Here is a 72,089-nt window from a genome sequence, read left to right as displayed (position 1 = left end):
TTGTTTAATTTCTATGTGTTTGTATAGTTTCCAAAATTCCTCTTGTTATTAATTTCCAGTTTTATTCCATTGTTGTCAGAGAAGATGCTTGATATTATTTCAATTTTTTGAATGTTCTAAGACTTGTTTTGTGACCAAATATTTGGCCTGTCTTTGAGAATGATCCATGTCCTGAGAAGAAATATGTGTATTCTGCAGCTCTTGGATGAAATATGCTGTAAATATCTATTAGATCCATTTAATGTACAGTGCAGATCAAGTCCAATGTTTCTTTGTTGCTTTTCTGTCTAAACGATCTGTCCTATGCTGAAACGGGGGCTGCTGAAGTCTCTGGCTATGATTGTACTGAGATCTATCTCTCTCTTTAGCTCTAATAATAATTGCTTTATACAGCTGGGTGCTCCAGTGTTGGGGTATGTATATTTATAGTTGTTATAGCATCTTACTGAATTGACCCCTTTATCATTATATAGTGACCTTCTTTGTCTCTTCTTATAGTTTTTATCTTAAAATCTATTTTGTCTGATATAGGTATAGCTACTCCTGCTCTTTTCTGGTTTCCATTGGCATGGCAGATCTTTTTCCATCCCTTTATTTTCAGTCTATGTGTGTCTTTATAGGTGAGTGTGTTTCTTGTAGGCAACAGATCATTGGGTCCCTTGGTTTTTTTTTTTTTTTTTTTTTATTCATTCCACCACTCCATATCTTTTGATTGGAGAGTTTAGACCATTTACATTCAGTGTTATTATTGATAAAGAAGGAAATTTTCTTATTTGTTTTCTCGTTGTTTTGCATGTTTTCTCTTCCTTCTTTCCTTCCTTTATGTCTTCCTTTTAGTGAAGGTGATTCTCTGGTGATATGATTTAATTTCCTGTTGTTTATTTTTTGTATATCTGTTGTATTTTTTATGATTTGAGATCACCAGGCTGCTTGCAGATATCTTATAACCATTATTTTAACCTGATAAAAACTTAACACTGCTTGTATAAACAAAAACTGAAAGATACGTAATAAAAATTCACACTTTAACTCCATCCTCTTTCTTTTTAACTTTTTGTTGTTTCTATTTATATCTTCTTATACTGTCTATGTCTTTTTATAGATGAGGATCTCACTCTGTCAGCCAGCCTGGAGTGCAGTGTCACAATCTCAGCTCACTGCAACCTCTGCCTCCGAAGCACAAGCAATCCTTTCACCTCAGCCTCCTAAGTAGGTGGTACCACAGACATGTGCCACCATAACCAGCTAATTTTTTCCATTTTTTTTTAAAGAGACTGGGTTTTGCCATGTTGCCCAGGCTAGTCTGAAACTCCTGAGTTCAAATGATCTGTTCACTTCAGCCTCTCAAAGTCCTGGGATTACAGGCATGAGCCACTGCAGCTGGCCTTGTACTGTCTATGTGTTGAAAAGTCTTGTAGTTATTATTTTTTATTGGTTCACCTTTTATGCTTTCTACTTAAGACACGAGTAGTTTACACACCACAAATACAGCATTATAATATTCTGTGTTTTTCTGTGGCACTTGGTTCTTGACTGAAGAAATTACAAAGTGCCAATCTGGGTCTAAATGTAATCCATTTTCTGAAGTTAAGTGTCCCAAATATTTCTTCTGAGTTTTCACTAGCTGCAATTTTTCATCAGAGACTTCATGATCTTTAGCAGTCAGTTGCTTTAACAGATGTACACCATTTTTTTCATAGGCTATCTGTGAAGCAGAGCAAAGAAGGCGGCCATCTATATATTGTAGTAAGGTGGAACCTTAAGGAGAAACTATCTCCTCCAAGTGTTCCTTTAATATTTGAAAAACACAGGAAGGGTTTTCAGTAAAAGCAGGAGGCATTACTGTCCAGGTGAATTGTTGGCCTTCCAAGGTAAAGGCCTGATCCACTGGATTACTGAAGAATGCACTTCATAGATCAATGACAGTGAAAAACCTCCTATCAATAGGTTGTGAGTTTAATGAGATATAGGGATTTGAAACCACTGATGTCTTGGAATCACTATGTAGTTTATTGCTCAGAATTCCTGAGCAAACCTTTAATCCCAGTTGTTTGTTTTTTAATAGGTAAAATTAGGGTGTTAGAAGGATGAGTACATGGAATAATGAGGCCTTGTTTTTTACGTCCTTCTGTAATAGGTTTAATGACTTATAACACCATCTGGTTTAAGTGGATATTGTTTGATATTAGGCAGGGGTTTTGATGGATCAAGCTGGATTTTTATAGGAGGTATACTATAAAGTTTGCCAATATCAACAGTTTTGCCTATACAGAGACAGGTATTAGATTCAGCAGTGAAAGGGTGTGATATAGTTTGTATATTTGTCCCCACCCCAATTTCATGTTGAATTGTAATCCCCAATGTTGGAGGTGGGTCTTGGTGGGAGGTGATTGGATCATGGGGGCACATTTCTCAGGAATGGTTTAGCACCGTCCCCTTGGTGCTGTCTTTGAAATAGTGAGAGCTGGTTGTTTAAAAGTGTGTGGCATCCTTCCCCTCCCACTCTCTCTTGTTCCTGCTTTTGCTATGTGACGTGCCTGCTCCCCTATTGCCTTCTGCCATGATGGTAAGCTTCCTGTGACCTCATCAGAAGCTGATCAGATGCCCAGCACCGTGCTTCCCATAAAGCCTGCAGAACTGTGAGCCAATTAAACTCATTTTTCTTTATAAATTACCCAGTCTCATGTATTCTTTATAGCAATGCAAGAACAGCCTAACACAAGATAGCATTATTTTTGTTTTGTCAGTGGGAATGACATAACAAGTGGGGACATTTGGAGAGTCAGGGATTCCTGAGGTCAGGAATTCAAGATCAGCCTGGCCAACATGGTGAAGCCTCGTCTCTACTAAAAATACAAAAAATTAGCTGGGCATGGTGGTGGGCACCTGTAATCCCAGCTACTCGGGAGGCTGAGGCAGGATAATTGCTTGAACCCAGGAGGTGGAGGTTTCAGTGAGTCGAGACTGCACCACTGCACTCCAGCCTGGTGACAGAGTGAGACTTCATCTCAAAAAGAAAAAATTTAAAAAAAGTTTTTAAGCAGTTTTCTTAGTAGGGTCCTCAAGGCCACAGGCAGGTGATTTGTCAAATGGACAAGATCAGAAGTGCACATAGTTTCCCTAAATTGCTGGGTCTTTTACCAAGTTCAGCATGTTTTGAAGAAAAGCTATTCACAAACTTGGAATTAAAGTCTACTCAAGTAGATTTAACATCCATAGGTAATGCAGAAATTTCTTTCTTTTTTCTTTTCTTTTCTTTTTTTTTAAGATGGAGTCTCACTCTGTCGGCAGGCTGTAGTGCAGTGGCTGGATCTGGGCTCACTGCAAGCTCCGCCTCCCGGATTCACACCATTCTCCTGCCTCAGCCTCCCAGAGTAGCTGGGACTACAGGCACCTGCCACCATGCTCAGCTAATTTTTTGTGTTTTTAGTAGAGATGAGGTTTCACCGTGCAAGCCAGGATGGTCTCAATCTCCTGACCTCGTGATCTGCCCGCCTCGACTTCCCAAAGTGCTGGGATTACCGGCGTGAGCCACCGCGTCCGGCCTAGTTTAGTTTTAAGAAAGACAAGTTTGGGGAACTCAAAAGACCCCAAGGATGGCCATTGAAGATCCAAATTAACTTTGCTATACTCTATCCATTGATTTTAAAAAGTACACAAGAGACGACCTTAATTTTTTTCTTTTCTTATTTATTTTTATTTTTTTTTTGACATGAAGTTTCCCTCTTTTCTCCCATGCTGGAGTGCAATGGCATGATCTCGGCTCACTGCAACCTCTGCCTCCCGAGTTCAAGCTGTACTCCTGCCGCAGCCTCCCGAGTAGCTGGGATTACAGGTATGCGCAACCACATCTGGCTGAATTTGTATTTTTATTAGACACGGGGTTTCTCCATGTTGGTCAGGTTGGCTTCCAACTCCCAAATTCAGGCGATCTGCTTGCCTGGGCCTCCCAAAATGCTGGGATTACAGGCGTGAGTCACCACGACCGGCCTTAATTTTTTAAAATATAGATGAACTCTTGCTATGTTGCCCAGGATGGTTTCAAACTCATGAGCTTAAGCGATCTTTCCACCTCGGCCTCCCAAGGTGCTGGGATTACAGGCATGAGCCACTGACCATAATTTTTGAACATATAGCTGACAGGAGTCCCAGAAGAGGGCCTATATTGGATGCTTTGGAGTTTTGGCATCCTGTTCTGCCTCTTATTAATTTCTCAGCAGCAAAAGAAAAATTCTATAATCCCTGGGAGGAAATGGTAGGGGTTGGAGCGATTTGTTTTTTAATAGTGTGCCTAGCATAGGATTTTTGTTTTTACTTGATGTGCAGGCAGCCTGTGATCTAATTGTCTATCCTGTCACCATTTTCTCCAGAATTTTCCTGAGACTGGCACGCTGCCTAATGGCAATCTTGTTTATTCATGTACCACTTTATCCTGACAACAAAAAATTTCTCTTTGGGGAGACTGAAGTCTCACATAGAATGGTGACAACAGCCCAAACAGCTTTTAAGGAGTTGACTCATCCTCACCATTTTAGAAAGTAAATTTTGCTCTCAAAAGATGTTCAGAAGCAGAGGAAAAATCAAGCAACAAACTCAGTATAAGTCTCTTCCAAAGATAATCTTTCTTCAGCATCGTTTCTGACACTAGATTATTCAACCTAAAAAACATGACATTAGAAATGTCCAAATATGTTGAGTTTATTTGGGAATTAGAATGAGGATTGTAACCTAGGGTGCACTGATGGATTGCCATTCTGGAAATATTAGCTTAGCCAGATGTAGTGGGTTGAATGGTGGTCCCCACAAAGATATGTTTCTGTCCTAGTCCCCAGAAGCTGTGAATGTCAAGTTGTTTGGAAAAAGGGTCTTTGCAGATGTAATTAAGCTGAGGATATTGAAATGAGGAGATCCTCCTGGATGACCTAGGTGGCCCTAAATCCAATGACAAGTGTCTTCCTAACAGGTACACAGAAGAGAGAGTCAGAAGAGGAGAAGGCAATGTGAAGAAGGAGGCAGAGACTGGAGCAATGGGGCCACAAGCCAAAGAACGCTGACCAATGCCCTGCAGCTGCCAGAGCTGGAGGACTCAAGGAATGGATTTGCTCTTAGAGCCTTCAGAGGGAGTGAGGCCCTGCATATTGATTTTGCAGTTTGGGCCTCCAGAACTGTGAAAGAATAATTTTCTGTTGTTGTAAGTTGCCAACTTTGAGGGCATTTGTTGTGGCAGCTACAGGAAGCTAATATACCAGGTGATCAACTTCAACATCAACAGTGGTACATGAAATTGATATTCTATAACCTTGATAAGGTGTTTGGAGAATTGCACTTCACCTCATCTAAACAACCATAACCATAGTCTAACCATGATCTACATCCCAACTAAATTCAGTTTGAGGGACATTTTACAATATATCTGGTCAGTACTTCCAAATATTGTGAAGGGCATCAAAAATTAGGAAAATCTCAGGAATTGTCACAGACCAGAGGATGCCGCGGAGGCACGACGGAGACTAAATGTAGTGTGATATTCTCCATGGAATCCTGAAACACAGAAAGGACATTAGGGGAACGCTAATGAACTCCAAATAAAGTCTGCAGTTTAGTAATAATAAGGTATGAAAATGGCTTCATTAGCTGTGACAAATGGACCATAGTAATGAGAGATGTTAACACCAGGGGAAACTGACTGTGGAGCGGATGGCAACTCTGTACTACCATTGCAACTTTTATGTAAATTTAAAACTCTTCTAAAATAAAATTATTTAAAAGTAGAAGTCAGGAAAGGATTAAGGAGTGGAAGAAAAAAATGATCAACTTTCCATTTTCCTGGAGTGTTGCCATGAAAAGGCTGGAGGGAGGGTTTGCAAGGAGGAGTTGGAAACCTCAGAGACAGGCAGCTCCAGAGCCCTCCTCTGTTCCGCAGAGCCAGAACCCCGCGCAGTCCAGGGCTTCTCAGAAGGCCTTTCCACCCTCTGGACAACCCCAGCCCCACCTCATTGATACATCCTTTCTGGATCAACAATCTGTGTCTTACTCAGACCACCGCCCCGTCCTCTCCAGAGCGGCTCATCAGAACCCGAGCGCAGAGCGGCAGCGCCCCGGTGTGGCCCAAGGACTGAGGACAGACACTCAGCTCCCCTTTCGCTTCCCCACCCGGGACTTCCACAGGGTCCCGTTCGGTTTCCAGCCGCAGAACGGGGGCGCCCTGCTCCCGTGTCGGTGTCTCCAAATCCTGGAGTACAGATGTTTCCTCCCAGTTACTGGCGGTGGAGTCTGATCTTAAGGCAGAGGGAGGTCTGCAGGCCCTAAGATCTGGTTCCCAGGTCTGCGTAACCCCACAGACACACTGTGCGCCCAGTACCCAATCTCTCAGTGTTTTTGGAATGAGGCCTTGGATTCCCGAGTCCCTGAAATTTGTTTTGCTGCTTCCAGGGAGGAAGATACCTCCTCGCCGGAATCCACTAGTTGATCCTCCAACCCTACTTTGGAGGGACCCAGGAAGGACATGGCGTTGGAGCTGGACCCAGGAAGAACATGGCGTCGGAGCTGTAACTATATTGGGTTACAAGGATGTCTGGGATCAGACTGGGCCGAGCATTTGCCCCCAATCCCTCGGTTACCGGAGGGAGGTCCCTCCGCGACTCCCCGGACCTCCAGGACCCAGGCATCTGAACCCACACCCTCCTGGAGCGGACCCTTCCCAGCCCCAGTCCAGGACCCCGAGTCCCGCCCCTTCTTCCCCTTTGCGACCTAAGCAGACAGGACCTGCTGTCTACATCTCTTAGGCCTCGTCCCCTGCCATCTCCATTCCCTGATTAAAGGTTCTTGATCCCGGAACCAAATCTAATTTCTGGTCTCGTCTATTGTCCGCGACGATCACCGACCAGGAGAGGCTCCCCAGCCCCAAACAGGCTGCGGCTGAGCGACAGCGGCGGATTTTGGCGCTTTGGCCCTGACTCTCTCGCCGAAGCACCCCGCGACCCCTGCCTGGAGGCTGCGCAGGCAGCTGGGGGTCGGGCTTCGTCTGGGGCCTCGCAGGAGGAGCGGGGTCTGCAGCAGGAGGGGGCCCGCTGGGATTTCTGCCACTGAGGCTGCACTCGCCGCCTTGGGTAAGGCTCCCCCCAGCCCTCCCCTGTGGACCTCGCTGTGGTTCCTTTCCTATTCCCTTTGGGCAGTGTGCTGTAGGTTTCCATGTGAGGGCCAGTACTCCTTGCCTGTCATCTCACTCTCCAGTTTGCTGCAAAGTGCAAGCGACCCCATACCCGCCTTTGCCCCACCCCTTGCCTCTCCTGGGGACATTCGGCCTGCTCAGTAGTGGGCCTTGTAAGGACCTGCAGGACAGCCTGAGAGGGAGCTACCCCAAAGGCCCAAGGAGTTCCCGGAAACCCTCTGCACTCACTCACCTCCCCACCAAGCGCCCCTGCATTCTTCCTGCACTGCACTCCAGGTGTTGACAGCTCCTGGGCAGGGTAGCAGGTTCCAGGCAGCCCAGGCTGAGGTCCTCTGCTGGGGATTCACTGTTCCAAGAAGACAGGACTCTGACTTTATGGGGGAAGGGCTGGATAGGAACCAGGAGACCAGTTATAGGCCTGTTGCTATCAATCCTGGGACCAGTTAATTGATCTGTGTTCAGTACAGGATAGCAAAAACGGACTTGACCTTTTCTCATGTGAATATTTTCAGATACCCTCACTCCCAGCCTTCCTTCCCTGGGCACAGAGGAGACCTGCCTCAGGCGAAGTACCTCCGTGGAATTAAAAAGTATCTTGGGCTCAGCTCTCCTCAGGGGCCTTCAGAACTCACCAAGGATAAAGGTGCAGACTTCTGGCGGTCACACAGGGACTAAAACCGATAAAATCCACAAGTCAATTGCGACTCAATCTTCCTTCCTCTTGCCGCAGTGTTCCTCACTTAGTCTTGGATGGAAGCTTCGGTCCTCTCCTGGGCCCCAACCTGCGGTCCCCAGGTTCCCCGTTTTTCACGTCTAATCTCAATTGACTCCCTCCTCCACACACCATTTTTGACCACCCAGTCCACAGAACGCCCCAGGCTTCCTAATGGGCCAGGTCCTCCTTAAGAGAGGCAGGGAGGTGGAGAGCGAGCATGGACGCCGAGCGCCTGCTGGTCAAACCCGAATCTGGGGCCTGACCTCGCCGCCGCCGGCAGCCGGTGAATATGTCGCAGGACCGGTGGTGGCTTGGCAGTCTTCTCCTGTCCTCTGCTCTTGGCCCCAGACCCGCGCTCACAGCCACCTCCTGAAGCCACCAGCTCTGCACCCTCTCGGCCACGCAGGGGAAGAGGGGACTGGACGGAAGCCGCGGACTCTCGGCGCTGTCAAGGTCACTGTTGTGAAAAGCCGGGAGACCTGATGTGGACACAGGGAGGCCTGGACCGGAGGCGCGGCTGACCAGAGGCTTCGCGTCTGCCCCTCTTCCTTCAGAGCCTCCTGCTCCCAGGGAAGCTCCGCGCGTGTTCTCAAAGCAGAGAGTTGTTTCCAAACGGACCCCCCAGCATCCGATTGGGCCATCCCGCCCCAGGCTGGAGGGTGGGGGCTCATGGGGTCGTCAGTCACCAAGGGCCCCACCTGAGAGGACCCGGTCTCTCCTCCAGGCTGCGCTGGGCCTCGAGGGAGGCGAGCAGCTCGGCTCTGAGGGGGGCCCCGGCCGGCGCTGCCCAACTCGGACAACCTTCCTGGCCCACCCGGGAGTTGAGTTTCAAGGCTTCCCGGAGAGGCCAGCCCGCATTCGCAGCGGAAGGTTTCTCAGGCCTCGAGCCTCGGAGAGAAGCAGCGCTGGTTCCCTGAGCCCGGGGCCACCGCTGGGCGGGAGCGCGCTTGGATCTTGCAGCAGCTAAAGCCTCGTGGGCTCCTCCTCGACTACAAGCCGCGGAAAACAAGTTGCAGCTCAGCACTATTTAAGTTGAGGTTTTTCTGTTATGCCTGCGGTTTGCTGTTTCAGCGCTTTGCTGTTTCAGCTTAGTGAAAGCTGAATGTACTTAGTACTTCAGCTTAGTTTTTCAGCTTAGTGTACTTAGAGAAGAGGCTTCTTCCTCTTTTGGTGGAATCAGTGGGTAGAGAGGAATTCCGTGGTTAGAGCCTACTTGGTCTTTAAGAGTCGACTATAATTTTGATTTTGATCCTCAACCACATTCGAGATCACAGTTCCCCGGTCAGTCTCAGCTCATCAGCAAAGGGTTTGGCGGCTCTCTCCAGAGGAGACTGAACGAGGATGTCAAAGCGGCTGGATCAAAAGTGTTCCCCTGTCGGATGGAGCGGTGTCCAGGATGAACCTGAGCATGGTACCAGCATTTGGGGGTGTGGAGTTGGGAGGGAAAGCCAAGGCCCCACAGTGTGAGGAAGGAGACTGGACAGAGCCCTCAGTGTTTAGGAATCTCTAAATACTAAATACTACATCTCTAAATACTAAATACTGAGCTGGGATGGAATCTCTGTGCTGGAGGCTAGTGGTGCAAACTGCAGTTTCTCATCTGCAGGCACAGATGACTGACTGCCTTCAGCATGGGCTCATCTGTCCATCTCTCCTCCTGACCCCGGTCTCATTACAGGAGAGGGAACTGGGTGCTAGAGGGTGGGGAATCCAGGACGTCAGCGGTGTCGCACCTGTATAAAGCATTTTGCAAACACAAGTCCCAGGGCTGACTATTGATTTTACCACATGCAGCCTGTTTTTATTTATGAATTTCCTTTCTTTTCCCTTAAATTCCAATGACAAAGTATAACGTAAATCAACGTCCTTAAAACGTATGTAATCCTCTTCATTTAGTAACTATTCTGACCTCAAGTATCCATTCTCTAGTCAAGGATTATACCTGTTTCTCCTAGCCCCCACCAGTGCTGGGTCTGTTGTACCCCTCCCGCAGTATCGCCTCCCCCTAAATAAGCACGTTTCCCTATAATTTCTTCCTTTTTCTCTATGCCTTCCCATCATGTTTGCACTTGCTGTGAAGTAAGGAAATGCTCCCCAATTCTGTTATTCCTTCCTACCCTTAGGAGATTTCTCCCTCTGTGCTGAGGATCTCACTATGCACCTCCAGCCCTGGGTCCTGGTGGGCTCTGGTGGCCACTGGAGTCCTTGGAGCTGCCTCCCTCTGGCTCTGCTGGGTGAGTGCTCTTCTATCCTGTCTTTCTCCACTGATAAAAACAAATCCGAGAACATGTTCAGAATAACACTTCCAGAAAGGATGGTGTTGAGGGGGATTGGGAGTAGGGGAAGGAACTCCACTCCCTTGGATTAATTTGGAGACAGTTTGTTACATTAATCTCTGGACAGGAAACAAGACAGAGCCTAGAGTAAGCCAGGCTGCTCAGGTAAAAGGTCCGAAGGCCTCCTCTTCTCCCTGCCCACATTTCAGTAGACTCAGTGCCAAGGGCTTGTCCTGGGGGCAGGTGGCCTCAGCCACAGTAAGTCCCTGAGATCCTGGACCACTGCGTGGAACCCTGTTCTCTGCATGAGGCAGGCTCCAGGTGCTACCTGCTTCCCTTTCATTTCCCCTGTTCTAAAACATGGTCTCCCCTCTACTCCCTCTCAATCCTTCCTAGCCACCAGCTTCCTGGCAAACAACCACATAGAAGCCTTTTACTTCATATGTTGTTCTTTATCTTTATGTCTCTTGATAATATACATTTATGCCACTTCAAATATTTCCATTTTAGATATTAAGTATTGACTTTTCAAAATCCCTTCAGTCCATAGTACTTTCCCCAGCACACACATTTTCATCCTCCTCGTGTAGGCAGGTGGAGATTTTGAGTGCATTGAGAGCCAGAGTTAAAATTACTGACTTATGTGACTGCTACTCAGACCTGAGCCACATGTTAAACTCTCTTAGTTTTTCTTTCCATACATGTTGATGTTTTCAGAGAATTGATAATTGCCCGGCATTTTCATTTTCTTACTTTCCATGAACCTTAACAAATGAATTCACCAACTGTCCCTTAGTTGAGTAAATGTCTTCTCCATACCTTTAAACTTATGGTGGCTCTTGTCAAGGTCATCTTCTTGGAGATGGCTTCCCCTCTGCTGTGCTGTCCACCCACCAAGGCGACCCTCTTCTTTTCTGGTCCTGTTGCCTTTTCGCCTTTTCACCTTTTCATGGGTTGATGCCTGATTCTATACATCCCACGTCTTGGTCTGTTTATTTTTGTTTTGTATTCTTTTTAATATATATTCCTTCCTTCTCTTCTTGGTATGTTCCCTCCTCTCCGAGTACATCCTTCAACTTTGCTATTGGGAGAAAATTTTTCATGCCTTGCAATGTCTGAATTTCTTCTTATTTTACAGGGTTGGATTCGGGAGTTGAGGTCATCCCCAGCAGGAGCAACTAGGGCCACTGGAGGATCCCCAAGGACACAGGTCACCATTTTCATGCAGGAAGAATCTGAATGGTTCCCACCCAGTTTCCTGGGCAGGCAGGAGAATCCAACACAAGGGGCTGCGGTCTTCTCTGACTCTTAGGGCCCTTGCAAGATCCTGTTCTGGGTGATTTAGCTGAAGGGCAGGGTGATTTGGGCAAGCATCCTCAGGGCTCTGGGCCTCAGTTTCCTTCACTTGGTGATGGGTTGATCAGATAGATGGCCTTCCCCACATAGCTGAAAATCAGATGTGGTGAAAGTGCATTGAGACCAGAAACAATGTTATTGTTCTCAAATACATGCCCAGAGAGCACGAAATAAATTTTTATTCAGCTGGCATTTCTGTTCCTTTCTGAACTATGGGACTGATCAAAAGAGAGAGGTTAGGTGAGGTGAGTGTGGGTCCTGGCCAGGAGAATGGAGGAGGGAGGGAAAGGCTGTGAGAAGAAGTGGAAAGAGAGGTACAAAGAATGCAGGATGGTGTCACTTCAGGGAAGGGCCTGGGATTCCTAGTAAGTATGGAGGAGAGGTGGCACCTGGGATTACCTTTGGAAGCCCACATGTAGCTGATCCCACCGTTTGCTCCTCCTCCTGCCTGGAAGTCTATGCCAACATGACTAGATGTACAGTAGAATGGAACTGGTGCTTGATTCTCAGACTGGCACCATCATCTACCCTCAAGAGTTTTTTTCATTCCCTTCCTCCCTGTTTCCCCACCCCAACTGCCAAACCCATTGCTCCATTCTTCCCATATAACTCTACCAGGTACCCACCTCTTGGGTTCTAGTCATGTCTGAAGAAGTCTTTTATTAATTTATTTCTTTTAGAGATAGGGTTTTGCATTGTTGTCCAGGCTGGTCTTGAACTCCCGGCCTCATCTCAGCCTACCATATTGCTAATATTATAGGTGTGAGCCACTGCTCCCAGTCTGTGTCTGACAATGTCTTGAGTGACTAAAAGGCATTTTCTTTCACTTTGTAGTCTTGGGCTTTCTTCAGTCTGCCTCTCTCCTCTTTTCCTTTGACCCCAGGCAGGCTTTGTCATTCCCTTCCTCCTCTGGGGTGCCCTCTGTGCTTCAGAGCAGCCCTGGTGAGAATCTGCAGGGCAACCTGCACACTAGCTGGCTGGGCTTCTGAGCCCCTCCACACTCACTCATATGCCTCTCCCACCTTCCTCCAGTGGTGAGATCGGGAATACAACTCACTGAGTCTCCAAGTCCAATGGATTTTCTATCCCAGGGATGAGCATCTCCTAGTCATCGTCTGTGAAGTAGAGGGAGGCTTCTGTTCCCTTCTGAGCTTCAATTCTGCACTTCCAGAGTTCCCCATTCTTCACGTTTAGTCACTCTACCTCCCTACACATATTTTTGGAATCAACCAACCAGGCTAGATGGACCAGCCATTCCCCAAAGTGAGAGCTGGCAGGGAAGTTCTTAAATAACGGTTTAGTTTTCCTATAGTGTGACAAAACTGGCTCCAAATGCCAAATGAAACCCCTTTAGTGCATGCCCCATGTGCTCAGAAATTTGCCTTATACTCCTTCACTCACACAGAAAAGCAAAGACAAAAATAAAATAACAAAATTCAATTTCCACAACTAAATTTCCCATGTATTATTTTTCCCAACAGAGTTAATCAACAAGCCTGTGATACCTTAGGATCTACTGTGTTCTGTAAATCTAAAACACCACCTTACATTTGTAAGGCTAACATTTACAGAGCACTTGGTATGTCCAAGGCTCTAGTCTAATATCCAAGTGAATATTATCTGATTTGTTCCTTGTGATGATTTGATTTCTCAACATGACTGGGTCACGAAGGGGCCCAGATATTTGGCCAAACATTATTCTAGGTATTCCCATGAGTGTGTTCGAAAAATGATTTACATTTAAATCAGTGGAATTGACTAATGTGCATTGCCCTCCATAATGTGAGTGGGCCTCATCAGATCAATTGGAGATATATGTCTCCTATTCATTCTGCTTCTGTGGAGAGCCCTGATCAATACACTGTTCATAAGACCAGTGTTTTGGGGATTTATTAATTAATGGAGGCACACTGTGGTTACTTGCCTAGTAAGCTAGAAGAACACTAAAGAGGAAGTGTAAGAGCCGAAATTGCTTTTTAGTAGAACTCAGTTTGAAGTTTCCTTGCAGTGGTGAGTGTGGAGATGGGTTCAGCAGGGTGGTCTGCAGTGGGTTTGCCAAGGGTCTCTGGGATTCCACTGGAATTTCTCTCCACTGAAGGGAGAGGCTTAGCGGGTGCCTCCAGTGCTCTCCAGAGGAAATTGGGTCAGCTTCATTAAGAGTTCCTCTCTGAAGAAGGGAACTATGATCCTGACCCTGGAACAGGCCCTGGAGTCTGAGGCATGAGGGAGAAGCCTAGATCTTGGAGAGGTGGACGAAGGATGAGGGGAATCATAAAGATGGGGCTTTGCCTTCAGCCAGAAGCATTCTGCAATCTCAGGGATGAATCTAAAGATGGAAGAGGGGGTTTCTGGGAATAGGAACCTTTGTTCAGTACCTATTTTGGGGGGTGAGGTGGGGTCCCACATGTTGAATCACAAGAAACAGATTCTATTTTATGACAGTATGATCTACCCATGGTCTTGTTCTTAAACTCTTGCAGATGCTGAGTCTCAATAGAGATGAGGAAACTGAGGGTCACATAGCTAGTGCTTGGATGGATTTACAAATGTAGGAAGCAGGTTTGACTGATCTTGGTGTGACACCTCCTTCTTTCATTGTTTTTCTGGGAGGAGTCTGATCTCTTTTCTTTTTTTGTGAGATATAAAATATATGCAGAAAAGTTACTTACAAATGTACACAATATTTAACTAGCGACTATGACCACACAAGCACCACCTAGGTCAAGAAGCACAGTTGTCCAGTGCCCCACAAATGCCTTGCTTGCCCCCTCCCATCACACTTCTTCCCTTTCCTAGCTCCATGAGTGACTGCCTTTCTGACCTCTGTGCTGACATTCTTTCCTGGCTATGTGTTTGCAAACACTGTGATTAAAAGATTGCTTCTCAATTTTGGTCTTATTTTCCTTCTTCAGGTTGTGTCTCCCTTGAGCAGAAACTGTCGCTGCCCAAGGTGGGCTGCCGGTCTTGGTGGCTTCTAGTTCTTTTGGGAGTCTTCAGAACTGATTCTGTCTGGTTGTGACAGTGGGGTTTTTGTTTTTTGTTTTTTTTTTTCCTGCTCAGGTCTCTGCTCTGCTACAAACCTTTATATGCTGTATGCTGATTTCTCTGTGAACTTAAGTGTTCATTTCTCTGGGATAAATGCCCTAGAGTGCAATGGCATGTTTAGTTTTTTTTTTTTTTTGCCATACTCTAGTTTCTAGAGTGGCTGTACCATTTTACATTCCCACCAGCAATGAGTGATTCAGCCATTTTCTCCACATCCAGCATGTGGTGTTATTTCTATTTCTTATTTTATTCATTCTGATAGGGGTATAGTAATATCTCATAATGGTTTTAATTACATTTCCCCAATGATGAATCATATGGACCACATTTTTTTTTTTTTTTTTTTTTTTTTGAGATGGAGTCTCGCTCTGTGGCCCCGGCTGGAGTGCAGTGGCGCGATCTCGGCTCACTGCAAGCTCCGCATATGGACCACATTTTTGTGTCCTCACTTCCCATCTACATATCCTTTTAAAGGAAATATTTGTCATGTGTTTTGTCCACTTTCCTATTTTATTGATTTTTTTAAACTGTTGAATTTTCAGTGTCTTTATATATTAAAAATGAAGTTTTTTTTTGTTTTTTGTTTTTTTTTAGGATACGTGGGAAGGTAGTTTGAAACTTTTAAGGTCACCCAAATCTGCTTTTCTTTTTCTTTTTTGGGGACAGATTCTGGATTCAAGATCCCCTCCAACAGTGAAAGCCATTTTCGTGGGCCCTGGGCCCAGGATACCCCAACCTGGTCGCATACCCCTTGGGATTTCCCAGCAGCGGGCTGCAGAATATAACGTCTAGGAGTGGGGTGTCCTCTCTCTCCGGGCTCTTGGAAGACGCTGCTCCGCCTTTGATCACCTGGATTTTTAACTATTCGAATCTAGCTGAAGATCTGTGTAGCCTGGGCAAGCCTCTGCAGAACCCTGGGCTTCAGTTTCCTTCTCTGGGCACTGGGGTGATCACAGGGTCTCCCTGACCAAACCTACAAATGGTAAGTTCTCCCGGAAAGCTCTTTGTAACCACAGATGGTGATGCAATGTAAACCCTTAGAATGACCTCCTAGGATCTAGCCGTAAACCCTGTTCAAATGCCACACTTCATCCTTAGTTCTGTCCCTTCTGGAATTCTTAAGCGAAAGAAGCCTGAGTAGGGATCAGTGGAGCAGGAGGAGGAAGGGAGGGGCTGGGAAGAAGAGAGCCAGGCGGGGAGCAGAGCGCGGCGGGGGTGGCCCGTGACTCACGCGGGGCAGGGCTCACCAGCGCCTCCAGGCTGCGCGCCTGCGGCCGGGTCTCCTCCCAGGTTCCCAGCCTGTTCCTTCACCCCATCTCTCTCTCTCTGTCTCTCTCCCCGCCTCCCTCCCTCCCTCCCTCTCTCTCTCTGAAATAATCGTTTCAATAAAATGCAAAAAAAGTATTCGATAAAATCCAGCATCCCTTTATGATTAAAAGCCTCAGCAAAATCAGCATAGAAGGGACATACCTTAAAGTAGTAAAAGCCCTCTATGACACACCCACAGCCAACCTTATACTGCACAGAGAAAAGATGAAAGCATTCCCCCTGAGAACTGGAACAAGACGAGGACGCCCACTTTCACCACTTCTATTCAAAATAGTACTGGAAGTCCTAGCAAGTGGTAATTTCTTAAAGGTTAGATACAACCTGAAACCCTATCATTGACTATTTGTATTCTGTCATGTTAAAATAGATTGGTTTATCCTGCCCATTGAATGGATTTGTACTAATAATGAAAACAAACAAACAAAAACAAAGGCTACACTATGTATGCCCAGTAGTTACCATATTTAACAGTGCATATCTAGAGTGCTCATAGTTTTCAATCTCCCCCAAAATACATGGTGGGACTCTCAGATTGAATATATATTAAATTATCTTCATTGAGAAGTCACGGATTTGTCCACATGGGCCTTAGACACGTCCTTAAAACACAGCAAGCCCACGAAAGTCTAATTAATATGTATATGTATAAGTGGAGGGTACAGACATTAACCGAAACATGATTTATCGCCTCAACATTTTAAGTGTTCAAAAATGCCCATTGCCAGGGCTAATCATTGTCTATATTGCACTGGGATTCTGTTGTTATTGTTTGCTTTAACCAGGTGAATACAAGGAGAAGATAAGTACCCATTTTTCTCAAGACAAACTATTGGATATGACATATGTCAAGTATCCTGAAGGCTCTGTAGACATATTTTTTAAATTATAAAACAAGAGATTTAAACCTTAGAATTCTTTACTTGCTGCCCCTCCTCCCCTTGTATTCCAACAATTTTGTTTTCTTCACCCTTGGACTCCTCTTTCCTCATTGTCACAACCTAGCTGGAACTATACATGAAGTGTCTACAATTGGGCAGTGAAGAAGGATTCTGTAAGCATAACCTAAAAACAAACACCATAAAGAAGTATGAGGGTAGTTTTAAGTACTTATAAATTAAAAAACTTCTCTTTGGTAACCACAAACATAGATATATACAGACAGTTTCTCATAATCAACCTCAAAGACACATAAAATATTTATAGACAAAATAATAATGAGTCCACAGCTTTCTTCCAAAGTCCACTAGGAACATATCCTAGTGGGTGAAGAAGTTGGGTTTATTACTGGTTGCTGAGTGCAAGAATAGGTGCTGTGAGCCATGTGGTGTTTTGGTAAGAGGGTGTTAGAAAGAAACTCTTAAAGGATTTGGGCTTTGGTTGGGTGATCCTGGGGAGGGTGAGGAAGTGGGCTTCACTCTAGATTGGGTACTCGTCAGGAAGCAGGGGCAATTCTGTAATTGAATGTCTCAACAAATCTTAGCTCTAGTGAGGGTGGACTAGAGCAGAATAAAGCTGTAATTGGTAGACAAGCATCAGCCCCTGGTATTAGTGGAGAGAGTGCTTAGACAAAATTATGAAGTGTTCTTGTTTTTCCTCACTTTATCATCATCTCAGAGTGAACTTTCTAATGTTGGTGTTTTGTGGTGATTGTGGTCCAATAGGAGAATAACATGGCTTAACAATGAACATTGGGCCAGCTTCATATAACAAGGAGTCCCAGCCATAACTGTCAGATCAGTTCCTAGATATCAGAAGCTTCTTGTTTTCTTTCTTAAATTCAACATTTAAAAATATCTACATCCCATTTGGAAAAGGATTAATGTATATTAGAGCATAATTTGGAATAGAAAATGCAAGTGTCAAATATAATAGTAATAAGTAAATGTCAACAAAATTAAAATGTGGATTAGGAAATGGGAGGGAAGTTTAATATATCTTAGCTTGGCAAAGATGAAAGTCAATGATAATAATATTGAGTGGAGAATAGGGGAAATTTACTGTCATAAAAGTTGATGGGATTAAATACTGGCATACAATTTCTAAAGAGTCAGGCTTGTTGGCTTAATGCCTGTAATCCCAGCACTTTGGGAAGCCGAGGTGGGCAGATTGCTTGAGTCCAGGAGTTCCAGACCAGCCAGAGCAACATGGCGAAACCCCATCTCTACAAAAAATACAAAAAAAATTAGGCATGGTGGCACCCTCCTGTAGTCCCACGAGGATCGCCTGAGCTGGGGAGGTCAAGGCTACAGTGAGCTGTGATCACACACTGCACTCCAGCCTGAGCAACAGAGTGAGACCCCGTCTCAAAGAAAAAACACCCCAATGTCTAAAGAGCATTTTTGGAAAATGTCTCAAGAAGATCATGTTGATGCAAAAAACTTATCTTCTAAAAATGTAGCCTAAGAAGAAAATCACACGTTTTTAAAAATATATAACAAGAATATTCCTTGAATTATTGTTTATAAAACAAAAGAATGAAAGCAACGTAAATAGTATAATCAATATGATGTTAGCTATGAATAGTGGACACTTAATATGTCTCAGTCAGTAATAATGTGTATAATACATAGACAATATATAATTTAATCATCAGAGAAAACCCATCAGGAATCTACTATTGGACTCAGAGAGGTTGAGGAGGTGGTGAAGCTGGATTGAAGCCAGGAGATCTTCTCTCAGACACCTAATTGACTCATCTTTTGTTGATGCTCTGCCAATAAGGTAGGTGAGTGTGACTCTGCACCCCATGCAAGTGAACCATTTCAATGTCCGTGAACATTCTATGACAGGCAGCTGCTAGGCTCAGAGCTCGGGAGGACAAAAGGGCACGTGTGACTTCACTGCCCACACCACACTAAAGTCTATCATCCGGTGTATATTTCAAGGTGAATCAAGATATTAGCTAGACATTGATGATAGAAGAAGAGCTAAAGTAAGATCTTGATGATATGGAGCTTGCACTGTCATGAGAGAGACGGACATTTAGCAAAAATTACCAAGATAAATGTGAAACCACTACATTTATGAATTCTGAGAGAAAATTTCATAATATCATGAAAGAAGATAACAAGGAGACCCAACAAGTCCCCTGCTACTATTATCAATAATATATAAAGGATGTAAGAAAATAAGTGGCATTTATGAAATAGGAACTCATTTATGTAAAATTATACACAAGAACGAGCTCTGGAAATTAAAAATGTGATTACAGAATCATAGAAATGAACAATTCATTAGATAATTTGGAAGACAAAAGTCATAATAAAATGGAAAAATGTTTGCAAAAAAGAAAGAAAAAGTGTAAGAACATTATACTATCAGGCCAAGTGTGGTGGCTCAAGCCTATAATCCTAGTGCTTTGGAGGCTAAGGAAAGAGAATTGCTTGAGCCCAGGAGTTCAAGACCAGCCAGGGCAACACAAGGAGACCCCGTATCAAACAAACAAACAAACAAACAAACAAACAAACAAACAACAAAAAATGCAATGTTTCAAAAGACTACATGAAGAATAGACTCAGAGATTGTCCTATGAAGACTGCCATAGTATAGGGCAGTAGTTGCAGGGAGACATGGGATCAGAGATCAAGTGATAAATTTCGATGGGAAGATTTTGTTTTGATTTGTTTAGTCCAGTTTTGTTTGTTTTTTTGGGGGGAGATATTACAGCACGTCTGCCTGTAGAAATGATGGGCCAGTAGAGAGTGGAAATTGATGATATAGGGGAAGGAAGGATTGATCTTATGCTTGAGTGCAGGGGTGGTCTTAGGAGTGGGGATCATCCATCATCACTGGTGGGAAGGCTGAGGATACAAGTGCAGATTTGGGGATAGTAATGGGATGGTGATGCAGTTCTCACCTGGGTCCTCCTTTTTTTCCTGCGTGAAAGAGAAATAAATGTATAACCTAAAAATAGGGAGTGTGGAAGGAGTGGAGGGATGTGAGGGCAGAGAACAAAGTGAGAAACAGCCCCCCTGAGGAATGGTAAGAGTGAACTGACCTGGGAGATGGCATTTGGAGAGTGCAGGGCTGTGGGCCACTGAGGTCTGTGGTCATAACTTTGGGGGTGGGAGAGAGAGAGAGAGAGAGAGAGAGAATGGCACACATCCAGTAATGGGGCAGCAGCAGGAAAATATATAACTGACTAGAAGGAAATGAAACCACAAATCTCTGCTGTAAGGATCATGGGATACTTTAAATTTGTAATTGATCATTTGAAATATTTAGTAATTTTTCTGCAGTGAATATATATTACATTATAATGAGAAAAAGTTATATTTACAAATTAAAAAGGGAATGTTGATGGGGAAAGTGTAGATAATTTAGAAATATCAAAGAGGATAGAACATACTGAAGGGAATAAAAATAATTGCCTCTTTCCCCAACCCAACTCGGATCCCCATACCAACTACTCACATGCTCTGTTTTTAGAGGGACTCAAAAGCCTGTTTTATCCCAAATGCTTTTTCATAGGGTGACATGGAACTTTAGGGTAAGACTTGGCCTCTAGAATTCACCATTCCCTAGAGAACATGGTGCCCTACAGAAGAAAATCATCATCACTAACGTTGTCATTAGCACCACAAATTGCAGTATCAGCAATTGTGTCAAATGTGTTACAAGCCCTATTGCTATTTAATTTAATTTTCACACAAAAGAAAGTATTTACAGACAAAGAACTGAGCTCTATGAAGCCTTAAATAGCTTTCTGTATGTCATGCTGATCAGAGCAGTCCCAGGATATCCAGGTCTGTCTGACTCGAAGACCCAGGTCCTTTAAGTAAATACATACTATTTTGGCTTTACAAGGAATGGGCAGTTTTTTGCACATGTGCCATATTCCGCTTCCTGTGCTGGTGTTTTGCATTCATTATTTCATATCATCCTTATCTAGCCCACACTATGCTCCACTAGGCTGGATGGACTTACAGCATCAGTGGATTCCCATTTTGGACCATGCAGATGATGTGAATTTCAGCTGCAGATCTTTGTGAAAAGGACCGGTTTTCTTATTCATCCCTACCCAGATAAGCTGTGTGTGTGTTTGTGTGTGTAGCTTAATGTAGATCTCCAATTAAAGTCAGTAGAGAGTGGAATAATCACTGGCTGATCAAGAATATACTCACAGTCCACAGCATGATTTACCTATCTCTGTACTGTTTTGCTCCCACTAACTGTAGCAAGTGCTGGATGCTCCTCACATGGCCAACAAGGTGTTCTTCTTCCCTAAGTCTGCAGCCCTCTTTCCTTGTCTACCTCAACCCCAAAATTCCAACTTTGTTCTGCCACTGCACCAAGTGCTTGCTTAAGGGCAGCAATTACCATTTTCCTAGCTCTTCATATCTTTAGAGTAGGCATCTTAAAGACAAAATATCCTCTCATGAGCAGATGCAAAGTGACACAGAACAGCACAGCACCAATTGATTATTGTGTAGAAACTCTCATCCAGTGAGTGAGAGGAGGGATGAAAAGGGTGAAAAGGGCAACCCCATCCTGCTATGTCCCATTGTTATTAATTGGGGATATTACTCCCAGTTTATATATTAAGAAACCAATGCTCAGTAATGAGGGTAATTTGTCCATAGTAATAAAAAAATGGTAAAGGCCATGTTCAAATTCAGACCAATTTTATTTCAGGGCCCATGTTTCCTCCATACATCATCCCTTGCGGCCAAAGTCATTGGCAGCAGCCATTGGAGAGGCCTCAGGTGTAGGAATGTCCAGGGTTTCCCTTTTTTCTGAGACAGGGTCTTGCTCTGTCGCCCAGTCTGGAGTGCAGTGGTATGAACACAGCTCACCGCTGCTTTGACTTCTTGGGCTCAAGTGGTCCTCCTGCCTCAGCTTCCTGAGCAGCTGGGACCACAGGTATGCACTATCACGCCTTATTAATTTTTCTTTTTTAAGAGACAGGGTCTGCCATATTTCCCAGGCTGGAGTGCAGTGGCATGACTACAACTTACTGCAGTCTCAACCTACAACCTCAGCCTGCCAAGTAGTTGGGACCACAGGCACGTGTCACCACACTCAGCTAATTACAATTTTTTTTTTTTTTGGTAAAGATGCAGTCTCCCTAAGTTGCCTAGGCTGGTCTTAAACTTCCAGGCTCAAGTGATACACCCTCCTCTATCTCCCAAAGTGCTGAGATTATAGGCATGAGACACTGTACCTGGCTACTACTGATTTTTGTATGTTGATTTTGTATTATGCAAATTTACTGAATTTGTTTAGCAGTTCTAATAGTTCTTTGGTGGAGTCTTGTAGATTTTTCCAAATATAAGATTATATCATCTGCAAACAAGGATAATTTGACTTCTATTTCTTTCTCTTGTCTGATTGCACTAGCTAGGGTTTCCAGTACTATGGTCAATAATGGTGGTGAAAGCAGGCAACCTTGTTGTGTTACTGATCTTAGAGGAAAGGCCTTCAATTTTTCCCCATTCATTTAGTATGATACTAGCTGTGGGTTTGTTGTACATAATGGCTTTTATTATGTTAAGGTATGTTCCTTCTATACTCAGTTTTTTGACAGTCTTTATCATGAAGGAATGTTGAATTTTATTGACTGTTTTTACAGCATCAATTGAAATGATTATATGGTTTTTGTCTTTCATTCTGTTGAATATGATGTATCACATTGATTGACTTGCATATTTTGAACCATCCTTGCATCCCTAGGATAAATCCCACTTGGTCATGAGGAATGATCTTTTTAATGTGTTGTCGATTTTTATTTGCTAGTATTTTGTTGAGGATTTTTGCAACAATATTTGTCAGTAATATTGGCCTATAGCTTCCTTTTTTTTGATGTGTCTCTGTCCGGTTTTGGTATCAGGGTAATACTGCCCTTGTAGGATGATTTTGGAAGTATTCCTTCCTGTATTTTTTGGAACAGTTTGAACAGGATTGGTATTAGTTTTTCTTTAAATGTTTGGTAGAATTCAGCAGTGAAGCCATCAGGTCTTTTCTTTGCTGGGAGACTTTTTGTTATGACTTTTATCTGATTACTTGCTATTGGTCTGTTCAGGTTTTGGATTTTGTTCACCAATCTTGGTAGGTTATATGTATCTAGGAATCTACCCATTTCTTCTAGGTTTTCCAATTTATTGGCATGTAGTTGCCCATAGTAGCCACTGATGATCCTTTGAATTTCTGCAGTATCAGTTGTAATGTCTCTTTTTTCATGTTTGATTTTATTTATTTGGGTCTTCTGTCTTTTTCTGTTAGTCTGGCTAATGATTTGTCAATTTTGTTTAACTTTTCAAAAAACTTACTTTTTGTTTCATTGATCTTTGGTATTGTTTTCTTCATTTCAAACTCATTTACTTTTGTTCTGATCTTCATATTTCTTTTCTTCTACTAATTTTGGGTTTGGTTTTCCCTTGCTTTTCTAGCTATTTAAGATGCATTGTTGTATTGTTTATTTGAAGTTTTTCTTTTTTTTTTTGATGTAGCTACTTATAGCTATAAACTTCCCTCTTAGTATTACTTTCACTGTATCCCTTAGGTTTTGGTATGTTGCATTTCCATTATCATTTATTTTCAGAATTTTTTCAATTTCTCTTTCTATAAATAAATAAATAAATACATATATATATTCTACATATATATTTTTTCCTTTTTAATTTTATTTATTTATTTTTATTATACTTTAAGTTCTAGAGTACAAGTGCACAATGTGCAGGTTTGTTACATAGGTATACATGTTGGTTTGCTGCACCCATTAACTCGTCATTTACATTAGGTATTTCTCCTAATGCTATCCCTCTCCCAGCCCCCTCTCCATGACTGTCCCCAGTGTGTGATGTTTGCCGCCCTGTGTCCAAGTGTTCTCATTGTTCAGTTTCCACCTATGAGTGAGAACATGCAGTGTTTGGTTTTCTGTCCTTGTGATAGTTTCCTCAGAATGATGGTTTCCAACTTCATCCATGTCCCTGCAAAGGACATGAACTCATCCTTTTTTATGGCTGCTTAGTATTCCATGGTGTATATGTGCCACATTTTCTTAATCCAGTCTATCATTGATGGACATTTGGGTTGGTGTCAAGTCTTTGCTATTGTGAATAGTGCCACAATAAACATATGTGTGCATGTGTCTTTATAGTAGCCTGATTTATAATCCTTTGGGTATATACCCAGTAATGGGATCACTGGGTCAAATGGTATTTCTAGTTCTAGATCCTTGAGGAATTGCCACACTGACTTGTACAATGGTTGAACTAGTTTACACTCCCACTGACAGTGTAAAAGTGATCCTATTTCTCCACACCCTCTCCAGTATCTGTTGTTTCCTGACTTTTTAATATCACCATTCTAACTGGCATGAATGCTATCTCATTGTGGTTTTGATTTGCATTTCTCTGATGACCAGTGATGATGAGCATTTTTTCATGTGTCTATTGGCTGCATAAATGTCTTCTTTTGAGAAGTGTCTGTTTATATCCTTGGCCCACTTTTTGATGGGGTTGTTTGTTTTTTTCTTGTAAATTTGTTTAAGTTCTTTGTAGATTCTGGATATTAGCCCTTTGTCAGATGGGTAGATTGCAAAAATTTTCTCCCATTCTATAGGTTGCTTGTTCACTCTGATGTTAGTTTCTTTTACTGTGCAGAAGCTCTTTAGTTTAATTAGATCCCATTTGTCTATTTTGGCTTTTGTTGCCGTTGCTTTCGGTGTTTTAGTCATGAAGTCCTTGCCCATGCCTATGTCCTGAATGGTATTGCCTAGGTTTTCTTCTAGGGTTTTTATGGTTTTAGGTCTAACATTTAATTCTTTAATCCATCTTGAATTAATTTTTGTATAAGGTGTAAGGAAGGGATCCTGTTTCAGCTTTCTACATATGGCTAGCCAGTTTTCCCAGCACCATTTATTAAATACAGAATCATTTCCCCATTTCTTGTTTTTGTCAGGTTTGTCAAAGATCAGATGGCTGTAGATGTGTGGTGTCATTTCTGAGGCCTCTGTTCTGTTCCATTGGTCTATATCTCTGTTTTGGTACCAGTATCATGCTGTTGTGGTTACTGTAGCCTTGTAGTATAGTTTGAAGTCAGGTAGTGTGATGCCTCCAGCTTTGTTCTTTTGGCTTAGGATTGTACTGGCAATGCAGGCTTTTTTTTTGGTTCCATATGAACTTTAAAGTAGCTTTTTCCAATTCTGTGAAGAAAGTCATTGGTAGCTTGATGGGGATGGCATTGAAAGTGTAAATTACCTTGGGCAGTATGGCCATTTTCACGATATTGATTTTTCCTATCCATGAGCATGGAATGTTCTTCCATTTGTTTGTGTCCTCTTTTATTTTGTTGAGCAGTGGTTTGTAGTTCTCCTTGAAGAGGTCCTTCATATCCTTTGTAAGTTGGATTCCTAGGTATTTTATTCTCTTTGCAGCAATCGTGAATGGGAGTTCACTCATGATTTGGCTCTCTGTCTGTTATTGGTGTACAGAAATGCTTGTGATTCTTGCACATTGATTTTATATCCTGAGACTTTGCTGAAGTTGCTTATCAGCTTAAGGAGATTTTGGGCTGAGATGATGGGGTTTTCTAGATATACAATCATGTCATCTGCAAACAGGGACAATTTGACTTCCTCTTTTCCTAATTGAATACCCTTTATTTCTTTCTCTTGCCTGATTGCCCTGGCCAGAACTTCCAACATTATGTTGAATAGGAGTGGCGAGAGACGGCATCCCTGTCTTGGGCCAGTTTTTAAAGGGAATACTTCCAGTTTTTGCCCATTCAGTATGATATTGACTGTGGGTTTGTCATAAATAGCTCTTATTATTTTGAGATACGTTTCATCAATATCTAGTGTATTGAGAGTTTTTAGCATGAAGGGCTGTTGAATTTTGTTGAAGGCCTTTTCTGCATCTATTGAGATAATCATGTGGTTTTTGTCATTGGTTCAGTTTATGTGATGGATTATGTTTATTGATTTGCATATGTTGAACCAGCCTTGCATCCCAGGGACAAAGCCAACTTGATTGCAATGGATAAACTTTTTGATGTGCTGCTGGATTCAGTTTGCCAGTATTTTATTGAGGATTTTCGCATTGATGTTCATCAGGAATATTGGTCTAAAATTCTTTTTTTTGTTGTTGTGTCTCTGCCAGGCTTTGGTATCAGAATGATGCTGGCCTCATAAAATGAGTTAGGGAGGATTCCCTTTATTCTATTGATTGGAATCGTTTCAGAAGGAATGGTACCAGCTCCTCCTTGTACCTCTGGTAGAATTTGGCTGTGAATCCGTCTGGTCCTGGACTTTTTTTGGTTGGTAAGCTATTAATTATTGACTCAATTTCAGAGCCTGTTATTGGTCTATTCAGAGATTCAACTTCTTCCTGGTTTAGTCTCAGGAGGGTGTATGTGTTGAGGAATTTATCCATTTCTTCTAGATTTTCTAGTTTATTTGTGTAGAGGTGTTTATAGTATTCTCTGATGGTAGTCTGTATATCTGTGGGATCGGTGGTGATATCCCCTTTATCATTTTTTATTGTGTCTATTTGATTCTTCTCTCTTTTCTTCTTTATTAGTCTTGCTAGCGGTCTATCAATTTTGTTGATCTTTTCAAAAAACCACCTCCTGGATTCATTGATTTTTTGAAGGGTTTTTTATGTCTCTATCTCCTTAAGTTCTGCTCTGATCTTACTTATTTCTTGCCTTCTGCTATCTTTTGAATGTAAAGTTTGCTCTTGCTTCTCTAGTTCTTTTAATCATGATGTTAGGGTGTCAATTTTAGATCTTTCCTGCTTTCTCTTGTGGGCATTTAGTGCTATAAATTTCCCTCTACACATTGCTTTAAATGTGTCCCAGAGATTCTGGTATGCTGTGTCTTTGTTCTCATTGGTTTCAAAGAACATCTTTATTTGTGCCTTCATTTCATTATGTACCCAGTAGTCATTCAGGAGCAGGTTGTTCAGTTTCCATGTAGTTGAGCGGTTTTGAGTGAGTTTGTTAATCCTGAGTTCTAGTTTGGTTGCACTGTGGTCTGAGCAACAGTTTATTATAATTTCTGTTCTTTTACATTTGCTGAGAAGTGCTTTACTTCCAACTATGTGGTCAATTTTGGAATAGGTGCGGTGTGGTGCTGAGAAGAATGTACATTCTGTTGATTTGGGGTGGAGAGTTCTGTAGATGTCTATTAGGTCCGCTTGGTGCAGAACTGAGTTCAATTCCTGGATATCCTTGCTAACTTTCTGTCTCGTTGATCTGTCTAATGTTGACAGTGGGGTGTTAAAGTCTCCCATTATTATTGTGTGGGAGTCTAAGTCTCTTTGTAGGTCACTCAGGACTTGCTTTATGGATCTGGGTGCTCCTGTATTGGGTGCATATCTATTTAGGATAGTTAGCTCTTCTTGTTGAATTGATCCCTTTACCATTATGTAATGGCCTTCTTTGTCTCTTTTGATCTTTGTTGGTTTAAAGTCTGTTTTATCAGAGACTAGGATTGCAACCCCTGCCTTTTTTTGTTTTCCATTTGCTTGGTAAATCTTCCTCCATCCCTTTATTTTGAGCCTATGTGTGTCTCTGCACATGAGATGGGTTTCCTGAATACAGCACACTGATGGGTCTTGTCTCTTTATCCAATTTGCCAGTCTGTGTCTTTTAATTGGAGCATTTAGCCCATTTACATTTAAGGTTAATATTGTTATGTATGAATTTGATCCTGTCATTATGATGTTAGCTGGTTATTTTGCTTGTTAGTTGATGCAGTTTCTTCCTAGCATTGATGGTCTTTACAATTTGGCATGTTTTTGCAGTGGCTGGTACCAGTTGTTCCTTTCCATGTTTAGTGCTTCCTTCAGGAGCTCTTGTAGGGCAGGCCTGGAGGTGACAAAATCTCTCAGCATTTGCTTGTCTCTAAAATATTTTATTTCTCCTTCACTTATGAAGCTTAGTTTGGCTGGATATGAAATTCTGGGTTGAAAATTCTTTTCTTTAAGAATGTTGAATATTGGCCGCCACTCTCTTCTGGCTTGTAGAGTTTCTGCTGAGAGACCCGCTGTTAGTCTGATGGGCTTCCCTTTGTGGGTAACCCAACCTTTCTCTCTGGCTGCCCTTAACATTTTTTCCTTCATTTCAACTTCGGTGAATCTGACAATTAATGTGTCTTGGAGTTGCTCTTCTCACGGAGTATCTTTGTGGCATTCTCTGCATTTCCTGAATTTGAATGTTGGTCTGCCTTGCTAGGTTGGGGAAGTTCTCCTGGATAATATCCGGCAGAGTGTTTTCCAACTTGGTTCCATTCTCCCTGTCACTTTCAGGTACACCAAGCCAACGTAGATTTGGTCTTTTCACATAGTCCCATATTTCTTGGAGGCTTTGTTCATTTCTTTTTATTCTTTTTTCTCTAAACTTCTCTTCTTGCTTCATTTCATTCATTTGATCTTCAATCTCTGTTACCCTCTCTTCCAGTTGATTGAATCGGCTACTGAAGCTTGTGCATGCATCACGTAGTTCTCCTGCCATGGTTTTCAGCTCCATCAGGTCCTTTAAGGACTTCTCTGCATTGGTTATTCTAGTTAGCCATTCGTCTAATCTTGTTTCAAGGTTTTTAACTTCTTTGCAATGGGTTTGAACTTCCTCCTTTAGCTTGGAGAAGTTTGATCATCCGAAGTCTTCTTCTCTCAACTCATCAAAGTCATTCTCCATCTAGCTTTGTTCCGTTGCTGGTGAGGAGCTGCGTTCCTTTGGAGGAAGAGAGGCACTCTGAGTTTTAGAATTTTCAATTTTTCTGCTCTGTTTTTTCCCCATCTTTGTGGTTTTATCTACCTTTGGTCTTTGATGATGGTGACGTACAGATGGGGTTTTGGTGTGGATGTCCTTTCTGTTTGTTAGTTTTCCTTCTAACAGTCTGGACCCTCAGCTGCAGGTCTGTTGGAGTTTGCTGGAGGTCCACTCCAGACCCTGTTTGCCTGGGTATCAGCAGCAGAGGCTGCAGAACAGTGAATATTGCTGAACAGCAAATGTTGCTGCCTGATCGTTCCTCTGGAAGTTTTGTCTCAGAGGGGTACCTGCCCATGTGAGGTGTCAGTCTGCCCCTACAGGGAGATGCCTCCCAGTTAGGCTTCTCAGGGGTCAGGGACCCACTTGAGGAGGCAGTCTGTCCATTCTCAGATCTCAAACTCCATGCTGGAAGAACCACTACCCTCTTCAAAGCTGTCAGACAGGCACATTTAAGTCTGCAGAGGTTTCTACTGCCTTTTGTTCGGCTATGCCCTGCCTCCAGCAGTGGAGTCTACAGAGGCAGGCAGGCCTCCTTGAGCTGCAGTTGGTTCCACCCAGTTCAAGCTTCCTGGTCACTTTGTTTACCTACTCAAGCCTCAGCAATGGTGGGCGCCCCTCCCCCAGCCTTGCTGCCACCTTGCAGTTTGATCTCAGACTGCTGTGCTAGCAATGAGGGAGGCTCCATGGGCTTGGGACCCTCTGAGCCAGGTGCGGGATATAATCTCCTGGTGTGCCATTTGCTCAGACCATTGGAGAAGTGCAGTATTAGGGTGGGAGCTACCCGATTTTCCAGGTGCTGTCTGTCACAGCTTTGCTTGGCTAGGAAAGGGAATTTCCTGACTCCTTGTGCTTCTCGGGTGAGGCGATGCCTTGCCCTGCTTCAGCTCATGCTCGGTGCACTGCACCCACTGTTCTGCACCCACTGTCCGACAAGCCCCAGTGAGATGACCCTGGTACCTCAGTTGGATATGCAGAAATCACCCATCTTCTGCATGGCTCACGCTGGGAGCTATAGACTGGAGCTGTTCCTATTTGGCCATCTTGGAACTGCTCCCCAGTGTTGTGTAGGTTTTTGTAAAGAGATTGTTCATTTCCTTGCTTAAATTTATTCCTGTTTTTCTGGGGGGTTTTTGTCGCTATCATAAATGGGACTGCTTTTAAATTTCTTTCTTAGCTACTTCATTACTAATGTGTAGACATTATATTGATTTTTGCATGTTGATTTTGCATCTTGCCACTTTACTGAATATATTTATTGGGTCTAATTGTTTTTTGGTGGCATCTTTAGATTTTTTTAGACATAGGATTATACCATTGGCAGGAAGGCAAGAGAGGCTGAAGGTTAAGCTGATGGCCATGATGTAATGAATCATGCCTAAGAAATATGGCTTCCATCAAAACCCAAAAGGGAAGAGTCAGAGAGCTTCTGTATGGCTGAACACAGGGAGGCTTATAGGAAGGTGAATAATAACTCAGACATGTGCCAGGGAGGGTAGCACTTCCCAAACACATGGGGCAGAAGCTCCTGCACTCAAGACCCTTTCAGACCTCACCCTATGTATCTCTTCATGTGGCTCTTATCTCTTCATGTGGCTCTTTATCCTTTAAAATATCCTTTTAAATAAACTGGTTAATGTATGTAAGTGTTTCCTGGCATGCTATGAGCCATTCTAGCAAATCAATCAAACCTGAGGGTGGGTTTTGGGAACCCTGATTTATAGTCAGTGAGTTAGCAACACAGGCAAAATAATCTGGGGCTTGAGATTGTCATCAGAAGTGAGAGGGTGACAGTCGTGAGGACTGAGCCATCAACTTGTGGGATCTAAAATTATCTCCAGGGAGATAGTGTCAGAATTGAGTTAGAGGATACCCAGCTGGCATCCATAACAGAACCGATTGCTTGCTTGTTTTTGGGGAGAAATCCCCTACGTTTCATCACAGAAGCCTTCTGTGTTGATAGTTGTTGGGGTGTAAGAACAGTAGAAAAAAGACTTTGAATTTTCCCACAAAATTTTGCCACAAAAATGTGGTTAAAAGATTTTTTAAAAACTGGCACATTTGTCTAGAGCACTTACCATGAATGGAGCTTACAGGACTGGAAATTGCTCTGGGTGTCAGTGAGTGGCGAGTGAATGTGAAGTCTAGGGCATTACTGTACACTACTTAGACTTTATAAACACTGTACATTTAGGCTACACTAAATTAATTTTAAAAATCATTTTCTTTCTTTAATAATAAATTAACCTTAGCTTACTGTAACTTTTTAATCTTTTTTTCTCCACCCTTTTTTTAAGTTCAGGGGTACATGTACAGAATGTGCAGGTTTGTTACGTAGGTAAATGTGTGCCATGGTGGTTTGCTGCAGAGATCGTCCCATCACCTAGGTATTAAGGCCAACATCCATTGGCTATTCTTCCTGATGCTTCCCTCCCCCAGCCCCATGTCCTCTAACAGACCCCAGTGTGTGTTGTTCTCCCCCATGTATCCATGTGTTGTCATCATTCAGCTCCCACTTATAAGTGAGAACACATGGTGTTTTGTTTTCTGTTCCTGGGTCAGTTTGCTGAGGATAATGGCTTCCCACTCCATTCATGTCCCTGCAAAGGACATGGTCTTATTCCTTTATGTGGCTGCATCGTATTCCATGGTTATATGTACCACATTTTCTTTATCCAGTCTATCATTGATGGGCATTTATGTTGATTCCATGTCTTTGCTATTGTGAATAGTGCTGCAATGAACATATGCGTGTATATATCTTTATAATAGAATGATTTATATTCCTTTGGGTATGTATCCAGTAATGAGATTGCTAGGTCAATTTCTGCCTCTAGGTTTTTGAGGAATCACCACACTGTCTTCCACAATGGTTGAACGAATTTACATTTCCACCAACAGTGTGAAAGCATTGCTTTTTCTCTGTGACTTCACCAGCATCTGTTGTTTTTTGACTTATTAATAGCCACTCTGGTATCTCATTGTGGTTTTTATTTGCATTTCTCTAATTATCAGTGATGTTCAACTTTTCTCATATGTTTGTTGGCTGCATGTATGTCTTTTTTTGAGAGGTGTCTGCTCATGTCCTTTGCCTACTTTTTAATGGGGTTGTTTGTTTTTTTCTTGTAAATTTGCTGAAGCTCCTTGTAAACTCTGGATATTAGACCTTTGTCAGATGTATAGATTGCAAAAATCTTCTCATATTTTGCAGGTTGTCTATTCACTCTGCTGATAGTTTCCTTTGCTGTGCAGAAGCTCTTTAGTTTAATTAATTCCATTAGTCAATTTTTGCTTTTGTTGCAATTGCTTTTGGAGTCTTCATCATGAAATCTTTGCCCATGCCTATGTTCTGAAGAGTATTGCATAGATTTTCTTCTAGGGTTTTTATAGTTTTGGGTTTTACATTTAAGTCTTTAATCCATCTTGAATTAATTTTTGTATATAGTTTGAGGAACGGGCCTAGTTTCAATTTTCTGCATATGGCAAGCCAGTTCTCCCAGCACCATTTATTAAATAGGGAATTCTTTCCCCATTACTTGTTTTGGTCAGACTTGTCAAAGATCAGATGGTTGTAGGTGTGTGATCTTATTTCACAGTTCTTTATTCTGTTCCATTGGTCTATGTATCTGTTTTTGTATCAGTACCATGCTGTTTTAGTATTGTAACCTTGTAGTATAGTTTGAAGTCAGGTAATGTGATGCCTCCAGCTTTGTTCTTTTTGCTTAGAATTGTCTTGGCTATTCAGGCTCTTTTTTTGGTTCCATATGAATTTAAAAATAGTTTTGTTTTTTTTTTCAGGCTAGGCGCAGTGGCCCACGCCTATAATCCCAGCACTTTGGGAGGCTGAGGTGGACAGATCATGAGGTCAGGAGTTCAAGACCAGCCTGGCCAACATTGTGAAACCCCATCTCTACTAAAAATACAAAAATTAGCTGGGCATGGTGGCGCGCATTTGCAATCCCAGCTACTTGGGAGGTTGAGGCAGGAGAATCGCTTGAACCCAGGGACGCGGAGGTTGCAGTGAGCCGAGATCACGCCACTGCACTCCAGCCTGGGTGACAGAGCAAGACTCTATCTTAAAAAAAGATAGTGTTTTTTTTCTTCTAATTCTGTGAAGAATGTCTATGATAGTTTAATGGGAATAGCATCAAATCTACAAATTACTTTGGGCAGTATGGCCATTTTCATGATATGGATTCTTCCTATCCATGAACATGGAATGTTATCCTATTTGTTTGTATCCTCTCTGTCTTTTCTTTGAGCAGTGGTTTGTAGTTCTCCTTGAAGAGGTCCTTCACTTCCCTTGTTAGCTGTATTCCTAGGTATTTCATTCTTTCTGTAGGAATTGTGAATGGGAGTTCATGATTTGGCTCTCTGCTTGCCTGTTGTTGGTATATAGGAATGCTAGCGATTTTTGCACATTCTGTATTCTGAGACGTTGCTGAAGTTCCTTATCAGCTTAAGAAACTGCTGTTCTCATGATGGTGAAACTAATATAAGTGGTGAGAGGCTTGTCTGGTGCTGGTTTTCAAGGGGAATGTTTCCAGCTTTTGCCCATTCAGTATGATATTGGCTGTGGGTTTGTCATATATTGCCCTTATTATTTTGAGATCTCTTCCTTCAACACCTAGTTTATTAAGAGTTTTTAACATGAAAGTATATTGAATTTTATCAAGTGCCTTTTCTGCATCTATTGAGATAATCATGTGGTTTTTTTCTTTAGTTCTGTTTATGTTATGAATCGCATTTATTGATTTGTGTATGTTGAACCAATCTTGCATCCTGGGGATGAAGCCAACTTGATTGTGATGAATAAGCTTTTTGATGTGCTGCTGGATTCGGTTTGCCGGAATTTTATTGAGGATTGTTGCATTGATGTTCATCATGCATGGCCCGAAGTTGTCTTTTTTTGTTGTATCTCTGCCAAGTTTTGGTATCAGGATGATGCTGGCCTTTTAAAATGAGTTAGGGAAGAGTCCCCCCTTTTCAATTGTTTGGAATAGTTTTAGTGAAAATGGTACCAGCTCTCCTTTGTACTTTTGATAGAATTCAGCTATCTGTCTGGTCCTCGGCTTTTTTTGGTTGGTAGGCTATTTATTGCCTCAACTTCAGAACTCATTACTGGCCCGCTAAGAGATTCAAATTTCTTCCTGGTTCAGTCTTGGGAGGGTGTATGTGTGCAGGAATTTATCAACTTCTTCTAGATTTTCTAGTTTATTTGCATAGAGGTGTTCGTAGTATTCTCTGATTGTTGTTTGTATTTCTGTGGGGCCAGTGGTAATATCACCCTTGTTATTTCTGATTTGTTTATTTGATTCTTCTCTCTCTTCTTCTCTATTAGTCTAGATAGTGGTCTATTTTATTAATTCTTTCAAAAAAACAGCTCCTAGATTCATTAACGTTTTGAAGGGTTTTGTGTGTCTCTCTCTCCTTCAGTTCAGCTCTGATCTTGGTTATTTCTTGTCTTCTGCTAGCTTTGGGATTTGTTTTTGTTTCTCTAGTTCTTTTAGTTGTGATACTAGATTGTTAACTTGAGATTTTTCTGGTGTTTTGATATAGGCATTTAGTGCTATAAATTTCCCTCTTTACACTGCTGTAGCTGTGTCCCAAAGATTCTGATACATTGTCTCTTCATTCTCATTAGCTTCAAATAACTTCTTGATTTCTGCCTTAATTTAATAATTTACCCAACAGTCATTCAGGAGCAGGTTGTTCAATTTCCATGTAGTTGTATGGTTTTGAGCAAATTTCTTACTTTTGGTTTCTAATTTGATTGTGCTGTGGTCTGAGAGACTGTTTATTATGATTTCAGTTCTTTTTGCATTTGCTGAGGAGTGTTTTACTTTTGATTATGTGACCAATTTTAGAGTAGGTGCTGTGTAGCAATGAGAAGAATGTATATTCTGTTGTTTTTGGGTGGAAAGCTCTGTAGATGTCTATCAGATCCACTTGATCCAAAGCTGAGTTCAAGTCTTGAACTTTTTTATATTTATAAACCTTAATTTTTTAAAAAATTCAACTATTTTGTAATAGCACTTAGCTTAAAAACACCAGCACATTATTCAGCTATACAAAAATATTTTTCCTTATATTCTCATTCTAGAAACTATTTCTACTTAATTTTTTAACCTTTTAATCTTTTTTGGTAAAAACAAAGACATACATTAGCCTAGGCTGACACAGGGTCAGGATTAACAATATCACCAACTTCAGCCTTCACATCTTGTCCCACTGGAAGTTTTCACAGGTAATAACAAGCATGGAACTGTCATCTCCTGTGATAACAATGCCTTCTTCTGGAATACCTCCTAAAGGACCTGCCTGATGCTGTTTTAATTTAACTTAAAAAATAATTAGAGCACACTCTAAAATCACCATAAAAAGTATAGTAAATACATAAACCAGTAACATATTTATTATCATCAAGTATTACATGCTGTTTTTAACTGTATGGGGTAGACTTTTATAGGATTGGCAGTGCAGTAGGTTTATTTACATCAGCATCACCACAAGCACATGATTAATGCATTGTGTTATGACATTACAATGGCTACAATGTCACTAGGTGATAGGAATTTTTCAGCTCCGTTTAATAGGATGACAGTTGTATACGTGATCGATCATTGACAGAAACATCATTAAGCAGTGCATGACTGTATAACACAGTGGTGTGTGTGTGTGTGTGTGTATTTTGTGTGTATAAGGTTGTTAAAGATGAAATTGAGGTTTCAACTGGGCACTAAGATATAACATATTAACTTTGCCTGTGAATTGTCAAATTACCCTATTCAGATTTTCAAATGCAATGACTATTGTAGGATTAGAGGTCTTCTGACTTGAACTGTGATAGACTAGCTCATTGAAAACTCATCCTCCCACTGTAAACAAGTATAAAAGCCAGACAAAACATACAATGCAGTTGTGCAGCTGCAAAACAGCAGCCAGAGCAGGACTATCACCCTCCAGAGAATGGAGTCCCTGAAAGAGAGACTCACATCCTCATCAGCTTTCTTTCTAAGAGGATTTTTTTCAAAATTCAATGAAGGGAAATGGAACCCAAGCAGAGAGAATCAATCTCAGCAGCAAAGGAATCAGAGATCAGAGCTCAGGCTTGGCACTTTGACTGGGATTTAAGGGTAGGGTGCTGAAGGAGGGAGCTACAGAGAAGAAACTCCCAAAATCTGCACTCCAAAGCTGCATATGCTCCAGGTGATACTGTAAGAAGCCCACCAGAGAACAGCTGCTTGGGGATTGCATGCTATGTAGAAATGCCAAAGGCTTCATAGTGTGAGGAGATATTGGAATTTTAGCCCAGCCAAACCCGGGTTGAGACATGAGGATGGTGAAGCACTATGAGTGAGGGCCGTGGCCTTGGAGTAAGTACCACACTGAAATAGCAAAGTAGCAAAGTCTAAAATCAAGCCTTGGGAAAGGATTCCCTATTTAATAAATGGTGCTGGGAAAACTGGCTAGCCATATGTAGAAAGCTGAAACTGGATCCTTTCCTTACACCTTATACAAAAATCAATTCAAGATGGATTAAAGACTTAAACGTTAGACCTAAAACCATAAAAACCCTAGAAGAAAACCTAGGCATTACATTCAGGACATAGGCATGGGCAAGGACTTCATGTCTAAAACACCAAAAGCAATGGCAACAAAAGCCAAAATTGACAAATGGGATCTAATTAAACTAAAGAGCTTCTGCACAGCAAAAGAAACTACCATCAGAGTGAGCAGGCAACCTACAACATGGGAGAAAATTTTCGCAACCTACTCATCTGACAAAGGGCTAATATCCAGAATCTACAATGAACTCAAACAAATTTACAAGAAAAAAAAAACCACCCCATCAAAAAGTGGGCGAAGGACATGAACAGACATTTCTCAAAAGAAGACATTTATGCAGCCAAAAAACACATGAAAAAATGCTCACCATCACTGGCCATCAGAGAAATGCAAATCAAAACCACTATGAGATATCATCTCACACCAGTTAGAATGGCAATCATTAAAAAGTCAGGAAACAACAGGTGCTGGAGAGGATGTGGAGAAATAGGAACACTTTTATGCTGTTGGTGGGACTGTAAACTAGTTCAACCGTTGTGGAAGTCAGTGTGGCGATTCCTCAGGGATCTAGAACTAGAAATACCATTTGACCCAGCCATCCCATTACTGGGTATATACCCAAAGGGCTATAAATCATGCTGCTATATAGACACATGCACACGTGTGTTTATTGCAGCACTATTCACAATAGCAAAGACTTGGAACCAACCCAAATGTCCAACAATGATAGACTGGATTAAGAAAATGTGGCACATATACACCATGGAATACTATGCAGCCATAAAAAGTGATGAGTTCATGTCCTTTGTAGGGACATGGATGAAATTGGAAATCATCATTCTCAGTAAACTAACGCAAGAACAAAAAACCAAACACCGCACATTCTCACTCATAGGTGGGAATTGAACAATGAGAACACATGGACACAGGAAGGGGAACATCACACTCTGGGGATTGTTGTGGGGTGGGGGGAGGGGGGAGGGATAGCATTGGGAGATATACCTAATGCTAGATGACGAGTTAGTGGGTGCAGCACACCAGCATGGCACATGTATACCTATGTAACTAACCTGCACATTGTGCACATGTACCCTAAAACTTAAAGTATAATTAAAAATAAAATAAAATAAAATAAAATAAAATCAAGCCTAAGCAGAATCAAAGTGGGTCCGATTTTTACCAAAGGTAATTCTTTTATAATTAATGAACTATCAAATTGTTAGCAGTCTGTGGAGGAAGATGGCAAAATCCAGAGCCTCTATAACACATCATCCAGAATATGTGGCATGCCAAGCAGCAGAGAAAATGCAACAAGTAGAGATAAAATCAGACTAAGTATTCCATGGTGTATATGTGCCACATTTTCTTAATCCAGTCTATCATACTATGCAGCCATAAAAAATGATGAGTTCATGTCCTTTGTAGGGACATGGATGAAACTGGAAACCATCATTCTCAGCAAATTATCGCAAGGAGAAAAAACCAAACACCTCGTGTTCTCACTCATAGGTGGGAATTGAACAATGAGAACACGTGGACACAGGAAGGGGAACATCACACACCGGGGACTGTTGTGGGGTGGGGGAAGTGGGGAGGGATAGCATTAGGAGATATACCTAATGTTAAATGATGAGTTAATGGGTGCAGCACACCAACATGGCACATGCATACATATGTAACTAACCTGCAGGTTGTGCACATGTACGCTAAAACTTAAAGTACAATAAAAAAAATCAGGCTAAGAGTTGATGTGGATATTGAAGCAGGCAAGCAAGAACATTCTCAAAGTATTTATGATTAATATGTTAAGGAAAACAGAGGGAAAGATGGGCAAACTATTTCAAAATCCCCAGAAAGATCAATCATAAAAAGAGAGAAAACAGAAATGAACACTATAAAGAACAACATAAAACCGTATATTTTATAAAACGAAAATAAGAGAATATTAGACACAACTTCCTGACAATACCTTTTAAAATTTAGGTGCAATGAAATGAGTTCTTGAAAACGACAATTGAACAAGCCAACAGAAAACTGAATAGAAAATATAAGTAGTCCTATATCCATTAAGAAATGGGATTCTAATTAAATTCTTTCCTACCAAAAACACTCTTTGCCCACGTTTTTTCCCCTGTCAATTCTTCCAAAACTTTTTTTAAAAAAGTCAGTCTTATTCAGTCATCTCTTGGTATCCTTTTGGGATGGGTTCTAGGGCCCCCTGTGGATACCAAAATCTATGAATGCTCAGGTCCCATGTATAAAATGGTCTAGTATTTGCTTATTACCTATGCACATCCTCCCATATACTTTAAAGCACCTATAGATTACTAATACCTAATTCAATGTAAATTATTCGCAAATAGTTGTTATACTATATTGTTTAGGAAATAATAATAAGAAAAAGTCTATATATCTTCAGTACAGATGTAACCGCTGTAGGTAGGCCTAACTACATAGTATACATCAGCAGCAACAACAGTTTCGATCCTCAGGTAGTTAAATTCACAGATGTGAAACACACAGACGTGGAGAGCAGACTATCATATATTCTTTTAGATAATAAAAAAAGAGTAAACACCTTCCAACTAATTTTATGAGGCAACATAGCCCAGAGAAGAACTTAAACATGACAATGACATTACAAAAAAGATATCCACCATCTAAATGAACTGATGAACACAGCCACCAAAATTCCATCTAAAATATTAGAAAATAGAAGCAAGTAATATATGGAGAGGATAATGTACAATGGGACCGAATGGGATTTATAAGAGAAATGTGACTTTAAAAAATCAGAGTAATTTACCACATGAATAGAAAAAGGTAGAAAAACATGCAGTTATGTCAACAGATGCATGAAAATCATTTGATAAAATTCAACAACTATTCATTATAAAAACTCAATAAACCAGAAATAAAAGAGAACTTCCTTAAGCTAATAAAGTTATTTATAAAAAAGAAATACCTCTATCTAAAGTCAAAATTAATGAGAAAAATATTGAAAACTACTCCTCTGTGTTGGGGACAAAATAAGGATATCCAATATCGTTCCTTTTTTTTTTTTTTTTTTTTTTTGAGATGGAGACTTGCTTTGTCACCCAGGCTGGACTGCAGTGGTGCGATCTCGGCTCACTGAAAACTCCGCCTCCCAGGTTCAGGCGATTCTCCTGCCTCAGCCTCCTGAGTAGCTGGGACTACAGACATGTGCCACCATGCCCAGCTAATTTTTGTCGTTTTAGTAGAGATGGGGTTTCACCATGTTGATCAGGCTGGTCTTGAACTCCTGACCTCGTGATCTGCCCGCCTTGGCCTCCCGAAGTGCTGGGATTACAGGCGTGAGCCACCGTGCCCGGCCACTTTTTTAAAACATTATTTTTTATTTCAAGGTTTTTAGGGGTGGGTGGTGTTTGGTTACCTGAATTAATTCTTTAGTGGTGATTTCTGAGATTTTGGTGCACCTAGCAGTCAGGAAGGATTGAGCAACAGGGTGGGGAATATCCATCTCCCCACCTCCCTACCCCGATCAGCCTGAACTGATGGCAGAAACTGACTGCTGATGCTTGCTTTACTCACCCACATTTCCCATTCACTTATTCTTCATCAATTTGGTTCACATGTTCCCAGCAGTCGCTTCACCCCAGAAGCAGTCTGACCCCTATTCTTCAATACCAGGGAAACTCAAAGCCCTCTCTGCCCCCATCTCTGATATTACACTTCAGCTCAACATCATCACATGAAGGATCCAACTCTTCAGGGCAGATGTTCCCCCAGAGTCAGCCCCTGAATTTTGGCCCCAGATGTGCACCCCCACCCCCAACCTTTCCTTTTCTGTTTTGCTGTGAATCTGTCAATCACTGGGAACTGGCAGGAAGAGGTAGGAAGAGGGAAAGATTTCTTCATGCTGTGTCAAGGCATTGAGACAGACCTCTCCTTTTCCCCTGAACCTTGTATTCTACTCTTCCCAGATGCATGAAATAAAGCACAGGCCAGAAATGTCTATTTAAAGAATAAAAATCCACAGTATAAAATTATGCAGACATAGTAGACATGGGGTAATTTATAACAGTGTGAGAAGGGTGAGGGGACCTCAAGGTGCCAAAAAGGCTGGTCCCAGGCTTGCCAGGAGGAGCCGTCACCAGGACACACACTCATAAAGCTTTTATGCACATACAATGTGTTTAAAGGCACATATGTGCTTTTGTGCATGTAATTACTGCACATACAATACATTAAAAGATAATAAAAGTTAATAAGATAATAACAAAACAACAAAAATAATAATACCAAATATTATGGCACAGCTGCAAACACCTCATAGCAACTAACAGTTTTCAATCCCTGACCACAAGAAATAAGTGCTGTTAGTTTCCCCCATTTAATATATGAGGAAACTGAGGCATCAAGAGGGAAAGTGCTGGTGAGACCTGGGTAGGGAGTTGAATCCAGTGGAGCCAGCAGACCCAGGAGCTGGCACCAGAGACTGAAATCCCAGCTGTATGGTGCCCTGGTGGTCTCCTGTCCCAACCAGGTGTTGATCCGGGCTTTGTAGGCTCATGTGCTCTGGAGAAAAGAGAGAAACAGTAAATGCTCCCCTGGGTGCAGAGTGCTGCTTTTCATTCCCTGAGGATTTCTCCCTCCTCAGTCACTCCCAAATCAGATTCACCCTTTCTCTGAGGGAAGAACTGACGCCCCCACTTTTTCCTCCCTCCCATCCTAGTTTCTCCAGCCTCCACCAGTCTCCTCCTGTGATTCCCTCAACAATGATACCTGCCCTGTGCCCACCATCCACCATGTGGGGAATGAAAGGGCCTCATGACTAAAGGACAAGAATCAGATCCAGGAGGGAACCTGGGGCCCTCCCCTCCTCCCAAGCCCCACCAGCCTAGACACAGTGGGAAACCTCCCCAAAGAGAGGACTGGTCCTAGCTCCGTGTCCTACCAGGCCTGGGCTGGGTCACACACGCGGTCCTTCTCCCTCTCAGTCCCCAGGCCCTCCTCACCTACAGAGGCACTTGCACAACAGGGCAGACCCTGCACACTGGGCTCCCCGCTCCACCTGCAGCTCAGCGTTCCACCCTCCGAGCCCTGAGCAGCCAGCCCCTAACTGCAGAGCCCATCAAGAAGCCCGGGGGCTCGGCACAAAAACACGTGGCTGCCACCGGGTCTGCACCTGACTGGATCCTGGGACCCTCCACGCTTGAGGACACCCAACCTTTCCAGACCCTCAGCACCCACCCAGGTCCGTGACCTGCACTTGGGCCATCCTTGCTCCTGCCTGGTCCACTCACCCCTGGAAATGCACCTCCACCCCAGGGCTGCTGCTTGCTGAGGCTGCAAGACCTTCCTGCCCTGTTCCTAGCAGGGCTTCCACCCAGGCCACTGCCCTCACAGCCCACAGGGAATCTTCTTCTTCTCCCTGTGGAGCAGGGGGTTTCTGGAGACCCCTCAGCCTGAGGCTGCCTCCACCCACCCTCTGCACTCCAGGATTGCCACTGCCACAACCACCATCTCCAACATGGACCCTCCTGGAGAGGAAGCTCCAAGTTTGACTTCTCATTTGATTGTACATGCTTTACAACATCAATATTAGAGGAAATCCTATTAAGATTATCCAGCGCAAATTGTGAACATCTTTATTGGACATCAACATTTAAAGGAGAATTTTTGAGAAATTAGCACATGACTTTCACACCCTTTCCCTGGCCAATGCCCCGTGACCTACAAGGCAAACTTTCCTGCCCACGGGTACCCAGAAGTGACAACCCCTCTATAGGAGACAGTGCAGGTGAAAGCAGGAGCGACCACAAACCTGCACTGCCCCTGCTGTGGGTGCCTCCTGGATGGGGCCCTCTTGCTGCAGGGCAGGGGATGAACCTTCCCATCTGCCCAGGACTGAGGGGCCAACAGACAGTGCAATTAGGTTCAAGGATGAAAAACCCCCACCCCCACCACCAGGTGCAAAGAAGTGGGGAAATGGCAGAAAGACTCCAGTTTCCTGGACACCCAGCCTCTCACTGTCCCCTGCACTGCCTCTGTCTTTGCAGAAACACAAGACTTCCTGTTTTCTCTTTTACTCTCCCCTCAAACAACTGACTGTGGGGGAAATCATCCTGACCATCCTTTACTCCAAATTTACAGGAAAGTGACCACCTTGAGAAAGGCTCAGGGAGGGCAAGGTGAGGCCACAGAGCACAGAACAAAGCCCAAAAAACATGGCCCCTGAGCACTGTGTCCCTGAGGGACTGTGTCCTTCAGGGCCTGGACAAGGAAACACCTAGAAGTAGGATGAAAACAGGGATGACAGCTGCCCTGACAAGGGGCTGGTCCCCACTCCCCAAATGGCCCAGAGACATCTGCATATCTACTCATCCATATTATCTGCAAGGGAACTCAGGGATGCAGGGCCATGTGGTGGGAACCTGGAAAGAGCACGGCCTTGAGTGATCCAGGAGACACGACACCCCCGAGACAGCTCCTGGAGGAGGCGCGTGGGGAGCTACAAAGTGGACAAAGATGGCTGTGTGCACTCAGGACCCTCCCTGTTACAAGGGGGTCTCCAAGCGGCTGCTCAGGCAGGCCCCCCAGTCTGGGCCTCATAGGTCTTTTTCTTGGTGTCCTCCTGATGGCTGGAGAAACAGGGGAGGGGGATGCAGAGAGGAAGGGACTAGAGGCACCACCTCTCCTCGTATTCCTCTCCAGTTTCTAGCCCTCCCCAGATCACAGCCGTCTTTACTATTTGCCCCCTCTGAAGCCATCATCATCCAGGCCCTCAGCAATCAGCACATGATTCCCAGTTCACCCCACCCTGATGCACGCTGGTGAGCCTGAGAGACAGAGGGATGGGGATGAGGACAGAGCAGGTGCCATGGCCCTCCTTGCTGCCCACTCCTCACCTGCAGCAAGAAGAGGCCACAGATGGACATTCGAGGGCCTTGGCCCGGCCCTGGCTTGGGCAGGACTTAGGGGTCTAGATGAAATTGTAGCTCCTATTCCCCTCCCAAATACCCCAACTTCCAAACCCTGTTCCAAAGCCTTGTCACCTACATGCCTGTCTGTGCAGGAGCTATGAGGGGACCCTACTGCCCAGACAGGGTCCCTCCCATCTCCAGCCACTGCCCCCTTTTTTCACCTGGGTCCTCTGCAGCTGATATTTTCTTCTTGCACCAAAGGACACAGAGAATAATAATAATGATAACAAAAACAGCAGCAGCCGCAACATACGGAATGGTTGCCATAGACTCTGAAGCATCAGGGCTTTCCCTGAAAAAAAGGGCCTTGTTGCACACTGGGCACTCAGAGTTCCAGTTATCTCTGCTGTGCCCACCTTGGCCTGACCCTTTCTAGGTCAGAACACTTGAGGGTCGCCCCAGGCTCACCAGAGGACACCAGGGTAAGTGCTGTGATTCCTGCTGTGTCCCACATAGCAGGTAGCCCTCTGCTCCTCTTCTTGGGGAATCTTAGTGGCCACCCAGGTCTGGTAGGTCCCATTCCCATTGGGCAGGACACCCACAGACCGCTGGGCATCCTGGCTCAGAAAATGCCCCAACCTGACACCAGGCCAGAGAGATATTCTGGGGATAGAAGCCGGAAGCCCAGCATGTGGGGGTGACTTTGTTCTCTGAGGCCTGGCATTCACCATGGTGAGCACTGGATAGGAAAGGGCAGAGCCAGTGAGGCACATGGCCAAGCCCCGCTCCCTCTAAGGGAGACTCAGGGAACAGGGCTGCTCCTCTCCAGTGTTCTCACTCTGGCTGAAGCCCTCATGGACCCCGGACCTTTTGCAAGTCTGTCCTTACCCTGGGGCCCAATTCCTTTGGGCTGGCAGGAGGATGGGCCTCAGACTATGGCCTCAGGCTCTGAGATCCCCACATTGATGCTGAAGGGGAGGGATGTCAGGGTTGGACTCCTGGGTCATGAGGCCAGGAGGGAACTCTCTGGGATGGGCAGGCTGGGAGGCAGATGGGGCAGCCCTAGCCCTGAGGGCTTCCTCTCCTGCCTAACACCCACCCCAGGGTGAGGATTCTGTTGGGAGTGGGGCGTTGCTTTCCCAGATTACAACACTGGATGGTTCAGTCCCCGACCCACTGTCTTTATCCAGTGGCTCTAACAAGAGAGGAAAGTCAGGACACAATACGCCAACAGGAAACGCCTGCATCCATAGCACAGGGAAGGTTTCCCAGGACAGAGCTGGCAGGAGAGTGACTCTAGTGAAATGGGGGAGAGGAAAGCCCCTGCCCAGGGTCGGTACCTGTTCTCCTGATGCCCTCCTAGGATTTGAGATGTTACTGTAGTTTCTGCACACGGTCTGCCATCACAGGGTGAAAGTGTCTTGGCCTGTGTGGCATCTTCATCCCAGAAATTTCTGATATTCATAGCTAAGGTCTGAGCTCTGGAGGACTGGGGCACTGTCCATTCCTGAGTCTCCAGGTTTTGGGAGGAAGAGCTCACCATCATAGTAGAAATGCCGGGAGCCTCTGGTGCTGCTGTCTTCATGGATCTCACAGACCCTAATCTGGAGGGAATGCAAGCCTGCCCCCACCCAGCAGTTCATTCCTGAACCCCTCACCTTCCCACCCAAGTGAGGAACTCAGCCCAGCTGGGACCCCTCCCTGGCCCTCCTCCATGTCTCCCTGTGTGGGCTGAGTGCTGGCTCACCTCTCTGCTGAGCCCCACTGACCCCTATTTCTCAGCCCACCCTCAGCCAGATCCAGTGGGAAGAGACAGGTCCCTGCTCTCTGCCTCCAACTCTCCTGGAGAAGGCCTCTGCCATTACTCTTGCCCCTGCCGACTCTCACCTCCTTTCTGGCCCTTGATATGAGTCAGGGTCCTCCTGAGGTCCTGCCCATTCTCTGTCAAGTCCTCGGTCTCTGTGTCCCAGGTCTCAGCTCCCAGGACTGCTTCTGCCAACTGTCCCCAGGGCCCCTGCCCTGCCTTTGTGTCTGTCATAGAGCAGGAACGGCTGACCATCCAGATGTCTCTCAGCGAGAAACCCTGACTATACAAATCCATCCTGGGACAGCACCGTGAGGTTGTAATCAGACCATCTGGAAGTTCATTTTGCCTAAAGAAATATCTTATTGTTAGATCCTCATCAATGCATGGGTAGTGACTAATAGTTTGCTCAGGTATTCAATGACTTCAAAGGAACAAGATGGGAAGGTTTGTGATAAGGAGCTTTAAGGATAAGGTGTGAACCACTAATGTGGCATATTAGGTATCTACGCCTACTCTCATGCTAACAAAAAATGGGTTATCAAAAGATAAAATACATCATAAAAGCACTGAGAGGCTTTCACATCAGTGAAAACTGTCTAATAAATACCAGGAAGCTCTGAATTTACTTTTATCCTGAGCTCATTTGCTCAATGTAGACAAGTTAAGCTTTAGTTTCCATGGCCTCATAAGGAATTTGGAATAGGAGGCAAGTCTCAAGTAGTACTCAAAGTGGGAAATCTCCTAGGATGATCTCCTCCATTTTGCTGGGACCCCTAAGTTCAGTTCCTCGGTGTAAGGGAAATGCCCCATGCTCAAAGGACTGCAGGAACAGCTGCCTTGGTGCTGAGTGGAACTGGGAGTAAACACAATGGCCCCACACATGTATTTGCAGCCCAAGTTCTCACTACCTGGATTGTCTGGCAATCATCAAGTTGTGAATTCAGTTTATAGTGGGCCAGGCTCCAAGGAACCTGTCAAAAAACAAACGCAAATAACATGCAAAACAAACACAAATCCTCTCTGGAGGAAGATGTCATCAACCACACTTAAAATTTCCTAAAATTATTCCATAAGCAAAATGAGCACTTACCAGGAAAACAACAACAAAACTGTTTACAAGATACAAGTCACCATGAAAGATCAAGCAGAAACACCATACAGCAGAATAATAAGAATAAGACATAAAATAGCCCTGCTTACTGTGATTAAAAAACAGGCTTTAAAAGACTTCCAGTTAATCAGAAACTACAAATAATGTTCAGGAAAAATTGAAAAGACAAATATACAACATTTAGAAATGAAATACATGATAATATAAAAATCAAGTCTCAATGGATTTTTTCCAAGCAAAGACAATTTGACACAAACACGCTTTTACTGAAGGGAGTTCTAAAGAATATGCTTCAGGCAAAAGGCGAAGTCCTGGTTGGAAGATACAAGATAAAAGAAAACATAAATACAAAATAAAAATCAAAAATGAAAGTAAATGTGTGGTTAAATTTAAATTAAGGTGAGGTTAAAAAGGACAGCATATGAGTTTTGAGGGAATATATAGTTAGTTATAATCTATATCCATTCTCTCTTGTCCATACAATAATGCTGGATTTCTTTTCTTTACATTCTGATCTAAAATTTCAAGATAAACTTCTAAATCATAGTGTTGTCTAATTTGATTTTGCTTTGTACATTTTAGTATAGGGCATATAAAGGGAATATTCTGTGGGTCTTTCTATGGCATCTTTCCAAGCATTGCTGAATCCTTGTAAATGATGCATGTACAAAGTCATATGTAGAGTTTTCACTAGTGCAGTTTTCCACAGTAAGAGTGCCATTTGTAAAGGTGGTGGGACCTGTTAGTTTGTCTTTCAGAACCATGGACAGTTCTACATGTCCTGGGATGTAGGGAGCCAGATCCTCTTTCACCTGGATACCATGAAACATCAGGCAGAAAAGTTTAAAAAGAACCTTAATAGTCATGAAACTGTGATTTTAAATATAGTCAGTAACCATAGTCTGAAATACTGCATTCTTCTCCCCCCTCTTCCTGCCCCTAATACTTTATTAGCCATGTATTTCATGGTCATTGCCATAGAAGGACCTGTCCGAGCAGAAGACACGACTTTAGGCCAGTCTTGGCATGACACTATAGTGGCTGAAGAGCAATAGATCTAGAGCAAAACTGCCTGGAACTGAATTCTGGCCTCAAATCTTCATAATTGTGTTACCCTGGGCAAGTTACTTAAACTTTCTGAACCTAATTTTCTTGAGCAAGTTACCTATACTTTGTAGACTTCTTGACTTCCTTCCTTCCTTCCTTCCTTCCTTCCTTCCTTCCTTCCTTCCCTCCCTCCCTCCCTCCTTCCTTCCTTCCTTCCTTCCTTCCTTCCTTCCTTCCTTCTTTCTTTCTTTTGAGACAGAGTTTTGCTCTCTTTGCCCAGACTGGAGTGCAATGGTGCAATCTTAGCTCACCACAACCTCTGCCTCCCAGGTTCAAGTGTTTCTCCCGCCTCAGCCTCCCAAGTAGCTGGAATTACAGGCGCCCGCCACCAAGCCCAGCTAATTTTGTATTTTTAGTAGAGACAGGATTTCACCATGTTAGCCAGGCTTGTCTCGAACTCTTGACCTCAGGTGATCCGCCCTCCTCGGCCTCCCAAAGTGCTGGGATTACAGGTGTGAGCCACAACACCCAGCCTAAACTTCATTTCTTTCTTGTGGATAAGAACATTTTTTTCATATGGTTGTGATAAATACCGAACAAAATAACTTATGTAGGTACTTAAGCCAATGCCTGGAATACAGCAAGTGCCCTTTAAATGCAGCCACTATTATTATTATAGTTGTTGCTATTGTTATTTTCCATGTAATACATTGAGGACTTTCTTTTTCATAGGTTCCCATGAAGGCTCTCTAAGGACTTGTTGAACGAGCAAGATTTGTTAAGATCATGAAAATTCTCTAGGCATAGCCCTACTAAAATTTTTCAGAAGTTCCCAATATCTTATCCACAGATTTCCTTTGATGTCAGAATATTAGTCTTGGTTAGGGGCATCTTCTGGAGTTTGAGTGTAGTCTGGTGTTTTAGGAAAAGAATTATTTCAATAATAGTAAGGCTCAATAATGTTAAAACTGAGAGTTTCAAAATGTTTAATCTGAAGCAAGGGTAGAGCAGATACTTCCTCAATGGGAAGAGGAGAATGTACCAATTGCAAGACAGCTAAAGAAATATGTGTTTGCTTATTGTCAGTGTTAATAACAGTGTTTTTATTAGTCAAATGCCTCATGTGGTACATTCTTCTGAATAAATATCTTTAAAGGCCTCCGCAAAAAAGGACCTCTGGCCAACACCATCCTCCAAGTCAAATGGGAAGAATCAATTAAGCAGAGGATGCACCAATCAGTTCATGAAGAGTTCAAGCCTCATGTTTTACAGAATTAAGTCCAATAATGAGAAGAAATCGGACATAGAATTCAACATATGTCTTGAACATAGAAGGTGACATTTTAGCTCTATAGGTCCCTGAGAACGTTTTACACTTTGCTTTGATGAGATGTGGTGAGCACACATTTGATGTATTAGGTATTTTTGCAAAAGTATCTTATAGATGTCTTTTCATAGGTACTCTGAGATTACCTTCAAGAAAGATAAGTTATAAACTCATTTCTAGAAGGCTAAGTTCAAAATTTAGTGGCATAAGCAAGCAAACATTTCAAAGAAATACTGGCTATACTTTGCCATCCGGTGGAAAGACTGGACAACTGCAGTGGGGTAGCCTCAATTTTTGCCCTGAAAGGAATCCTTAGAATTCATCATACTCAGATATGCTTATTTTAAAATGAAATGAAAAACAAGTAACCCAAACTTTGTGACATCCTCCACTAATATTTTTCAGTATATATTTCTGCCACTTGTTATTTCAAAATATGATTTCTACTTCTATATATATTCTATTGCAATTACATTATATATAATATTCATGGGCTTTATACACATAAACACACTTGATCCTTACAATCCTGTACAGTTGTCAGAGAATAACTCATTATTCTGTTTTTTTTTTACTAATAAATAAATAAGGCTAAAAATATTCCATAAAACCCCAAAGGTGAGAGTTGTGAGCTCCTGGGCATACCAACTTCTTGACCTTCCAAATTGTTCTCTCTCCTCTCCTTTAAAAATATGGGGGAAAAATCAGATTGATGGTATCTTCTTATCCTAATAATTAACTGACCCAACAGAAAGATAGACTGAGACAATGTAGTGGACAGTCTAATATTAGAATTTTAAAACCTTATTCTGTCACCCCGATGCAGTGGTTTTTTAAATACATGTAAGAATATGAAGAACAATGTTTGGGGAAATTGAATCATAGCACCTAATGCAATTCCTCCAATTAGTAAGCTGTCAATACTTGTTAAATAAATGCATATACGAAGGTTAAAATTTGGAAGGGATGGAAGGAAGCATAAGCAAGAACATAAACACAAACCTTTATCCATTAGATGAAATGATAAAAGGTCCATAAGTGAGGGGAGACCAGTGGGGCTAAGAATGTAGAGGAATGTTTGGGAAAACTGCCAGAACATGGTGCCTGACCTCTCACAGAAGAGAGGATGAGAAGCAAGGTAGCTCGCAGATTAACTGACTGAGGAAAGCAGAAACTAGGAGGACTGGAATGTGGTATGGTGGACACCAACCCCAGATCCATTGACTAGCTGCTCACAATCCCCCAAGAATTTTTAAGAGTGAGGTGTTCTGCTTCCGGAGATTGATTCTGTAGGCCTAGGAGGGGGCCAGAAATAGTTACTTATAAAAAGTTCTCCGTGGGATTTGGCATGACTGCATTCTAGACTTTAGAGTGTAATATCCAGGCCAACTTAGGGACCACAAAAAGGAGGATTCTACCTATAGAATGCCCTAGAGAGGTTGAGAGGGCAATAAGATTAAGGAAAGTCCACTCTGTTGCAACTAGAGGTGGCTGCTGACACTTGAGAATTGACAAGAAGTTCAGAATGAGCAAAGGCGCAGAAACGGACAGAGGGATGGATAATCAGGGGGCAATGAGGAGACTGGCCTGGCAAGAGCATGTCCTCAAAATGGGAGGGACTTTGGAGCTGTAGGGTCAGAGGTGGCCAAATGAGAGGCTTGGCATTTATAAGTGAGCTTGATAAATTAAATATTTGAATAAGACTGAGGTATGAAAAGAGCTATGATGTGCTCAGTGGCTAAATGACTAAAGTCAAGATGTTTTCAACTCAATCTGACTGAGCTAGATGGAAGATTTGGTAACTAGATATGAAGGGAATGGAGATAAGTCTCTTACTTACCTTCTCCAGATGATACCTTCTACCTGTTTGCAAGCGCTCTTGGGCTGGAGTACAAGGGTGGTTTCAGGGACAGAGACATTTAGAGGCAGAGAGGGAACCTCTAAGACTAGGAAAGTAAGCGTGGCTGGGCCTAGAGAAGCTGAATTCCAAATGTAGTTACTGACTTTATATACAGAAGCAATGGGATTGTCAGTCAGTCAGTCTGTCTAGCTAGTCAGTTAGATCATCAGATTAACCACTATCATGTAGTGCTGTGGGAAATCAGAAAACTCTGGGATGGCTGTAAGGATATGTGTGTAAAGATGTCTGTGCAGTGGACATTCAGTGTAGTGACAACTAAAGGAAACCATCTGAATATTTACACTAGAGAAGCAGTTGCATGCAAAATACTATGGAATTAGGGTTTAAAATGATGAGCTCAAGCTTTCTCTATGAAATTGATGAGATGTTCACAATATAAATAAAAAACATCAAGTAACAGGGCATTATAAATAGAATAGTTGAATTTTTTGCTACAATGAACAAGAAAATAAAATAAAGCTCATCCGAATTGAAAAGAAAGAAGTAAAACTACCTTCGTTACAGATGATATGATCTTATACATAGAAATCCAAAAGAATTTACTTTAAAAAAGCATTACAACTAAAGAATTTTATCACATTGGCAGGATACAAAATCAAAATATAAAAATCAATTGTGTTTCTATACAGTATCAATGAATGAAAAATGAAAATCTTGAAACTATATATAAAAAGTAGCTCAAAATGTATCAAAGACCTAAGTGAAAGAGTTAACATTAGAAAACTCTTAGAAGAAAACAGGCCGGGCACGATGGCTCATGTCTGTAATCCCAGCATTTTGGGAGGCCAAAGTGGGCAGATTGCTTGAGCCCAGGAGTTGGTAGACCAAACTGGGCAGTATGGCAAAACCCTGTCTCTACAAAAAATACAAAATTTAGCCAGGTGTGGTGGCATGCACCTGTAGTTTCACCTACTCAGGAGGCTGAGGTGGGAGAATCACTTGAGCCTGAGGAAGTTGAGGCTGCAATGAACCGTGATTGCACCACTGCACTCCAGCCTGGGTGACAGAGTGAGACTGTGTCTCAAGGAAAAAAAAGGAAAGAAAGTAAGGAAGGAAGGGAGGGAGGAAGAGAGGAAGAAGAAAAAAGAAAGAAAGAAAGAAAATAAAACATAGGCATAAATCTTCACGGCTTTGGATTAAGTAAAGGCACCTAATCTTAAATGTGACACCAAAAGCATAAGCAAAAAAAGAAGAAAAAGATAAACTGGACGTCATCACATTTAAAAACTTTTGTATGTTTACAGATGCCATCAAGAAAGTGGAAAAAAAACCCCACAGAATGGGAGAAAATTTTTGCAAATCATACATATGGTAAAAGAGAAAATTCTGTCTATAATATATAAAACCGGTTACAACTCAATAGTAAAAAGGCAAATAATCAAATTTAAAAATAAAGGATTTGGATTTACAGTTCTCCAGTGAAAATATACAAAAGGCCAATAAGCACGTGGAAACATGTTCAACATCATTAACCATCAGGAAAATGCAAATTGGCCCTACAATGCGATAGTATTTCACACTGTGAGACAAAGTAGTAAATGTCAGAAGCTGACTTTTACTTGACAGCATAATTTCACAAAGTCCCTGTGAGAGTTGCACATCCTCCTAGTTCATCGTGAGGATGTGCAACTCTCTGGAAAGATGCTTTGAGGACAAAACAGGATAAAGCACACAGCCCCCAACGTCTCTTGCCTAAGCCACTACATTCCTTAAAAGATGAATGCCCTTGCTTTTCCCTGCACATAAGATAATGTCTGCCGGGCATAGTGATCATGCTTCTGTAATCTACACTGGACGTATTCCTGCTTCCAAACTTTGATGTGATTCTGCTTTAATGTAACTTCTTACCAAGTGTGATGTGATGTTGCAATACAGAACACCTATAATATAAGCAGTGGGCTGAAATACTGAGCTGGTACAGTCTGATAGAGCCTCTCTAAAGGGCTGGTCTTGGGTTGTAGGCCTCCGTCTATAGTCCTCAGTAAGATTTCCAAATAAAACTAAGTTAATTCTTTAAAGTTTGATTTTTTTTCCTTAGTTGTAACCACCCACTAGAATGGCTACAATAAAAAGATAATAATGAACACTGGTGAGGATGCAGAGAAACTGGAAGCTTCATATACTGCTGGTGGGAATATAAAGAGGTGAAGCCCCTTTAGAAAACAGGCCAGCAGTTCCTCAAAATGTCAAACACTAAGTTAGCATATGACCCAGCTATCCCCTCCTAGGTATACAGCATACCCAAGAGAAACAAAAACATCTGTCCACACAAACACCTATACACAAATGCTTACGGCTGCATTATTAATAATAGTACAAAATAGAAAGAACCCAAATGTCCATCAACTAATAAATGAATAGACAAATTGTGATATATCCATACAATGAAATATTATTCAGTAATAAAAAAGACGTGAAGTACTGCCACATGCTACAACCCAGACGAACCATGAAAATGTTACGGTAAGTGAAAGAAGCCAGACACGAAAGGCCACATATCGTATAATTTCTCTTACATGAAATTTCCAGAATAGGCAAATCTGTAGATATGGAACACAGGTTAGTGGCTGCCTAGGGCTGGGGGAGTTGAGAGGAAATGAGGAGTGACTGCCAATGGGTATGGGGTTTTTTGTGGGGTGATGAAAATGTTCTGGAATTGATAATGGTAATGTTGGCACAACTATGTGAATATACTAAAAACCATGACTTGTATATAATGAATGTGTGAATTTTATGATATGTAAATTATATCTCAAGTTGTTGTAAAATGATTAAACTACAAATAAAATTTGAGGACTTTTGCTAAAAAAAAAGCTACAAGGTAAAAACACTCAACACTTAATATAGGTGCCTATGTTTGTATGAAAATGGAGAAAGTAGACACATAGAGAGTAGATTGATAACATAAATTACCTTAGTAAAGTGGGCATAGATTTAGAGATAGAAGATATTTTAAAATATATTTATACATATTGTGATGATTTCATTTCCAACTCTGAGCATGTATTATTTGTACACTAAAATTTTAAAAATAGAAAGTTAAGAATCTTGAAAACTCTTCAGCCAAACAAAAAATAGTAACAAACAAACAGCAATAAAGAGCCATCTGGAATTTCTTATTGGAGAATTGGCTTAAGCATACACAAGGTAAAAAGAGGACAATGGCTGAAGAATCAAGGCAGGACTACAGCAGTAGGTGAGAAGAAAATGTAAGTGCGGAGCTATAAGACAAGGTAGAGGGAAGATGACAGAGCCAAGAAGTGGACATGAATCCTATAAAAAACTCTTGGAGACTCAGAAATGACTGGGTTTATGTAGGAGAGAAACTGCAGCCTAGAGTCCAAGACGGCCAGACACCAGGGACAGGGCATGGAATCAGAAGTGCTTTCCAGTCATTTCTTTTTGTCTCCCTCCATCACCCCCGCAAAGTCGTTGCTTAAATTACAGCCATTGCACCTTGAGATGGTGGTACCATTTGGAGACTTTAAGATAATAGAAAGGTAGGCCGGGCGCGGTGGCTCACGCCTGTAATCCCAGCACTTTGGGAAGCCGAGGCAGGCGGATCACGAGGTCAGGAGATGGAGACCATCCTGGCTAACACGGTGAAATCCCATCTCTATTAAAAATACAAAAAAAAAAAAAAAAAAAAAAAAAAAAATTAGCCAGGCATGGTGGCGGGCGCCTGTAGTCGCAGCTACTTGGGAGGCTGAGGCAGGAGAATGGAGTGAACCCAGGAGGTGGAGCTTGCAGGGAGCCGAGATCGCGCCGCTGCACTCCAGCCTGGGCAACAGAGCGAGACTCCCCTCAAAAAAAAAGATAATAGAAAGGTAAGTTTTGAGCTCTTCTGAGGTAAGGAACTGTATTAGTGTAGCTTTTTCCAGGAAAACCACCACACTCTAGTATAACATTTTAGGAATAACGTGTTCAATATAGGAATTAGAGCCTATACTAATGTTGGAAAATCTAGGAGAGCAAATATTGGTGAAGTCATGTTGTAGGCAAAATAAAGGTCTCCCAAGATGCCTATGTCCTAACCCCTGGAGCCTGTGAAAATGTCACCTAATATGACAAAAGGAAGTTTTCAGATGTGATTAAGTTGAGGCTCATGAGATGGGAAGATTATCCTGGATTATTCATGCAGGTCCAATACAATCACAATGGTCCTTATAAGTGAAAAAGGTAGCAGCAGAGTGAGAATTGGAGAGGGAGATGTGACAACAGAATCAGAGGTCAAAGTGATGGGACTGCTGACTTTAGAAGATGGAGGAAGGAACCACGAGCCAAAGAATGCAGGCAGCCTTAAGAAGTGGAGAAGGTGAGGAAACAGATTTTCCCTCAGAGCCGCCATAGGAATGCAGCCCTGATGACCCCTTATTTTAGGCCAGAGAGACCCATATCAGACTTCTGACCTCCAGAACTGCAAGATTATAAATTTGTGTTGTTTTAAGCCACTTCATAGCGGTAATTTGTTACAGCAGAAACAGAATACTAATACCAGTCACCACTGTAGCTCTTGGAGGCTGCAGCTGGGAGGTCAGGGAAGCATGTGCTGAAGACCTCACCTGAAGCACAGGTGGGAGGCTCCCAGAACCCTGCTGGGAGATTGCTGTCATTCTCCAGAACCTCTGAGAAAGCTCCCACCATTCATCTCGGACTGCACAGGCAAAGCAGATGGGTCTTTGGCCTAGCACAGAAGCCACTGAAAACCTCACATCTGCCTACTCTTCTGCCTGCAGCCACGACTGATGGGTTAGAGGCCTGTCTCTCCATCTCTTCTGGGCACCATATCTCATGCAAGTTTCTCTGATTGGAAAATGTGAATCGGAACTATACAGGGAAGGGGATTCTGGAAGACATACTCCTTGCTTCTCTGCAGAGAAAGAGGCTGCTGATTTGATAAGACATAATCCTGCACATTAGTTAATGATGGCAAGTGTAGATTGGCTGGTTGACCCCTGATTGACAAAGCAAAGGTTCCACAGCTGATGTAAACTAGTGATGTATTTAAGAGACTTGTTTAAACTCAGCAAATATTAAGTATGATGTGTCATGGATTATGAAAAGAGTAAACTCATGGTTGTGCTATTTACCTCGGTATTACTGAAGAAGGATCCTAGAAGCTCACTGATCCAGCTAGAACTTTATGTTTTTTTAACTTTTATTTTAAGTTCAGGGGTCCATGTGCAGGTTTGTTATATAGGTAAACTTGTATCATGGGGATTTATTGTATACATTATTTCATCACTCAAATATTAAGCCTAGTGCCTATTAGTTATTTTTCGTAATCCTTGTCCTCCTCCCAGTCTCCAACAGGCCCCATTGTCTGTTGTTCCCCTCTTTGTGTCCATGTGTTCTCATAATCTAACTTCCACTTAAAAGTGAGAATATGTGGTATTTGGTTTTCTATTCCTGCCTTAGTTTTCTAAGGATAATGACCTCCAGCTCCATTCATCTTCCTGCAAAGGACATGATCTTGTTCTTTTTTATGGCTGCATAATATTCCATGATGCATATGTACCATATTTTCCTTATCTAGTTTACCATTGATGGGCATTTAGGTTGATTCCATGTCTTTGCTGTTGTGAATACTGCTGCAATGAACATACACAAGTATGTGTCTTTATAACAGAATGATTTATATTTCTTTGGGTATATACCCAATAATGGGGTTGCTGGGATGAATGGTATTTCTGTTTTTAGGTCTTTGAGGAATTGCCACACTGTTTTCCACAATGGTTGAACTAATTTACACTCCCACCAACAGTGTATAAGCGTTCCTTTTTCTCAGCAACCTGGCCAGCACTTGTTATTTTTTGACTTTTTATAACAGCCATTATGACTGGTGTGAGATGGTATTTCATTGGGGTTTTGATTTGCATTTCTGTAAGAATCAGTCATGTTGAGCTTTTTTCATATGATTGTTGGTTGTATGTATTTCTTCTTTTGAGAAGTGTCTGTTCATTTCCTTTGCCCACTTGTTAATGGGGTTGTTTCTTGTAAATTTCTTTAAGTTCCTTATAGATGCTGGATATTAGATCTCTGTCAGATGCATAGTTTGTAAAACTTTTCTCCCATTGTGTAGGTTATCTATTTACTCTGTTGCTAGTTTTCTTTGCTATGCAGAAGCTCTTTAGATTAACTAGATCTCATTTGGCAATTTTTGCTTTTGTTGTAATTGCTTTTGGTGTCTTCATCATGAAATCTTTTCCCATTCCTATGTCCTGAATGTTATTGCCTACATTGTCTTCTAGGGTTTTTATAGTTTTGGATTTTACATTTAAGGCTTTAATCTATCTTGAGTTAATTTTTGTATATGGTGTAAGGAAGGGGGCCCTGTGTCAATCTTTTGCATATGACTAGCCAGTTATCCCAGCACCATTTATTGAATAAGGAATCCTTTCCCCATTGCTTGTTTTTGTCAAGTTTGTCAAACATCAGATAGCTGTAGGTGTGCGGCCTCATTTCTGAGTTCTCTATTCTGTTCCATTGGTCTATATGTCTGTTTATGTACCAGTACCATGCTGTTTTGGTTATTGTAGCCCTGCAGTATAGTTTGAAGTCAGATAGCATAATTCCTCCAGCTTTGTTCTTTTTGCTTAGGATGGCCTTAGCTATTCAGGCTCTTTTTTGGTTCCATATAAATTTTAAAATAGTTTTTTTCTTTTTATTAATTATTATTATTTATTATTATTATTTTAGATGGAGTCTTGCTCTGTCACCAGGCTGGAGTGCAGTGGCATGATCTGGGCTCACTGTAAACTCTGCCTCCCAGGTTTAAGCAATTGATATGCCTCAGCCTCCCAAGTAGCTGAGGTTACAGGCATGTGCCACCACACCTGGCTAATTTTATTTTTATTTTTTGTATTTTTAGTACAGACGGGGTTTCACCATGTTGGCCAGGCTGGTCTCGACCTCCTGACCTCAAGTGATCTGCCTGTCTTGGCCTCCCAAAGTGCTGGGATTACAGACATGAGCCACCAAGCCTGACCTTAAAATAGTTTTTTCTAGAACAACATATTTAAATTGGAAAAGACGTGTTGTATTCTCTGAATCCTAGTGGCTCACAGGAGCTGTCTAGAATAGCCTGACTATAGCAATTCCTAGTTAAGCCAGAAGTTTAAAATGAGTTCAAAGTGTAGGGATAAAATTCCAGTGACAGGCAGAAAACTGGAAAGTTAATGCTTTTCCATGTTAATCAATCAAGTCCATAAATTGTTTATATGTGTTGCTTTCTCTCTTAATTTGAATAATTTCTTAGAGATGAGTATGACTATGAAGTGTGGGGTGGCTATGAAAGTATAAGATTGCTTCTAGCAACTCACACAATCACCCATGGATGCTCAGCCCAAGACCCTGATAGCCACTGTTCCACTCCAAGGGAAAAGGGGCCATCTGAGGAGCAAACAGAACTCTATCACAAGATGAGTGCAGGAAACACCCCAAACACAGTCCCTAAGGTCGATGCAGAAACAGCGTAAGAAGAAAGTGTCCAGATATCCAGAATCCTATGAGGTAGGGATTCAGAACTCTCAAAGGCCACCCTCTTACATCTGTCAATAGGTCAAGGTTTCTGTGGATGTGTGTGGCTGTGGCTGACGGGTACCCCAGTGATCCCTATGAGGTTAGACGTAGCTTGAGAGAGTAAGGGGCGCGCACGTGCGCGCGCGCGCGCACACACACACACACACAGAGTCAAGGGCAGCCCTTCAAAGTTTCCCATCATCATCCTCTTTCCATATTTAATTCTCCATCAACTCCCTTTCCATTTTTTCCTTTTTAAGCAATAACAAATTAGTTATATGATGCTGGCTGGCATGGTTACTTACATTTGTAATCCTAGCATTTTGGAAGGCAGAGGCATGGAAATGGCTTAAGCCTGAGAGTTTGGCAGCTATGTGATTCTGGACAGAGTCCTTCACTTCTCTGTGTCTCCATTTTCTCATCCATTTTATGTGAATCACTATTTCAACAAACAGGGATCAAATGTAGACTGTTTGAGGGAAAAGTAAGTAAGCCAGTGTAGCTGTCTTCATTGATCCTGGTGTCCAGTAGGGGAGATGCACACCTTTGTTAGTGTCATACCTAAAGTTACACATTTTATAAATAAAGTTTTTTTAAATTTTTATGTGTTGTCTCTTGAACTCTCACTATGGAGAGACACTCTCAGTGTGCATTGTTACTGTAAGAATCCCTATTTTTCATCTATCCAACAAATACAGCTTGAAGTCCCAGAATATGCCAGCTTCTGTGTTCCTCCTTGAAAATAGAACAGTGAGGAGCATAAACGCAGGCATTTATGTTCTGAAGTTACAGTGTAGTGAGAAAGAAATACATGAGCCAGGTGAATAGAAGCTACTACAATAAGTGCTTTGAGAAGGAAGGAAAGGATCTGTGAGAAAAGAAAGGAGGAAGAGCAAAGCCAGTTTCAGGAAAGCAGGCTAAACTTCCAACAGGAGTCCAAGTATAATAATAAAAAAAAATGAGCAGGAATTAGGCAGACCCAAGCAAAGGGAACACCTAGTCCGACCAAAAATGAAAGGCTTTGCAGCATGTTTATGAAACTGTAAGCAGAATCACTGGCTAGTGCAAGAGGAGAGAGAGAAAAAATTAGAAAAGTGTGCAAGGTCCTGTTCATGCAGGGTTGAGAAAATTGGTTAAGAATTTTGGTGTTATCCTGAGGTTAATGGTAAGTCATTAAAATATTTTAAGTAAGAAAGAAACAAAAGTGGATTTTTGTTTCAGCAGGATTCCTGCAATTGTAGGGCACTGACCCAAGTCTTGCTTGGGTCAGAGCAAGACTGGAGGCAATAAAATGAGTTGGGAGATTTTGAAGAACTCTGAACAACAGAAAGAGTGACAAGATCTAGGGCTGTGGAGACTACGCTGGGATCCAGGAGGACAGGCACTAGAGATGGTGCAGCTACAAAGGCTCGGGGGCAGGGTCGGGAAAGCCTGAGGCTCCCACTTGTGGAGCAGAGGAGAGGTCTAACACCTGCACACCCCAGTGAAGGGGCAGAATGGGAGTGAACAAGGGAGCCCCTGGGCTGGGATTTTCCATGTTTCTGGCACTAGGACGGGGTGAGCAACACAGTGTGGAGCCCAGAGTAGAGTAGAATTGCAGGTTGTCACTCAACAAGATGTTCAGCAGCTAAAGGTTGTGGGAGTCATGTGGGGGAAGGTAAATCCAAAGTAGCTAAAAGATGCACAAGAAGATAACCCCTGGCTCAGAACCTCTGCACACTTGCAGGCATTTGGTCTACTCTGTAATTGATTTGCCATTGGGAACCTGCTAGCTCCCCCACTCCTTTCTCATGATCCTTTCTGTGATCTGGCTCTTTGGTCCTCCTGTTGAACTGCCCTCCCATGCACAGCTCCTGGATGACATCTCTTGGCGCCTCCATAATTGCTCACTAACGTGTGGTGTCCTTTCATTCCCAGGCCAGAAGGGCCTAAATATGAAAAAAATCCTGAAGAGACCAGGCTCATTTCCTCCATCCCTTCTCCTTAGGAAAGCAGGAGGAGATGAGACACTTCAAAATCCTGGAGGTACAACCATTGGGACATGTGATGTGATCCCAGAAACTTGAGAGAAAGGAAGGGGTCTCAGGACAGGGTGTGTGTGTGTGTGTGTGTGACACTAGAGAGTTTGGGACAGGACTATGTCCTCTGTGCAGAAATAGCTGAAAACCTGGAGTTGAGAATTTCTACTGAAGGTCCCAGAAACAGCCTGAGAAGAACAGGAAAATGGGAAGAGACAATCATAGTGACTGGCAAGTGAAGGATAAATAGCCAGGAGACCTTTTTTTAGGTTTCCATAATTTACTCTACAAAATCACTGATAATGCATCAATGATAGATCCAAAAATATTTATTTAATTTCCCCTAGAGACAGTGATAGACTGTGACAATATAATGCTCAAAGAGACTTGGATTTAATTATAATCCAATTCTAATTGGGATTGTGACCACAGAGAGCCTGGAAGCAGTCTGTACTGGACCACATATACTGATTTATAATTCAGCTTTATGCTGGTTTCCACAGTTCTCACCACAGCTGCCACTGTGTCCCTCAATACTGAAGGGCATGTCCTGGCCAGGTTTTTCTGGCATTGAACAGGTACTGACTACTTCTGGGTTCCCCTCACTTGCCTGCCACCTCCTGGTCTCCCTGAGTCACTGACAACTATGCCCTGTAGATGCCACTCTGTGGAGCCCAAGATCAAAAGACACTGTGAAGACCACAAAAGGGAAAAGGCCAGCACTTTGGGAGGGTGAGGAGGGTGGATCAGGTGGTCAGGAGATTGAGACCATCCTGGCCAGCATGGTGAAACCCCATCTCCACTAAAAATACAAAATTAGCTGGGCTACTCAGGAGGCTGAGGCAGGAGAATCACTTGAACCTGGGAGGCGGAGGTTGCAGTGAGCCAAGATCATGCCACTGCACTCCAGCCTGGCAACAGAGCAAGATTCTGTCTAAAAAAAAAAAAAAAAAAAAGAGAGAGAGAGAGTGAGAGAAAGAAGTTCATGTTGCCTGGACTAGCTCCATCCAGCAGTGCAAGGGAAAGATGCCATGTTGACCAAATGTGCTGCTGATTTTCTGAATCTTCAGTGAGGATGGATCCACAATGGAGTCACAGTGGATTCTTCCTATCACCCAAACCCACAGAGAAAATGACTTCATAATCAGTGACTTCAGCAAACGTAGACCCTGGGAAGTCATAGTTTCTCATACACCATCATTTCTTTGTAGCAACTTCACATCTGGTTCTATCAAGAGGAATCCTTGTGGGTTAGGTGCCTTTGGAAAGATGTTTGTGTACTTCAGAAGATGGGAAATCTATTTTAAAGTACACACTTCAAAGCCCTGACTTTATAAGGTTCTTAAGTATCGCCGGTTCCCAAACATTGCCAGTTGATACATAGAAATCTAGATATTAGATTCAGCTTTATACTCTGGATATAACATGACAATTGTTAAAACTGTGGAAACCAGCATTTTCTCGCTTCCAACAATGATGCATAAAATGATGACGTACCAAAGCAAAGCCTTGAGCAATCTTGAGAGAATCCCAGGGGCATATTTTACTCTGTTGAACATGTAGTCTGACATTGAGGGACCAATGTTGAGTGCCGTTCAAGAAAGTTTGGTGGGGATCCATCCGTTTCCTTAGTGAGAAATGTTTCCTCAGTTGAACGTGATCAGTTTTCCTATGTAGAAACTAGAGAACATTACCTAATCCCTGGTTTCCATAACAACCATTGAGCACCACCAGCACTGGGGGTGACACTGACAGGTCCTCACAGGACAAGTACTGTTGCCCCAAGTAAGGGCCTGCAGTGGAAGGGATGCAGAGCTTTAGCAGCAGGCACCTGAAACCTGAAACCTCACCACCAGGCACAGCATATAATCTGCCACTTCATGAGAAGTTTAACTTAATCATTGATCCACAATTGTGACACACTTTTAACCAAAGCCTAAAGGGAAATGAAGGCCTCATTACAGGTTCAACACAGTTTACAAACATCAGCCACAAAGACCCAGACTTATCTTAGGGATTGCTTTTGGCCTGGTGGGATTGGAGATGGGGATGCATTGGAGCTCTGCAGAGAACAACATGACCCTCTGTCACCCTGAAGGAAACAGAAGTTCCAGACCAGGTATCACAGAATCTGATTTTGCCCACACATACTGCAGGCTCCTGAAGGAGAAAGTTCTCACCGGTACAAACCCTAAAAGTTAGTTTTCAGGAACAAATAGATCTGTTTACTACAGTGAAATTTTTGAATCAAAAAGCAGATTTATAATGTCTAATAACAACATAAGTGGGTAGTAGGATCTTTGGAAGTTTTGGAATACTGTAGCACAGCCATGTTTCTGTTTTTTTAAAACAAAGTTATTTAATTTGTATAATGTTTCACAAATACTTTAAATAATACAAAATTACATTTTGAGCTTTGCATTGTCTTGTTAACATATGGTGATGCAGATAGAACGTAATTTATACTTTTAGATACAAATAATTGATTTTGAATTCAAGGAACTTGTTTGAATCAAGCACTTCTTTGGCATTTAATGAGATTCTTGCAAACAGGTATCAACTTTTAAATTTGAGATACATAATTTTGCCTTACAACCATCCAATTAATTGCTTTTTAAACATTAGATTGTGATAGTTGTATTAGTTTCCTGTGGTTGCTGCAACAAATTGCCACAAACTTGATGGTTTAAAACAACAGAAATCTATCTTCTCACAACCTTGGAGGCCAGGAGCCCCAAATCAAGATCTCAGTAGGGCTATGCCCCTTCCAGAGGATCTAGGGGAGAATCAGTTCCTTGCATCTGTCATATTCTGGTGGCTGCAGGCATTCCTTGGCTTGTGGCTGCATCACTCCAATCTCTGCCTCTGTCTTCACATCACCTTCTCCTCTGTGTGTCTGTGAACCTCAAATTCCCTATGGGTACTGGGCTTAATACTTGGGTGATGAAATAATTTGTACAACAAACCCCTGTGACACAGGTTCACCTATGTAACAAACCTTCAACGTGTACCCTCAAACCTAAAATAAAAGTTTTTAAAAACTCCCTCTCCTTGTCTTTTATAAAAATACATGTCATTGCATTTAGGGCTCACCCAGATACTCCAGGCTAGCTCATCCTCTCAACATTCTTAAATTAATCATACCTTTTGCCATACAAAGTAATATTCACTCTTTTGTCATATAAAGTAATAGTTACATGTTCCAAGGATTTGACATGGATATCCTTGGAAGGGTTGTCTTCCAGACTACCAAAGTAGTATATTAGTTTCCTTTGGCTGTTATAACAAATTACCACAAATTTGGTGACTTAATATAAAACATATGTATTCACTTACCGCTCTTGAAATCAGCAAATTAAAATAATTTTGAGTGGACTTCAGTTCACTCAAAATTACTTTCAGTGGACTAAAATCAAGATGTTAGATGGGCTGGTTCCTTCTGTAGGCTCTAGGGGAGAACCCATTCCCCAATCCTGTCCAGCTTCTAAGGCTGTTTCTGTTACTTGGCTTGGAAGCCCTTCCTCCACCTTCAAAATGAATCACTGCAGTCTCTCCTGGCACCATCACATCCCCTTCTCCTCTGACTCTGACACTTCCTGCCTCCTCTGATAAGGACCACTGTGATTATATTGGGCCCACCCAGCAAATCCAAGATAATCTCTCTCAAGATTCTTAATCACATTTACAAAGTCCTTTTTCCCAAATAAGGCAACACTCACAGTTTCTGGGGATTAGGATGAGATTAGGGACGATTAACGAGATTACTCAGGTAGTAATTTGTGAGTAAAATTATTATAGAGAGGCAAATTATTTATATCTTATAGTTTGCAGAGCAATGTTGTTTACTGTGACTTTGGCATGTATTTTTAGCAATTAAAATGCTTTAAGGATTTATACCACATATTGATGGCTTTTGATTCTTTTGTATTCAAGACTATGCACATTTGGGGCTGTGTTTTCTAGAAACATACACAGTAACAGTATCTGAGCAGAACTTAGAAATACTGTATTACTATGAGAAAGTACATTTCGTTAATCTAACACACATTATGATTTACATTTGGCTCACAAGTTGATATGCCTTCTCAGATTTTTTCAGCTGTTTCCTTCTTTCTCTTTCTAAGTCGGTGCTCTACCTGGACTGGGTCAACTTGCCTCTTCAGGACTAGAAGAAATACCATGTTGCAAGGCATGGTATAGAAATACAACTGACTGCTACATATTGATTTTGTATCCTGCAACTTTGCTGAATTTGTTTATTAGTGCTCTCTCTGTCTCTTCCTCTGTGTGTGTGTGTGTGTGTAATCCTTAGGGTTTTCTGCATATATGATCATGCTGTCTGCTAACAAAGATAATTCTACTTCTTCCTTTCCATTTTGGGTGTTTTACTTTATTTTCCTTGCCTAGTTACTCTGGCTAGAACTTCCAATACTAAGTTGAACAGATGTGGTGAGTAGGTATATTTGTCTTGTTTCTGATGGTAGAGAAAAAGCCTTCCTCATTCTTTCTCCTTGAATATGATGTTAGTGATGGGCTGCTCATCTATCGCCTTTATTGTGTTGAGGTAGTTTCCTCCTATTCCTAGGCTGTTGAATGTTTTTATCAGAAAGGGTGTTGAATTCTGTTAAATGCTTTTCTGTGTCAATCGAGATGATTATGTGGACCATGAAAGTTTTGAAGTAGGAGAGAGACAGATGACATTTTCCTTTACAAAGATCTCTCTGGTTGCAGGCAGTCTTTGGAGGAGAACAAGACTGAAGGCAAAGAAATGTGTTGGGAAATTTTGGCAGAAATCCCAGGGACAGGCAATGATGATCTGAGCTAGGGAAGTGGCCACACACTACGATTCGCACCCCAGACAAGAGCAGAAGCCTGAGATGGAGTAGCTCCATAGGCCTAGGTGGGAGAGGAGGCTGAACCAGAGACCAGGAGCGTGCTGAGCTGAGTACTAAGCCCACTGCTGCAGGTCAGTTAGAGGTCCAGAGGGAAAGGAGGTGTGGGTCTCCCGGCTTGGGGCACTGTCACGCAAACTAGGTTTGCGGGGATTAAGCTCTAAGTATTCTGGAAGGAGCGACAGCAGATGGGGAGCGCTGAGCGAGGACAGGGATGTGCAGTCTGCAGAGAGAACAGGAGCCGCCCTCGGTCGGCTAGAGGGCTGCAGTGCAGTGCCAAAGGAGGGACTCTGGAAGAGCAAAGCTGAGATCTGCTGTGAAAGTGACAGCAGAAGAACTTGAGGAAAAATACATTCCTCTGCTTTTTCGACTGTATTTGGTCTCTCTTTTCTAGCACTGGAGCCCATCTTCCTCTTTTCTTCCTTCTGGCCCTTTCTTCAATTGGACCATGTTTTCCTCCTATTGAAAAACCCTCCTATTGTGACACTGCAAACCTCCAATAAATCACCAACAGTGTCCCTTGAGTCTCCAGAGTGTCTCACTCTTTCCAGACACGCTGGTGATTATTCATCTGCTTCATCTGCCTCCTTCCTGAGCTATGGCTCCAGGTGGAAGTGGTCAGCCTTCCTACATAGAACCTAGACACACATTACCCAATCCATGGCCCATAGCAAACTTCCAGAGCTCAGCAGCAGCAGCTGCTGGGTAGGAGGCCCCCCCAACACCCAGCACCAGCAGCCCCCACTAGAGTTTTACTGCACCATATAAAGGACATGGAGTGAGAAGAGTAAACAATGTCTTGCAATAGGTAACTGAAACCCCACAGATTACCCACAATGTGTAGCCCCTGCTCCACAAAAGCCACGATGAATTGAAAGTAGAGAATCCTGAATTTGGGGCACAGTTGCAGAATTCCGATATTCTCTCAGCCCTGACACACTTTAGTGGATTTCACTGCCCTTAGCCACAGGAGCCTCTAAGCTCATCTTAGGGTTTACTCCTGGTCAGAGATTAGGTGGGAGTGAGGGGTGGATTGGGAAGCAGTGAAGGCTCTACAGGGTGACGTATCTAGGTACGCAATTGCCAAAAGCATAAGTCTCTCATCAGGCACCACAGAAACAGTTTTTTCAGCCAGTGCTGCAGACTCCTGTTAGACAGGGTGAATCCACATCACCTACAAAATTCACGAGTCAGTTTTGCACACTGGGCCGTTGAACTCTGAAGCAAACTGGGAAGTTCTAAAAGCAATAGGAATTGGGGTTACTTAGTAATTAAGATATAGCAACTTATTCCTGGAAAAAAAGTATTTTCTATAATAGTTCTTAAATCATTAAAACGTCTGCTAAATTTTGAGTTTTGATACATTCCCTGCTTAAAGCGAACACAATAAATTCTAAACTGAAATGCAGCAAGCGGGGTTTTTGTTTTGTTGTATGGTGAGAAGAAATGCTGTTTTACTCGAGGTGGTTGTTTCAATGACGCACTTCTCTCCTGCATTTATTTAAAAAAAATTACAAACAAATCTCAAACTTCACATGAGGATAAATAGGGTTTCTTCTACAGCTCTCCAGTTTGTTTTTAAATATAATATTTTAAGTATGTAATTTATCGGAGTAAAATTTATTAGAATAATTCATTAGAAGCCACTTGTTTAGCTCCATATTTGTTCAGCAATGTTGCATATTGGGACATTGGAATATTTTTTGTGTAAGCAAAAATCCTTTATATTTATACGTGTATCGACAGCTTCCACTTTATTTGTGTACTACATAGCTTGTGTTTTTTTGACTCTGCTTTGTAGAAAAACACATTTCAACAGAATATCTCCGGCTGATTTTATAGTTTCTTACAGCATTTTTGAAAAATATCACTCTGCAAACGTGCTGCCTCGGTACTGTCCTTGAAAACAGTCGAAAATCTTAATTTAGTTATTTTTTTTCAATTTTTTCAATTTTTTCAATTACACTGAAAACTCGCATTGTACTATGTCTCAGCACTCCCAGATTTACTCAGTGTTTGCTGAAGGAGGTTTGCATCCTGCTGGGAAGACGCATTTGGCAAGGCTTTTCCTCTTCTTCAGGAGATCGGCTAAGATGCAGTTTGATTTGTAGTTCGGTACTATTGCTTTCACGGAAAGTGTCACGCAAGCTTCATTTCCTTTTATGGCCTATATATATGCAGAACTGCTCTGAGTGTACCAGTTATTCTCCTTACATGGATAATAAATAAATTTTAAATTGTAAAAGATAAAGGTTGAGACTGGAATGGCGCTTGATGAGCTTTGGCACACCCTGTGGGGGCGGTCAACTTTGGGGATCCCAGGACACGTAGCACTAAGGACCGCTCCAAGCGACAGAGGGGCGTCCAGCCGTCGGGGGCGGGCGGAAAGGAAGGCACAGCGGAGTGGAACCGCGCAGCGCACGCCACAAGCACCAGGATTTCATTTCACTGGGGCAGCGCGTGGGGTCCCGACGGGAGGGATGCGGGGTCAGCGCTTCTGCCTAGATAACGCGACGCGGGGACCTTGGGGAGACAGGTCTGTGATAACTCGACCCTGGACCACACCCTATGGCGGATTTGGTAGGTAGCCTCGGTGAAAGGGGGAGTCTTCCAAAGAAGGAATGCAGGAGCTGCGTCTTCCGAAGAAGGAATGGAGGAGCGGCAGGAACAGAGAGGAAGGCGGAGGGGCGAGGAGGAGGTTTCTTTCTGGGGCTCTATTTGGTAGGTTGATTGGTTTTCTCTGGGCTACAGCCCCCTCTAGCGTTTCTTATGCGCTGGGACTTCTGCCTTCTTTCATAGGTCAGTAAGGGTTTTTTTCTATTTCTAATATTTTTGGAAAATTTTCACCACTGGACTCATCCTTCTTTACAATTTGGATTTCAGTTCCCCTAATAACGTTTTAACAATATCTTACGAGTCAAGGAGGAAAGATTTTGTGCCCAGTTGGCCACCTTGAAGGCAGAGGCGTCTGTCATGGTCTTTCTTTGTCTCTTTTTTCTTGAGAAAGGGTCTCGCTCTGTCGCCCAGGCTGTGGTGCAGTGGCGCCATCTTGGCTCACTGCAATCTCTGCCTCCCGGGTTCAAGCGATTCTGCCACCTCAGCCTCTCAGGTAACTGGGACTGCAGGTCTGCGCCACCACTCCCGGCTGATTTTTGTGTTTTCACTAGAGACGGGGTTTCATCATGTTGGCCAGGCTAGTCTCGAACTCCTGACCTCAAGTGATCCGGCCTCCTTGGCCTTCCAAAGTGCTGGGATTACAGGCGCAAACCACCTCACCCGGCCACTCATAGTCTTTTAGTAGGAGTATATTTAAGGGGCAGTCTTTGCATAATAATAGGAGAATTGAAGTTTTAAAGTCAGATAAGTTGTGTGAGAGTCTCAACTAGTCCGCTGTCCAGTCATGAGATCTTGGACACGTCATGTAAATTATCTAAGCATTAATTAACTTATATATAAAATGGATGTAATCATGTTACCATCCACACTGGGGTTTTAGGAAGGACCGATGTAATAAAGGGAGGGCTTTATTAATAACCTTCTCTTTATCTCACTAATCATTGCTAATTTCTGCTGTTGCCTAGGTGTCTCAAAACTAAACTCATGCCTCTGGCAGTTATTTGTGGAGCAAATATTATGTGCCAGGCAATGTTCAAGTGCTGAGAAAAATATAAGGCATAAAACACATAGTTACAAAACATAGCTATCAGACAGAGCCCCCGCTTTCCAGGAACCCACAGTTGTAAAGAGGAGACAATAAATGCAATGACCTTGCAGTGTGATAAGAGCTAACACAGCAATTTATGCAGGTGTTGTGGGTATTACAGGGGAGGAAGCCTGCCTGGAGCATCAGGCTCACAGGATCTGTGTAGAGCAGGGATTCTCAATCTCAGCGTTATAGTGAGTACTTGATGTTTCAGGCCAGATAACTCTTTATTGTGGAGGTTGTCCTGTAAATTGTAGGATGTTTAGCAACATTCCTAGCCTCTACCCACTAGATGCCTGTAACACCAACACCTTCCTGATTGTGACAACATCAAAATATATCCAGACATTGCCACATGTCCTGAGGGAAGGGGGTTCACTTGAGAACTGTTGTGTAGAAGATAGCTGAGACATCACTCAGAGTTGGATTTCCCAGAGGCATCTTTATTTGGCAGAATGACAGATTAGTTTTTCTTATTTTTAAAGACAGGATTTCACTCTGTTGCCCAGGCTGGAGTGCAGTGGCGAGATCATAGCTCACTGTAACCTGGAACTCCTGGGCTCAAGCGATCCTCCTGCCTCAGCCTCCCAAGTAGCTGGGACTATGCATGTCACTAGGCCCGGCTGATATTTTTTTTTAATTTTTATAGAGATAGCGCCTCAATATGTTGCCCAGATTGGTTCTAAACTCCTGGCCTCAAGCGATTCTTTTGCCTCAGCCCCCCAAAGTGCTAGGATTATAGACACACATGGCCCAAGTTAGTTTTTAATTTAGTTTTTTGTTTATATTAATATATAATTGGTTCCTTCGTTATTTTAATGTATTAGAAAAATACTAGTTTTAAATTGAAAGTAGAGATACAATTCTTTTCTTTAAATATATTTGGGCAAAAGTGATACTGCAGAAAACAGTGAATGAAAGAAGATAAAAACAATAGCATCCAACCATATACAAGTCCTGACAATTTTGTAACTATCATGCTGTTTCACTCTCCACTGCAAACTCAGCCTCCTGTTGTACTTGTTTGGATTAGGACCTGGAGAGTGCAGAGTTTGGGGCAGGGCGCAGGCAGAGCAGTTCAAGGCAAACCTTCCCTCCAGGGCAGGGCCCCCTACTCCTGCTTAGAAATACCCAGCATTCCAAAGAGAATGCTCCCCTTCTTCTCCCTAGGCCTTGATCTCTCCTTGGGTTTCAGGCAAAGGACTTCAAGACTGAGGAATTCTTACAAGTTTTCCTTAGGCTGCACTGCCCTTGAGCTCTGAAGCAAAATTACGTTTGATGCCCAAGAACATAGGAGGTGAGAGTGAAGGGAAGAGGTGGGTGCAGCTGCTTTTACCAGAGAGTTGGCGGTGCTAAAAGCCTGAGCTGGGGAGCTCGCTGCCATCTCTGCCTAGGAGTCCTCTGTCTCAGGAGCTTTAATCTTCCTAAAACATGATTGGCTCACTCACTGCACACGTTTTCAGTCCATCTGCCCCTGACCCACATCCTTGCCTAGGGTCCCCTTGAAGCACAGCAAGGACAATTTGGGTCAGAGAAGTTAAGCCTCATTTGTTTTAGGAAATGAAAAAATAGACATATCAGGATGGGTCAATCCATTTGTTAAGTAGAGATGGGACCGTTTGGGATACAATACCCATAAATCACATTTGTGCAGTTCTTGATTTTTTTTTTTTTTTTACATTAGGCTGGAATAAGACTACAAAATTTCTCGATTTTTTTATAAAGGTGTTTCCCACCCACTGGAGCCTGACCACTTGAAAGAGTTACTTCTGTACACATTTACATAAATCATTATTAGGGCCCTATAACAGAAACACACACACACACACTCATACACAGAAACTGTTATTTATCAGGTGATCAAAACCCAAAGATTTGATGATGCCTTATTGTGCTATTGAAGGTAAGGTAATCAGACACTATTTTGTGTCTTGTTTTGTATGGGGAGTAAATTGATGTAATTTCTGTGAAAGGCAACTGGTATTTTCCATCAAAATTTAACTGCAAAAGTATTTGATCTGGCAACTTAACCTTTAGAAATTTATCATGTGGATACAGACCCAGGGGTAAAATAAAATGTGAGCAAAAATATTAAGCATAGTACTCTTTTCACTTCACCTTAAAGTCGTTTTTATCGTGAACAATAACATGACATAAATGCAAAAAAGTACAGCTAAATGAAGCATACATGCAATGTACCTACTATCTTACTTGAGAAATTAAACGTTGCTGGCAGCCCAGGTGCCTCTACTCCAGCAATCACATCCCCTCCCAACTGGCTACTACCCTGAATTTTCAGGCGATGTTTTCTTGCTTTATTTTCAAAGTTTTCCCACCTAAGAAGAAATCCCTAAATAGTAAATTATATGTCTGTATGTATATTCATATTTTATTGTTTTTGAACAGTACATAAATGGAATCATACAATATGTGTTCTTTTGTATCTGGAGTTTTGCTGAATAGTATGTTTTTTTTGGTTTGATTTTTTCTTTTTTTTTTTTTTTTTGTTTTGAGACAGTTCGCTCTTGTTGCCCAGGCTGGAGAGCAATGGCGCGATCTCGGCTCGCTGCAACCTCTGCCTCCCGGGTTCAAGCGATTCTCCTGCCTCAGCCTCCTGAGTAGCTAGGATTACAGGCATGTGCCACCAAGTCAGGCTAATTTTGTATTTTTAGTAGAGATGGGGTTTCTCCATGTTAGTCAGGTGGGTCTCAAACTCCTGACCTCAGGTGATCCACCAGCCTCAGCTTCCCAAAGTGTTGGGATTACAGGCGTGAGCCACCACACCCAGCCACTGAACAGTATGTTTTGAAGACTCATCCATGCTGGATGTATAGCCATACCTAAGCTTTACATATTGTTTATGGGCAGAACATTTGAAAGAATGTAAATACTCAACAGGGAGCAGACTAAATAAATTATGGTATACCCACATAATAGAATATTATACAGTGATGAAAAATAATGAAGCTGATGTTAGATACTAAAATGGTAAGAGCACTAAGTTTTTTTGCTAAATAAAAAGCAGTATATGACCCATATAATAGTATTCTACCATTTGTATGAAAGAAAAATTTAAATCAATACCAACTTGTTTATATATATTTACAAAAATATCCAGAATATTTTTACGGTATTCTCCTCTGGGAGATAAAATGGGTAGCTGGAAAATTAATTCCCCTATCTATTTGCATACTTTCTGAATTTCCTGCTACTTGCATGTATTACCTATTGAAAATGAGGCTAGAGAGTCAAACAAAATATTGCCCAGTCGCACAGCTAGCCAATGTCAGAGCCTGGACTCAGCCTGTCCCAGTTATAGGGATTTTAGGCCAGATCTCTTTCTACAACTGTAAAGCCAAGAAGGAATGAATCAACAATTAGCTTTATACTCCATAACCTGGGAAAGCCTAAAAGCATACTCCAACTGAGCCTGAATGTTGGTTTGTTCATTTTCCCCACAGTTCCTCTTCAAGAGACAGTTTCAATCCCACAGTTCTGGTTAAATTCCACTGGGCTGAAACAGGTAATTTCAGAATGACCCACCACAAAGCAGGACACATCCTTAAATGACAGGCTTTGGTCAGGATGGCACAATAAGTTCATGCTTAGGCAAAGACTCTCTGCCCCAAATTACATGGCAATAAGAAAAAGGTAAAAAGAGA

At 42.4% G+C, this 72,089-nt stretch overlaps 1 pseudogene; it reads right to left on the bottom strand.

Annotated features, from left to right (window-relative positions):
* Positions 1-40,187: 40,187 nt before the first annotated feature.
* LOC100608815 (MHC class I polypeptide-related sequence B-like) lies at positions 40,188-65,131 on the bottom strand (annotated as a pseudogene).
* Positions 65,132-72,089: the final 6,958 nt, after the last annotated feature.

The sequence above is a fragment of the Pan troglodytes genome, chromosome 5, assembly GCF_028858775.2.
Source record: "Pan troglodytes isolate AG18354 chromosome 5, NHGRI_mPanTro3-v2.0_pri, whole genome shotgun sequence".
NCBI classification, from domain to species: domain Eukaryota; kingdom Metazoa; phylum Chordata; class Mammalia; order Primates; family Hominidae; genus Pan; species Pan troglodytes.
The sequence above is the reverse complement of the archived record's forward strand: the minus strand, read 5'-3'. Positions and strand labels throughout refer to the sequence as shown.